At 38.3% G+C, this 72,089-nt stretch overlaps 2 protein-coding genes and 1 long non-coding RNA gene across 4 annotated transcripts in view; 2 read left to right on the top strand and 1 right to left on the bottom strand.

Annotated features, from left to right (window-relative positions):
* Positions 1-4,609: 4,609 nt before the first annotated feature.
* LOC145778899 (uncharacterized) lies at positions 4,610-9,794 on the bottom strand. The gene is made up of 4 exons (XR_014290492.1): positions 9,270-9,794; positions 6,349-6,533; positions 5,300-5,426; positions 4,610-4,789 (listed from the first exon to the last, which is right to left on the bottom strand). It is a non-coding gene; the product is annotated as an uncharacterized LOC145778899 (long non-coding RNA).
* A 19,485-nt stretch (positions 9,795-29,279) lies between these two features.
* Positions 29,280-58,121, top strand: LOC145769438 (programmed cell death protein 5-like). 2 transcript variants are annotated; one of them, XM_082581091.1, is made up of 7 exons: positions 29,280-29,344; positions 44,732-44,799; positions 48,326-48,372; positions 49,888-49,949; positions 50,527-50,618; positions 50,826-50,894; positions 51,299-58,121. In XM_082581091.1, the coding sequence occupies exons 2-7, from the start codon at positions 44,737-44,739 to the stop codon at positions 51,335-51,337; spliced, it is 372 nt and encodes a 123-aa protein (XP_082437217.1). In that variant the 5' UTR covers positions 29,280-29,344; positions 44,732-44,736; the 3' UTR covers positions 51,338-58,121. The 2 variants fall into 2 exon arrangements, with proteins under 2 accessions (XP_082437217.1, XP_082437209.1); XM_082581083.1 differs by lacking the exon at positions 29,280-29,344 and adding an exon at positions 40,823-40,926.
* A 5,440-nt stretch (positions 58,122-63,561) lies between these two features.
* LOC145769038 (sperm-associated antigen 6) overlaps positions 63,562-72,089 on the top strand; it is an 11,173-nt gene continuing 2,645 nt past the window's right edge. The window contains exons 1-6 of the mRNA XM_082580638.1: positions 63,562-63,692; positions 67,793-67,888; positions 68,193-68,359; positions 68,711-68,894; positions 69,361-69,566; positions 69,840-70,013. Coding sequence (XP_082436764.1) covers positions 63,575-63,692; positions 67,793-67,888; positions 68,193-68,359; positions 68,711-68,894; positions 69,361-69,566; positions 69,840-70,013 — 945 coding nt within the window. The 5' untranslated portion in view covers positions 63,562-63,574. The remainder of the gene's footprint in view (positions 63,693-67,792; positions 67,889-68,192; positions 68,360-68,710; positions 68,895-69,360; positions 69,567-69,839; positions 70,014-72,089) is intronic.

The following is a 72,089-nucleotide window of genomic DNA, read 5'->3' as shown; positions in this document are numbered from 1 at the left end:
ACATCTCAGGATCCTTGGGAAATCGAAAGATCATACACTTCTCTCCATCATTCTTATTGGATCGATAACCCGTATTGCACTGAGGAACACAACACGTATACACCATTCTGGTACCCAAAGAAGATAACTGTCCTATAACTCTAGACTAAATTTCCACGCTATTCAGTTGTTATTCTCAAAGGTTCTTTCAACTATTTCTACATTTTTTTTTCGCTCTTCGTTTTGAATTTGAAACACGCGGCAAATCACAGTAGCCCCACAGTTGTTTTTATCCGGTGCGGAAAAGGATAAGCTTTCATATCCGCTGAGTAAATATATCCGTGCGCAAAATATACCTATTCGTGATCGTGTATTTTAGGTAAATAAAGGTGATAAAGACTCGGTTTTTGACCTATTTTCGCCATTTCTTGGTCAAATTTCTCAGTTCACATTTTATTTTGAAAGTCCTCTTGCATAGAACACAGAATTTCATCAATTTTGTTTTTCCTTTTCTGTGCAAACAGTATTCCATGCACTTTTTGCACTACAAAGCAATTTGCGCAAATAATAAATTACCTTCCTAATCATTGTCTGCCAGCAAAGAATGACTCATATCGCGTCAAAGACCAACTCCCTACCATGACAGCAAAATCGACATTGAATCAATGTAAAAATGACGGATTTTGCTGCCTGGGTAGAGAATGGAATTTTAGCGTTGTCGCGTAGTGAATAACAAACACAAAATGAAACCGCACGCTAATAGTAAACTGTCAATCAAGCTATTGAATATCAGGAAATTTCTTGTATTTTATAACTGGCTGTGACAAAAGGTTTATTGTGAACTTCACAATTATCCGATACCAACATAATCAGGATTAAAAGTTGGGGCAAAAAAAAAAAGTAAAAGTCAAGAAATCTCAGGTTTCTAGCGTCAGTGCTTCTATGTGAAATTGCTGATTTAGCAGAGGGCGAGACCATAAGGTCTACGCCAGTAACAGATACGGTTAAGGTAACACTTTTGCCAAACATATAAGCTACCCTACATGAACCCATTTCGAGATGAACGCGACTCCAAGCATTAGCCTATGTTCTTCATTGTGTGGAAAACTGGTTAAATGAATTGGTTTGGAATCTTTATCCTCGGGTAGGCATAGCTTTGATAGGTTAATAGCGCCGGTTGCTCTTGAGTCGAGCGCTTAACCACTGAGCTAACTGGGCGGACTGAGTTATGGAAATAATCTGCAATCATTTTGCAAAAAGTTATTTGAAAAAAAATGTTTTCACCGCCATTTAGATGTTAAGCTACAAGGCACAGATAGCCTACTTGAGTAGACTAGAACCTTTTAGTGTCCGCCCCGTTAGCTCAGTGGTTACGCGTCCGGCTCAAGATCACGCGGCGCTGGTTCGAATCTCGGGGTAGGCCTATACGTTTCAGCAACGCATTTCAGGAATGCTCTTCATTCAGAGGCACATAGGCTAGTGAATGGAATAATTTCCCGGCAACAACACTTCAACAATCGGAAAACCTCACTTTGCCAATCTCGGTAACAGGCCCTGCGTAAAGAGCCTCTACAAGTAGCCTATGTGAAGCTGCCAGAAATAACCTATCAATGCTTTGTCTGTCCAAGGATAAAGAATTAAAATCAAAAAAACTGTGTCAGATCAAAACAAAAAGTAGCGAGAGCCCCCTCTGCTTCCAGCTGCAGCATGTTACTTTCACTGTGTGATAACGAGTAACAGCCAACAGGAGCGGTGCTCTTTTTGCATATTATGATACAAGCATAAAAGTGCTACTTTGAAAGCAGCACATCACATGTCCACTATCTAGGGCCGGGTTAATATTTTGGTAGACCTGGGGCTATATGGTAATCTGAGGCCTATATTTCATTACCTGATTGTAGCCTAGGCTACCAATCACAATTAAAATGAAACAACAAAAATTATACCCGAAGTAGTAGGGGGGTGTGTTAATTATCGATTCATACCGTACGCTGCTAAAAATTTTTGGAGCAGTATCAAAATTTAGAATATTTATAAAAATTCAACATACGATCTCCCTAACCCCCATGTACATGCCCCCTGAATATAAGGTACCCCTATTTTCAGAAAAATATGAGATTGTTGGCCTTTTCATCCACTATACTTGCGTTTTGGTGGTATTTATCTTACTCATATGTGGCTTTTCGGGGTCTGTGTGTTCAAATGTGACATTAGAAAATTCCTAAGAATTTTCAATATGGCGGTATTTCAATATGGCGGCCAAAATGGGGCTTGGAATGGGTAGCCTACTTTTGTAAATTTTGACCAAACATAGTTGTGTGATATGTCGAATTATAAGTTTTTGAGGGCGTAGAATAAGAATTTGATCCCAAAAGTAGACTTATTCTTTCCTGGCATGCGCAATGAATATACCTGAGTATTTATATATGTTCAATTGTTCATACTGATGAATTATGCTTGTTATCGACAGTATCGACAGATCGCGCCAGACGGCTGTCTTAGAAAAATCATACTTGGAAGAGAAAGCAGAGATAAGTGGCTCCTCCGAACAATCAGCTGAAGAAAACCGAGGCGAGTAGGCTATGAAGTAAGTGATTGCGAGGAAGTTTCAAGTGGACACAGAAAGAAACGAAAGCTCAATTTTGGTCTCAGTAGGCTATATCTGATGAACATGATGACATGCCAGCGCAGTATCGTCACATCCGTTTAGGTGAACGAAAAGTGCGTCCAGAGATTGACGAGGCAATGGACAAATTAAAAAGCGTCAACCACATGTCAGAAACACAGGCGGCAGCGGCCGTTGTGACCATCGGCAATAAGGTTTTTGGTCGAAAATGGAAATTTCACAATGAGTCTCCCGATGAAATAGACAGAGATACGTTGCCTGATAAGCGCAACGTGAAACAGGTAGGGCGAAGTTTAGAAGCTTTGGCGTTAGATGAAATCGTAAAACAGATGATGGACAGCGATGAAAAATCTGCAGATGACGGATTAAAAAAGCAAGGAGCTGGGTTTTTCTCAGTTCAGGGTGTAACGGTAAATGGCATGTTTCGACCACTACCAACATTGCCAATTGCATCCGAGACTCGCGAAAACCTAGCAGAACTGAAGATTGCCGTGTTAAATGTGTTATCAGCTGCTAGTGGAGTCAGCACCAAACTTCTGTTTGAAAAACTTGACTTCATTCTTACTGATCAGACTTCGCACAATAGAGGTAAAGAAACCTGTAGCTGAAAGACTTGAGACATCCCTGATCACCTCTTCTGTAATGTGCATCCAACATTGATGTTCAATAGAATAATCACGAGGTTATGGGCAGAGATAGAGAACGCTCTTGGAAAGGACAAAATCTATTTCATTGTTGAAGCAAGTATTTCATTGTTGAAGCAAGTAATACACATTCAAGTGTTGGTCACAGCGGTAAACCATAATTTCTTCGTGGGAAAATTGTAACATAAGATTCTCGGATCCGTTCGTCTGTATGTAATGACCGAAAAAGAAACACTCTTCTGAAACGTCTATTCAAAAAGTGTATTTCTGTAAAATTAGTGCGCGGCTATCGAAAATGGGGTGCAACGCAATACACCACTAAAAACTTGTCACTACAACAAACTACTTAGATAAAAGACGGAAACTTTGTCCAGCTAGCAAGCAATAAGCAAAACAGTTAAATTTGCGACCAACTTCCAAGTAACAATTTTACAAATGGTCAGAATAATTTGCAATATCTCAAACTCACGTAAGCAGTTGTGTGACGTAATAATGAAAGGAATTGTGAAGCAATTCAAACAGGTGTTCAAAGGTGATGATGCAATGTTTCATCAGGTCTTACGAACGATGGTGCAATATTTCGACATTTTCTAGCAATTTCCATGACGTAAGATGCCAGCTAGGTTAAGTAGACCCAGCAAACATTGTACTTCGGCCCAACGTAGTGTGACAGTTGGTAAAATAATGCTCCTCCGTTGGCACTACGTTGTGGCCGAAGTTGACCCAACGTATCTTGCACCATTCGTCGCAGTTGGGACAACTTCTTCAAAATGTTTGGGCCAACGTTATCCCAACTCTGCACCCAACGTAGTTCATCGTTGGTACCCTACGATGGCCCAACGTATTTTGCACCATTCATCGCAGTTGGGACAACTTCTTTAAAATGTTTGGACCAACGTTATCCCAACTCTGCACCCAACGTAGTTCATCGTTGGTACCCTACGATGGCCCAACGTATTTTGCACCATTCATCGCAGTTGGGACAACTTCTTTAAAATGTTTGGACCAACGTTATCCCAACTCTGCACCCAACGTAGTTCATCGTTGGTACCCTACGATGGCCCAACGTATTTTGCACCATTCGTCGCAGTTGAGCCGACTTATTTTAAAATCTTTGGGCCTACGTAATCCCAACTCTACTGCCAACGTAGTTCATCGTTGGTACCTACGCTGGCCAAACGCACTTTGCACTTTTCGTCGCAGTTGGCCATACATATTTTGCACTAATCGTTGTAGTTGAGCAACGTTGGTTAAACTTAACCTGCAATTTCAAGTTGACACTGTCCTGATGATCCAATATGCCAATACCATGACCATCTTCTTATACTGAGCAAATTTAAGTCAATGATGTAAACAAACGTAAAGTTGTTGAAAAATACATTTATTCGAATGGTAAAATGCACCACCCATGCACAATTCACAGCTACGACAAGACATGCATAAAAGTCTAAAAACACAGTGGACTGAGGTACTTCATGCCTCATCAGAAGACTGCGCCTGGATGTAACAACGTGATCTGTGGCGGCTCAAACGCAAGTACCTATAAAACAATATGCAACATTTGTAAAGAAAGCAGGGATGAAAGAAAATATACTGTACAGTGCAAATTAGGTCGTGTTTACAGCACCGTGAAAGAACAGACTCTAATTGCTACATATCCCATGGATATGTGTATGCAACACCCGGTTATGTTACAATAACAAGCATTTTTTTAATAGATCCTAACATTCCTCAGTATGTTTTAATTCTGTAATTCGTAGCCTATACGATGGGGTGGGGAATGGGTATACCGTTATGTTCTATCAACCTCTAACATTAATGCACATTCGTTAATCGTGTTAATGCGGTTTGCCTTCTCTAACCAGTGCAAATTATTATTGTTATCGTTTGATAGATCTTCGAAGTCAAGTCTTAAAATGTGTGTATATTTCTTGAAGTTCTGCTCCAGCAATAAACTAATCGCTGGTTAAGTAAATAAAAATGCTTTTATTGCCCTTATTGAGAGAATAGTAACGATTTGTCAAGTGACGGAGAGAACAAATTAACATACCCGCAGTACTTTTTGTAGCAAGACGTTTAAGCCGGCCCCCATCGCGGTCTTCCCACGTCTTAAACCAGTCGCCCAGTTTGTGGTCGATTTCTTGTAGTGCATGATTTCGTATTGCTCTGGACAACATCTATAAGTAAAGCAGTTTTGTAAACAAATAATGTTACATCGATTTTTATTTTTACACAATCATCTACAGCAGTGGCCAGCGGCTCTTAACCTGTGGGTAATTACTCAATCTGGGGAAGTTTGAGGTCTTCCAGAGGGCAATGAGCAGGACAATGCAAATTATTACCAATTTTTAATCAAACTTAAATCATTGTTGGGTTTGGCTTTGGCTATTCCATTCAATTGATTGCCAAAGACTAATAAAATTGGTACGAATGGAATTAATTTTATGCTGCTGTTTGGAAGTCTTCACGAGAAGATGCAGAACAACGTGTTCTTGTCGAAGGTTGCTTATTTGTGCGACTTTTTCTCTGACATAAACGCCTTGAACTGCTTGCAGGGCAAATGGACAAGGTTATGGGATTTAATAGACAAATAATAGATTTAAGATGCTCAACATGCTTAATTGCTTAAAGTGGGGTAACGGGTCAGAAAAGGTTAAGAATGTTGCTCTACAGAGTCTACAGTCTGTTTCACGTGCGTGGCACGATCATCAGGAGAGCTGTAATAAAAATAAAAGCGAGGACATCACCATAAGCATAGCCGCCGAACCCAGGAAGGTCGGCCTTCCTGACCTTTTCGCAGAGAAGGCCACCCTTCCCTGCGAAATCGGCCAGATCAACTTTCTAATCTCATCTTTTTTACTGCACACGAGTAAACAGCAGGTGTTTTTCAACTAGATCTAGACTGAGGCATTAATCAGGGATAGTAAACAGCAAATTGACAAAAAAGATTACGAAAAAGGTAAACTTCAGATGCTGCAAAACTTATGATATATCCAAGGTTGTTATTTCATTGAAAATTAATCATGAACAGTAAGTATTCTTTCTGGAGACGATATCATACCAACAAGAGGTGAATACAAAACTTAAACAAACACTTACCTACGACCATGTTCTTTAAGTTTTGCATGGAATCAAAAGAAAACTTTTTCTCTCCACTTAATGTATTTTCCCCTTCCCGGTCCGCGAGACGTAACTTGCGACTTCGTTTAACATCACCTGAGGCATCAATCGATTAACCGTGTCGTATAGGCTTTTTCCTCCTAGATACGACACAGTTGTTTGAACTGCAATAGAACAGATGGATGTTGAAATGCATAAGCCGAGATCGTTAAAACAGCATAGAAAGCAGTCCCATCAAACAGTCGCGGTGCGTACCAGGCTACCAGCGTACATAGGTGTCGAAATAGGGTGGGCCGGGTGGGCTTTATTTTAACAAAATATGTTTTGCCCACCCTGTTTTCATGACACCTATGAAGTGTTCGTTACAATTATTTCCGTTTTTGTTTTTAGCTTAATTATCCAACCAACTGCAGTGTAACCTCTGAAGACTTGCAATAAACAAGATCACAGATATGCGTAAATCAAACGCACAATACCACATTCCAATTGACAACTTTGAAGGTGGGTATGTAAATGAACCCAAACCTCCAAACAGTAACATTGATACCAACATCAGATTGTTCCAAATTCCAGTTATTAACATCAAGGCTAAATATTTTCACCAAGTTGTCAACTTAAACCTCAAAGATATCAAGCATCTGCTCATGTATTTGGATTAAAACGTAGAGATGGCCTCATCACTATCAGACAAAAACTAAAGTCCCGAAAGCTGACGAAATTCTTCAATACCAAACACGATTTTAATGTTTGTGCAGACTAATACTGTGTGATGCTGAAACCAGCTTTGAAATTTTTGTGTTTTCAATATGGAGTTGTGTGATACAAACCATACAACAGCATGTCTGTAAGAATGTGAAGGACTGATTCACACTAAGCGTTTTGACTCCATGACACTTGAAATACAAATTAAATATGCACACAATGAATTCAGTTTATTTAAGAATTTCTAAAACAAAACTATATTCTGCCTCATTGAAGCCGAACTGTGACAGTGTGAATCAGCCATAAAAATAGTGGGTTACACGAAGTCCACTTTGAAACTAGACTGTTTTATTGATTCTTTGATTGCTAAGATCAAGTGTATTTATACTAGAAGAGGACTTCATTTGTTTGAGTAAGTTTTTAAAAGTAGTTCTACTTGATGGGGTATGTTTCACAGTCATAAGATCAATCATTATACACTTTTGACATCGCACCCACTGCATCAGTGCTTGATTTTACTTTAAAAAATCAGTAATTTGCTTGTAACTTTTTTCTGTACATTTTTAAGAGAAAGTTCTTTGGAAATAAGATAGAAACATGTTACTTCTGCAGCATTTAAGCCAAAAACTAACTTTCTAGTATAAGCAGTTATCAAGATATGGCAAAATTAGCTATTTTCAGCTCGTTTGGTGAAATTGCACGACCACTAGAGGGTGCAAGAACCCAAAATTATGATAGAAGTATTTCATTTGATATTTGGGGCCATATATCAAGACCACTTTTTGAAATTCAATTTTTTTTATTTTTCACTCCACCCTAATGAACAATTCATACCCTCAGTTACCTTGAAAAGATCAAGAGAAAAAATTAAAAAAGCAGTCGCTGATTGTAGTCGCTGATCGTAGTTTCCGCAAACATTTTAAAAGGATTAGATATCGATTAGCTAGGCATCGGTATCCGCAAACAAACAAACTGAAAAGATCGAGAGAAAAAAATAGAACATTGCTGATCGCAGTTTCCGTTTTTCCGCAAACATTTTAAAATTTCCGGTAATGCAAACATTTTAAAATTTCCGGTAATGCAAACATTTTAAAGTTTCCGGTAATGATTCTAAGAGTTTGCCGAAGTCGCTGAACGCAGTTTCTGCAAACATTTTAAAAGGGTTAAGGTTTAGGGTGTTTCCGCAAACAAACAAACTGAAAAGATCGAGTGAAAAAAAATAGAACAAAGCCGAAGTTGCTGATCGCAGTTTCCATTTTTCCACAGTTTCCGCAAACATTTTAAAATTTCTGGTAATGATCCTAAGAGCTTGCTGAAGTCGCCGATTGCATTCGCAGTTTCCGCAAACATTAAAAAAGGGGTACCTCTAAATACCCATTGTCAGGCATTAGACAAATCCTAGACAATGCCTTGAAATTACCGACAATGCCTGAAAGTAGCTACTCTACAATGCCTGACAACCCCTGAAAATGCTATAATGCCTAACAAACCCGTCAACCACTGATAATGATCGACAATGCCTGGAAATTCCCAACAATGCCTGAAAGTAGTTAGCCTACTCCACAATACCTGACAACCCCTGAAAATGCTCCACAAACCCCCAAAAAGCCTACTATGCCTGACAATGGGTATTTAGAGGTAGGCCTACCGTTTTAAAAGGGTTAGGCTTGATTAGAGTTTCCGCAAACATTTTAAAAGGGTTCGGGATTAGGGTTGATCAAAGTTTCCGCAAACATTTAAAAATTTCTTTAAATGACCCTAAGAGTTTTTGTTTGTTTGCGGAAAAATTTTAAAATATTTGCAGAAACTGTGATCAGCGACTTCGGCTTTTTTTAATTTTTTTTTCGATCTTTTCAAGGTACGAACTGACGGTACGAATTGTTCATGGTGGTACTAATTAGGTTGCATCCGATGCTGCGCAATCTACTTCATAAAACAATCTGCAAAAAAGTTGTGGTATATACATAATGCGGTGATAGTAGCAACATTCAAATCCTGATAAAAAACTTCTCGTTGACATAATATAATAGTCATTTTTATGCCACTTGAAAGTGAAGATACCACTTTTTGAAAAAATCGAGTAGGCTACTTCTAAAAATGTTACTTCAAAACCAATAAACAGGTCACGTAATTGCCGTAAAAAGTATTAAATAGTTTACCCTGAAGAATAGATTAGAGTCAACTGAAATAAACCTTACCTGAGTTTCATGATGATCATTCATTTGGGCAGTGCTCTCATAAATGAAAACCTGAAAGTCCCCAAAGCTACGTCTAAAAATTCCTAGATTACATCAAAGTTCCCTAAATCATTATTACATTCAAACAGTTTCACGTTCTGAAACAAAAAGCAAGAGTTAAGCGGTTTAAACAACAACACTAGCAAAAACCATTCTACATAACTTTGTTGTATTAGTGGGCAAAGTCTCACAGCAAAAAGCAGTACGGTATGTTAAATTACAGTGATGTTTAACATTACAGGGATACAGTGAAGATTTCCCAATGCTTATCACATGCTAAAAATGACATAAACTGTGCACGACTATCGACTTATTCATGAGAGCTAATTCGACTAGTAATTAGTTGATTAGTTCATGTGCTTCAGCATCTGTAGCTGAACTCTTCATGAGCCCTTGCCAACTGCAACAATTTAGCTCGATCCCTTAATCCCAGTTTGTCAGCTGACTTCATACCTTGGGTGTGTAGCAAACCAACTAAACTTTCTGACTTTAAACTGTTCCTGTAGCCTAGTCAGTTTTAATGTTCTTCAAGCTATCCGTACTAAAAAGTCATTCAACTGGGGCATTTAAACATGGTAGGGACATTAGGCAAGTGACTACTTTGCTATGAACTCAAATACGGAAGAAAACTTGACAAATAAACTTCCATTGATTCTGCAAGCGAACAAAACAGAGTTGCCAGATTTTGAAAAAAAAAGTAGCCAAAAAAGTAGCAAATTTGCTCCAAAAGTAGCCCAATTTATAGCAGGGGGCGCGAAACTATGTTTTCCAACTTCTGGGGGGCTTCGCCCCCAGACCCCCCATGAGGCGTTCTAACACTGACACAGCCACAATCTTTTGGATGTGTAGCGGACGCTGCTTTCAGCATATCCACCCATACACAGCCATCAGTGGGATGGCAACATTCCTGGGCAAAGTCGGCAAGGAATGATAGGACACGAGGTCGATTACGCTGCTATTGTTTACTAACTCAGCTCAGAAGATCAATGCTTGCTCACAACATAATTGTTTATAGTTTTTAATCTTCGATCCAGCAACACAGAAAGTAAAGGAAAACACCGGAATATTAAAGCTCCACCACCAACAACTGGATACGAAATGTCGTCGCTGCTACATTAACAATAAACTGATCCAAACGTCATCCTGGCAGTGCCAAAAATAGAAAACGGTAGCAACAACGAAACTGATATATTGCTTTAGAATTACCAAGACTGATTTCTTGATACCGGTTTTAAGTTCTGACTTTTGATATTGCATTCAACTGATTTCCATATTGAAAGAACCGACTTTTCATATTGAACAAAACTCAACAAACTATTGATTTTCACATAGCAAAAACTTAACACACTCTGATTTTTACATGTTGTAGAACTCTACAAAAGACTAAGTTTCACATAGCAAACGACTGATTGATTTTAAATTCATGAGCTTAACTTCTTTAAAGGGGCAGACAACCCCATTTTCAAATGCAAATTGAGAGTTGAAATACATAAAGGGGATATTCAAAAACACGTTGCACTTGTTTTTATGAAAAAATACTCATTTGTTCTCACGCAATCTTAAAACAAAGTTTTGGTTTTGTAATTCAAACACACACCGCGCGAACTGTTGTCGAAATAAAAATTTTTCTCGGGTGACGTCATGCGAGTACTACTGAAGAAATATTTTGCTTGCTTTAGGTGTGGCATGCGTTTGCAGCAGTGGATAAGATTATTCCAAGTTACAATTGAAGTTCAGATTTAGTTTATTGTAGCCTTGGTGCTAGCTTACATCATTTTACAGACTACATTAAACGTTTTATTGGACGTTTAACCTAAACATTTTGGGCTAGACCTTGCAGTGTTTGCATAGTTTTGATGGTATTTAACAGCAGGAGATTTAGACAGTCAAGGTTTGCAGAGATTTGCATTTATTTTTTACTTCATGATTAGTCAGTGCTGTTTCCTGTGCTGTGTGCACGATAGGCCTACCTACCAGTCTCAGTATTTACTCATGTATTTCAATTTGTGATTGTGTATTGTCTAGACAAGTAGGCCTATATCTCAATATGCATTCTTCCCCAGTGCTGTGTGAGTAAACTAAGCTAAACCTAAACCTGTTACAATTTGGTACTCATCATGCCAAATCGGTGTGTTGTGCCGTTTATAACTGTTCATCTGGCAGTTCTTCTAGGCTACTGATAAAATTTATTTGTTCCATTTTCCAAAAAATTGTACCATAAAAAAGAAATGGAACAAGTCTGTAAACACCACAAGAGTGTGGCCAGGATCAACAGAGTCCAGCACAATATGGCGACTCCATTTCAAGGAAACAGATTTTCAAAATCTTTTTCAATTTGACATGGGTCATGCCACACGTCTCAATTTAAACCTTAATGCATGCCCTTCAATTTTTCCCAACAAAAACATTTCAACAAATTTGCAACCGTTGGATTCAAAGTCCAGTGGAGAGACAACTCCACAACAAAATTCCACTTTATCCATGCGACCGGCTGCTAGGAAGCGGCAAGTTCTTGAGGTAATTTTAAGCAAACAATTATATTACTACATGTTTGTTATAAAATACCGTACATAAGTAGCGAAGTAGCATCCTTGAGAAATTGTTTTCTATAAGTTTACAATATGTATGCTGCCTGTTGGTATAGTGATTCCCAGCTACATGTGCTTTTAGAACATCCCATGTATAATTCACCAAGTGCATTAACAAAAAATGTTCCTTCATATATACATTGTTGTTTTCTTTTTCAGTTACTGGCTAGGGATGCACCCAAATTCGTACCCTGAACAATTTCTACCCTCAATTTGTACCCTGAAAAGATCGAGAGAAAATTTTTTAAAAAAGCCGAAGTTATGCCAAACAGAAATGGTTACTTGTGATGCTGTAACACAATATAACGTGTTAGATTTCCGTGCTTGTTCATCAAAAGGATGCCAAGCTGCCTTGAAGCCAATGAGTGCGGCGAAAGGTAAGAAACTTTGACTCTATAATATGACATATTATGAAATAACAGTAGTGTACATTTTAATAGCTTTGGAAAGAGAAGTGATGCCAAATAATACTGTAAAAGTTGCTTTGCTTGATTTGGAATATGTTTATTGCAGCAACTCAGGCTAATGCCCTGATATTAACACAATCTGTAGGTGTGACCTGCAACTTGCAAGAAAGAAAATGAATTCCACCAGATTACCTTACTTCCACTTCCAAAAAAGCAAGAATGGCTTTGCAAGACATATCTTTTGAAGATAATGAAATGCACTATTCAAATTTCTCAATAAATACATTTTCGGAGGTGTCTACCAATGAACGTAGTGAAAAGCCGGGGTAAGTTTGTAAAATTCCAAAACAAAACTTCGTTCCTAAACTTTTCATCAAATTTTTCTATAATTTAACTGATGATCCACTGGGATGCACGGTGTGACAAAACATTTTAAATAAAGTAAACAATATCACACCAAATCAGAAGAATCGGTTTATTTAAATACAGAGCTTTCGCCACACAAGTGTGGCTTCATCAGTATAAACTTATTCAAATAGAAGTTTGTAAACAATGATATATCTGTTATAGATATTTTATGAATGCTTCCTGATGTATGGAAACACACACATACTGTAAACGGAAGTGCTCAATCTTTTCTTTAAAATAGTGTCATTGATAAGAATTTTTAATATGTCATTGAGCAGAACACTGTACTTCAACAATTGGAAGGTGATGGTATTGACCTCATGTTAGCAGGAGATGGAAGGGTAGATTCTCCTGGACATTGTGGGAAGCACGGCACATACACGATCATGGACACAAGATTGAATAAAATTGTGGATTTGCAACTTCTTCAGGTATGGAATTCAGCCAGTACATTTTTTACTTTAGCTAGCAAATCCAGCTTCTTTTACATGACTCATTGAAAAGCCAGTGTGTCTTATAACAAATTTACGTTTATTTTACGTATGTTTGTACGTTATAGTTTCTCTGCTCGACGCGCTTTCCATTGATTGTTTTCTCTGCAAGCCCATTTTCATAAGAGCTTTTCTTGCTGTGTTCAGTAAAAGGGACTTTTGTTACTTTAAGTTCCGATCGTGTGAGACTGATTTAATTGGTTCGTTTTATATTGTTGGCTTGTGTTTTGCAGATGTATATACTTCGTCTCTTACTTCATTTAAACCTAATAAATGGTGAACATACAGTGTGAACATATCCAGATAACAAATCAGTCGCTTTTTACATTGATTCAACGTCTGCAGACGTTGAATCAATGTAAAAAAGCGACTGACTTGCCATTATGTGTACTTTTCTCAAAACTGCTGGTAAACAGGCCAACTTCGCCCAGAAAGCAACAACGTAATGATGATTTATTGATGCTAAGCTATTTCACTGAAAACAATTTCACTGAAACAAATTTACTGAAACAATACAAGTTGTATTTGGCTGTACAGTGTACAATGTACATGCTTCCCATTGCCAAGTCAAGAAAAATTTGCGGCCATGGCCGCCTCCCATCGAATCGGCACATACAACACTCGCGGCCATTTAAAAAGTTGTTTTAAATTTGAAGGAGTTACCGTAACAAGAGTAAATGTAGCCAAAAGTTGTTTTTGCAGACGTTATAGGCACATTGCCTATAGACAGTTTATTCGCTGGATCTGGGGTTACCTTGGACGTTCAATCCGTGTGCCTCTGCCTCGTTTCGGCAATTAGGTCGAAATTTTCAAATCAAGATAGCGGCGAATATGTTGGATTTAAATATCCTGATTTGAAATAAAAAGTCAGAATTCAAAGTCTGCTTTGAAAAAAGCTTTTCCGTGTGCACAGAGAGAGTGAATTTTGTACATGTACAGACAGTACAGTAAGCTATACTAAAGGTCAGTAAGCTATACTAAAGAATCTTCTTGACCTAGTTCTTTACAAACTAATATGGTACTTGTCGAAAGGTAGTTACTTTCAGTGTTCATTTTATCAACTGCTAAGCCGCTTACAATCGACATAAATACATGTAGTTCATTGTATTTGTTGGAAACGACACTACGAACACTTGCTTACAATGCATCTTGCGCGAACATAAGATCGGCTAGTACTCTCATGACGTCACACGTGATTATCGCACGGTTCAGTGAGCACGCGTCGCTCTGAAACTAAGGGCTAACTAAAACGGCCCTACAAAGGAAACGCAATGAAATTAAGGGAAAATTTCAACGACAACTACTTATTATACACGTCTAGAGCACTTACAAACAAAAAAATCGAAAAGTATGGTTTGGGGTTTACTGCCCCTTTAAGAAGGTACTAGTGTGAGATTGCGAGTTTTACATATGATCACACAACGCAACACGACTGCAATTCTACATAACGATGAACCAAGGTAGGAATTCGGCATAGTGACGTTGATTACAGAAGTTGAATTCCCGATTGCTGAATTGAATTCCCGAGACGTGCAGTTATGCGCTCAAGGCGGAGTCTTCTGGAAAATTCTAGTGACGTGTACGTGTGACGTCAGAGACGACAGAGCTCTCTGGCGCTACTGATGTCTCTGTTAGGCATACTTCATGACAGAAACTGCTTAGCCTCAGTTTTGTCATTATGATGTGTTGGTTTTTTTTTTCACTGAAGGACAAGGTGTACAATCATCATTACACAAATTCAACAAACATACATTTTCATCAAGCCATTCATTCTTATTCCAATTATTACTACATTGATTAGTAAACTATGTAAAAACTGCATGCCAGTCAGTGGAAGAACCTGAAAAAAAATGTTAATTAATAACATACAAGCCGTCAAATGCTCTTGAATGTAGTACAGCTAAGAAACACACATGAAAAATCAGCTTAACAAACCCAGTGAAATTGCACAAATTATTCTACTAAATAGCAACAGAGTTACCGGTACAGTAAGGCACGTTCACATCAGGCTCTATCGGGTACAGATTAGATTCTCAGTACTTTTTCAGCACACTACTTTTAAAGCACTTCTGCGTTCTGACTTCTACAGTAAGAGTAAACTATAATGACATAGAACGGAGATAACGTAACGATAAAATAGACTAGAAACTCACTCAACCATGTCCCTTGCTACGTCTTGGAAACATGAGAATGCGCTGTAAAATTTGTAAACTACAAATAAACTGTCAGTAGACTGCAAGCGAAACTTACTTTAGTAAGAAATTTCCAATGTAAAAAAGTCGCAATCTTGTTATATTGTCGCCAATCTAAATTTAAAAGTAGCCCAAAAAGTCGCAAGTCGCCAAGCTCAATTTTTTGTCGCAAATCACATATGGAAAGTAGCCCAATTTGCGATAAGTAGCCCAATCTGGCAACACAGAACAAGACAAAACTGCAAATGCAAATGGCGGCGTCCAACTCCATTTGGGTTTTCGCGCGTTTTTTACGATTCACGTCACAGACAATTGTAGTTTCTGACTGCGCATGCGCATCGTCATCTTGTTTTAGCAAATTTTGAAAAAGCACGTTCAGATGTCCGCCATTTTTTACAATGTACCAATTACTCGCGTTTGTCAATGCTTTAGATATGGTGTGCTGTGCATATGGATGTAGAAAACGAAGAAAATACAATTCAGATGATAAAAGGAGTAAATATTATTCCAAGATATTTACCAATCTCTCGGATCATGTGTTTGAATGCACCGTTACCAATAATCATATTTTTACACTAGTCAAAACTGTGTACAAATGTTATTTAAAAATTAGGTTTTACCGCATTGGTAAGAAAACTTGCAAGCAAATACAAGCTAAATTGGTTCGTAAAACGCTTAACAAAAATTCTGTCTTAACAAACGTCTGTAGACGTTGAATCAGTGTAAAAATGACAGATTTTGTTGTATGGCTTGGCTGTAACAGCGCAGCTTTCACGCAAATTTGAGACAGTAACAATGGCGAATGCCTTTTTTTAATTTCTTCAATCGAGATGCGCTGTCTAGTTGTTATAAGATGTTTATGGTTTTTTTAAAGTGCTTGCCTGAAACACATGGTACGGGAAACTGTGTCCAATTATTCAGCTCAGTGTTGTCATAATTTTTTTCGAAAATAAGATGAAAACTTCGAAAACAAAAATGAACGGAGCACGTAAAAATTGCGAGATGAAACTACAGCCCTGATCAATTTTAAGAAGGCAGAGTATAGTTATATAGAGCCATAGTAGAACACTAAAAAAACTAGCTGCTGCTAACAAACTTGAAAAACTGCAGCTAAATTTGCAAATTAGTGTTTTTTTTTCAGAATTAGTGATCCTCATAGTGATGCATGATTTAGAAAAACATTTCAAATTTTTTTTTACTTATAGCAATAACGTAAAAAAATTGAGGGGTTACCGTAGTTCGCCCGCAAATAATGACGTTGGCCCAACGTTCTGTACAACTGCACACCAACATTGGAAAAACCGACTTTCTAATTCTAAGTTTTTTTGCATTTTCATTGTCCCATTACAATTGTAAAAGGAATACGATGAAGCAAACTTAAACAATTCTTCGAAGGTATCTTCAATTAAAATATTTCAAAAGTTGGCAAAGTTGGCAAAACTACACTACCCTCAGCCAACCCGAACAACCGTCAGCCAACGTTGGGCCAAGGAAAAATGTTTACTGGGGACCATAACGTTTTATATGACGTTTGATTTGGTGAACAATTGGCTGGAACAAGTGTGACCGAGCAAGCACTCGATTGCATAACAACTAACAAGGCTCGTAAACCACGACTTCAATCATATGCCTTGGAACAGAGCAGTGGATTTTGATATCTTCATAGCGCCGAAAAAGAATCTTTCCGTAGGCTATGTTTAAAAAATGAAAGATTTAATCGGTTGACACTCACTTGCGCTGTAGCCTATAGTTGTTCACCATCTTCAAGACGTGAATAGATTTCTACAAAAATTTGAGCAAGTAACAAACCAGCTCGCTTGTATTGTAAGATGTTTTCTAGAACTAGATTTTATGAGAGTAATGTACGTTGTAGGAGCACTGATTGGATTGCATCTGGTAGAACCTTTTCTATTCCTCACTACGGCAAAAACTACTAAGTATTCAAAGCTAACAAAAGCTTTCCAAACACCGAATAAAAACCTTCGTGAAACCGATGATCAGGCTTTGTTCAATCTCGAACAGCTTGCATTCAACTTCATTTCCCCGGAACGCTTCAACCAGACAACATACAGTCAAGATATCCGTACGTCACTTAGTAAAGTAATTGAAGACACACGTCCTGAAGTGATTAAGGTTCTTAATATGTTATTACCAAAACTAGCGGATGGTTTCCAACGCCAGAAAGGGGACATATTTGGATTTGGACTTTCAGATTAAGCATCGGAGATTACTCTGTCAAGAATGGATTCGGAAAAACTAGAAAGTGCCCCTATACACAATCTGGATTCAGAACGGGCGGTAGGATTCATAAATTATGAACTCAAACAACGAGGCGCCAAGAACTTAAAGTGTGCGTCGACTGTTCAAGTAAAGGCCAAATCACAGGACTTGATAGAATCCAAATCTTCTGGTTCATTCCGAAAATATGGCAACATTGCAAAGTTTACGATTCCCGTCATAATGAAGGTAGGCACTTTAACATGCAGATATCCAATCCACCACGAACCAATCAGATGTTACGTTGTCTGTCCAATTGTGACCATTCCAGCATTCAGCCAGAGACTTGATTATTACTTTGAACTTTGTTCGGTAATTACAGAAGAAAAAAGAGCTATAGCAGTGGTGAGAATCAAACCCACGTCAATGAATTGACTAGCCTACCACCGCCCTAACCCTCTGCGCCAAGCCAACCGATGGCAAAGCGATGACTCAATTTAGCTAGAATTTGCGTTTTTCCTTTGTTTTTTCTAAACGCAACCTTGATGACGTCATGAACAGCGTAGCTTCTGATTGGTTCGTGCTGGATTGGATATCTGCATGTTAAAGTGCCTACCCATAATGAAAGCCTGGGATGAGCAACAGAAGCATATGCAACAACAGGGCCTCGCCGACAAAGAAATAGCTAATGTAGCACTTGATAAAAGACGAAATAATGATTTAAACGAACTGAAAAAACAAGGCGGTCCTTTTACGAAGGACTCTGATGTAGATGAGATTCTAAATAGTAATATAACAGAGATTGAGAAACAGAAGCAGTTATACCTCGAGATCAGATACGCCCGTGACAGGCGTGACACTGCACTCTCAGTTCCAAAACAAAGTGACATTTTTTGTTTATTGAAAAACCATAAAAAGTTGCCATCTTCTGTTTATGGAGCCAATCTGAAAGCTAACCTGAGTAATTTGAGTTGCAAAGCGGATGTTACGATGAATGATTTAAATTCTGTTCTTGACGGCATGAATCTAACAAAGAGCTGAATACTGTGTTTTATACTAAATTACATATACGTCATAAGTTTGAAAATATGTTGCTGTCAGCTTATTTTTCGTTTGAAATAATCATGAACTCGTATTCTACGCCCCCTAAAACCTATAATTTGACATATTACATGACTATGTTTGGTTAAACCGGGGACTTAGAGAGCATTACGGGACGGTTGACTGCGCTCCTTTTACTGAAAATTCCCGCCATATGTAGGCCGAGGATTTCAAAGTAATATCGCTGGTGACTGGTTAGCGCTAACAGATCAATTAGTTGCAAAGATCGCAGTATGCTATAGTTTTAAGAGATTTTCAAGGCACTGCATCAGCTGTTAATTGAATTTAAATGTGCGTTGGGCACTTAGTTCAATAATTGAATTCATATATACAGTTATGTGTTCATTTGACAGAAGCTAAAAGTAGGTAGGCTATAGTAATAAGTAAATCAATCAGTATTGACAATGAAAAGTTAAAGTTGCAATAGAGAAACAGCAAAATGACCATACAAACAAAAGCTAAAAGTAGGTAGGCTACGGTAATTAGTAAAATTAATCAGTATTGACAATGAAAAGTTAAAGTTGCAATAGACAAACAGCAAAATGACCATACGGTCTACAAGCCGGCTGCCACCCCATAATAGGCTACTAATAGTAAAAATTTATGGCTGTAGGTCGTAGGACTTAGAAACAGAAACACATAGCCTACTAAACTAATATCACACAAAGAAAACTGTATTATATCGGTAGGCTATATGCATTCAAGATTCAATCCTGAATGATTCAGGCTAAATCTAACTTTTACATTTAATCCTATTTGGACATTAAGTAAGATTTAAATTTTTAATGTTAGCCTACACTAGGGATCTTTAGGCAGTGGCTATTCTTGCAATCTTGTACTGTATAATATAATACTATTTTTACTTGATTCAGGTGATCTTGTTTGAGATGTACCGTAGCCTACTGGTAGATTTATTCTTTTAAGTAACCTCCACTTAACTTTGAATTACTATTGATTGATTGATTGATTGATTGAATCTTTATCCTCGGACTGGGAAAGCTTTTTGCAGAGCTTAATCCTGGCAGTTTCGCATACTTGTAGAGGCTTCGGATCACTGACGCAGGCCCGGTCACCGAGATTGACAGAGTGAAGTTTCCGATTGTTGAAGTCTTGTTGCCGGGGAACTATTCCATCCATTAGATGCCGCTGAATGGAGAGCAGTCTTTAACGTGCGTTGCTCAAGCGCAGACCCAATAGCCCTAACTCCTAAACTTGCCCCTAACTCTAAACCCTAAAAGAAAAAAACTGCAATCGAGCATGGTTCCCAACCAGTACCAAATCACGACCAATGGATTAGGGATTGCACGTGGTTAACAACAACCAACAGGAGCTGCTGGATACTGATTGTTCATTTAGCACGCTTGCATGTGTTGACTGTTGAGTTATTTCCTTGAAAGCTGTTGAGTTATTTCTCGTTCAAAGCAAAAGACGAGAGAAGAAAAAAGTGCCTATATAAGTTCTAAATTCGACAATTTTATTCAACTGAGTCCGTGACGCATGCGATCTTTCTCGGACTGGTGTTCATGAGTGAATGAGTTTGATCCACTATCCCAAAGAGCCTTTTTTTTAAACTAAATTTTCATCCAAAGTGAACTCAATCATTAGGCTGCTCCATTTTTGTTCAATTTTTAATTCGAGTAGCTTTTTTATGTCTTAAATATAAGTAATACAGACATAACTAAGTAACAACACTACATTTAACATTATAAAAACAAAAAACAACAAGCGAACGTTTTCGGCTAGTCATATAGCCCTTTTCAAGCCTATAAGAAAAATACAGTATTGAAAGAAATGCTAAAGAATCATATAGTATCACAGCAAAATTATGGTCAAATCTAAACATTTGAGAAACTGCCTCGCTCAAACAAAATGATAACTGAAAATTACACAACATAACGGGTCAATTTATAATGTTAAATGTAGTATTGTTGCTTAGTTATGTCTGTTTATGGTTTAAAAGAGTTACCTCTCTACCCAAATTGTATTATAAGTAATAAAATTAGAGTATTTTTAATTTGCTGAAATTTGAGAATTTCTCTGGGTAATTTTCTGTTCGTCATAAGAGGATGTGATCGTGTTTGCCGAACGACGCATTACATTTCTGCTCTCAAGAAGTTAGTTTGGTGGCTGTAAAAAGTTATATACAATACTGGTACTTCTTTAAAAAAAATGTCAGCAGTGCGTGCGATGTTTCTTGAGCTGGTATCCCCAAGGGTATGGGTTCGATACTGCCCAGAAGCGTTTTATTTTAAACTAAAATTGCTTGCTATGCCTAAAAGTTAGCTGAACATTGATGAAACCATTCTTTTTTAAAAAGTATTGTAACTTTTTACAGCCACCAAACTAACTTATTATATTTGAAAAAACATAAAAAATCTACTCGAATTAAAAATTGACCAAAAAAATGGAGCAGCCTAACGATTGAGTCACTTCGGCAGAAAATTTAGTTAAAAAAAAGAACACTTCCGGGTAGTATCGAACTCATTCCCTCGAGAACACCGCCCTGAGAAAGATCGCACGCGCCACGGACTTAGTTGAATAAAAATTTAGAATTTATATAGGCACTTTTTTCTTCTCCTCTCGTCTTTCGCTGTGAAAGAAAAAGAGCAAAAAGCATACGTCATGACCGGTCAAGTACGGTAGTGTTTCAGATTAAAAGACCGGAGCCGGTCAAATAGCCACTGCCATGTTATTTTGTTCATTCTCATGCTTAGAAAGAACTCATCATAAACCAAAAAACGTTGGTATCACCAGTAGATGCATCTTAGTTTCACATTTCTGTTATGGCATTGATATAGCGAGTGCTGCAAGCTAGGTAGAACACCGATTGATTAATTGACATGTATAATAATTGATGTATTTCAGCTACTCAATAGTTAGATGAAATGTATGCTCCTATGAGAAGTTCTTGTAAAGATCAAGGTGGGTTGTTATACCTGAAGAAAGCAATCGATATATTTATCAAGTGAAAAAGTCCAGCAATAACGGCCTTACCACTGAAACGTTTACCGCTTGTATTCAGAACATGGGTGCAGTTCCGAAACTTGTGTAGCAGAGGAATATGCCCAGTTGTTTGAGTTAGCTGGTCGTGGAGGTTTGTCTGCTCCTACAGAGCTATGTTTTGTTGTCACTTCTTTGGCTGTTCTAAGCTATACAGCAGCTCTCGTAGCCGATGAAACCGTGAAACACAACTCTTCACTTTGAGAAACCAGCGTTTGACTGCTTCAGTCATAAATACAGTACAATGCAGATTAATATTTTTTGTATGTATCACTGCACTACATTATTGTCTATCTGTTTGTGTAGTGATTCTACCCCATTCAAGGAACTTCAAACATACTCCAAAACCAGGCAACAATGAGCGACTTGGTAGTCGTGATACCTCCCTTTCAAGGGTTAATATGCTTGCCCGTGGCAGCAGGGGACTTGGAGCCCCGGGAAACACATAAGCCTAACAATGTCGGCGTTGTGGCAGTAATAATCATCTTTGTTTAATTTTCCAAAAAAATGAATATGGTCTTATAATATTGGCGATTCCATGTAGCCTTATGATTTTAAATGTATACTAAAATTACGTTTTATCTGTGTTTGCGTATTTTTCCTCACCATATATGGTGATTTCCCTAATCACGAAGTTTTTTTCATAAACACGAAATACTTTTCTTCACCCACTCTTTAATTCTGAATAGTTATATTTTTTGGTGGTAATCACTTCTAGATACTCGCGTCTACTTTACAAAAAATTATTTTCAGCTGAAAACTCCAACAACTTTAAACATACCAACGAAAATCGTGATTGAGAGCAAGGATTTCGTGGTTCAGAGAAAATCTCAAATGCGTAATTGCGCAGTTGGGAAAATTCGTGGACAAATCAACAAATCAACAACAAATCTTTCAATAGCACGTTTATTTTGGAATAAATTTACTTAGGTTTGACATGGTTAGCTCCTGCATACCTACAGATTATTTTCAGATAGTTTCATCTGTAAAAAACCACCAAACCTTGGCGTAATGGATCCCGAAAACGATGTTGGTCTACTCTATAGGACATTTATTGTTTCCGAGTGTTTTTCGTTGTTGGTTTTCGCAGATGCAGCAACGGCGTATTAACAACGATCTGTGTTGGTTTTGAGTGCTGTTTACTTGAATGCTGTTTTGAATGCTGTTTACTCCTAACAGTATTTTTAGTGTAGCCTCAAGCAAAACTCAGCTAAAATTACCTGTATCGTATTGTTTGGTTACTTTTAAAATTTTGCATGAGTAAGTTTTAGTAAAAGCAGTAGGCGTTAAATTCAGTGTTTTATCAAACTCTGCCTGACAGGCGGTGACCACAAGGCGATATTAGAAACGTTACGATTGAGATCGGGTCGGCCTACATATGGCAGCCGTCTTAACGAGTCGATCGTCCCGTAACGCTCTCTAAGTCCCCGGGTTAAACTTTACAAAAGTACCCATTCTAGCGCCATTTTGTCCGCCATATTGCATTACCATTATATTGGATTTTTGGAGGTAATTTCTAATGCCATATTTGAACTCACAGACCCCAAAAACCCCTATAGGAGCACCATAAATACCGCCAAAATACACGTCGTTTGGTGAAAAGGCTTAAAAACTCATATTTTGGAGAATTTATGGATACCCCCTTTTCAGGGGGCATGTAGCCTACATGGGGGTTAGGGTGGTCCAATATGATAATTGTTTTCATATTGCGGATTTGGCTACTACTCCACATATTTCAAGCACTGTAGCCTACCACGTTGCCATCGTGAAATTCGTCAAATAACACACCCAGTGCCGGTCTTTGGGGTGTGCGAACTGTGCGATCGCACAGGGCCCGCAATTTAGGGGGCCCGCAATTTACTCAGAAAATGCAGTAATTTTTGTCATTTTCAATGAAAAAATTCAACGAAGGAATTAGCAAACAAGAAAACATAGAAAAACAACCTATTTCGTTACCTGAACATTTCGTACCCTGAAAAGATCGATAAAAAAACAACTTTTAGCCGAAGTTGCTAATCGGAATTGCCGCAAACATTTCAAAATTTCTCTCGATCTTTTCAGGGGACGAAATAGGTCGAAATTCGATTTTGTTGACAGCGGACAAACGTGTCCAGTCTGAGCAGCTATCTCGGCGGACAAATTGAGTCTTACGGCGGGCACACGAGATTTAACTTTGATCGTCATGCTTAATTTTTTTATGTTGATAATTCTTCACTCTGAAAGGCCTTCATCAGACCAGACCATTGAAGAGTCAAAGCGCCCTGTAACTGCCCAATGCACAACATAACTAATTAATTTACACCGAACGAGGTCGTGTGGCTTCTAGCGTCACAATGCTCTGGGCAGGAGTCGGAAAACTTCTGCACTAAAGTTACTATTTTCTGCTGTGCAAAGTTTCACTAGCTTTTTATCCTTAGGTTTATTTTTGCGTGTCATGTGAGCGAAAGTGATGGAGACCAAGTAGGCCTACTGTAGGTTCATCGTATTTATTCTCACTTATAAAATTTTTCCTGGGCCTTTTCTTTCTTACTATAATACCAAAACTTAGCCTACTCATATGATTTAATTTTGTAACCAACCTTGCCTTATCAATATTACTCGGAGATCAAAGCCAGACATTGTGATGTAACACTTGAACCAAATTGCGCTGATTAGTGTAGAAGTAGGTAGCCTACTCCCATCCATTCTTAGCGAAGAATTCACCGTTATTATGCTGATTCAATGTCATCAAACGTTGAAGCAACCTAAAAATCCAAAGCTATTCTGCTTAAATTGAAGTTGCTGAAGGTTGCATACAGACACAACATAGCTTTATTTCCGAAAAATGCCAAAAAAAACATGATCTAATCCTTTTGCTATGCCACCGGACAGCACCATTTAACAGTAATTTCATACCTAAATTTTTGTTAAACATGCTCTCAGAATGCCTCAAATTCAAAGTAATTTTTCAAAATTTTCTGGGGGAGGCCACCCAGACCCTCCGCCGCTAGGTGTCGCCTTCGGCAAACACACCGCCAGGCTTCGCCCACCGACCGTCAAACCACCGCCCTTTCTCCTTTCTAAATACCTAGCTACGCTACTAAATTGGATCATTGTCATTGGGGCCCGCAAAGCATTTTCTGCACAGGGCCCGAAATATCCTAAGACCGGCACTGAACACACCCCCCTAGAAGTAGGCTACAGTATTTAGGTCTACCATACTTATTAACAGTGTTGGGCACGATAACTCATTTTTCAGTTAAGCGATAACGATAATCGATAAACAAAAAATGCCTAAAGCGATAACAACAGACGATAAATCAAAAAAAGTTAAGCGATAACGATAAACGATAAAATTATCGCCGATAATGTTCGATAACGATAATTTTTTTTTCTTCATTAGCGCTGCCCCATCCCATGCAGCACGAACTGTTTTCATCAACATGACAAAAAATCGAACATTATATACTGTAAAGGACAAAACTTTTTGTAAGTTATGCATGAATAGAATCGCAACAGCGGCAGTGGGCATCGAATCTTCAACCTCTTGATCCAGAATCAAACCACTGAGGTAACCACCGTGCTTATATAGTTATACCTTCAGATACCAGCTGGATGCTTTTATCAATAATTAAATCAAATCAAAATACCATAAAAAAATTCCAAACTTTGTATTTTACTTTCTGCTAAAAGGGCTGTTTATTGCAAAGTCAGCAATAATTGAAAAAATTCGCAAAAATGCATAATGCTTGAAAATTTATCAGTAGGCCTAATCTTAAGCGTTATTGGTAGCAAAAATGTGCATACTGTGAAATCCATCAAGCTTGTCAAATTAGTCGTGTTTGTTTTAGAACAATAACATAATTATCGTAATTTACTGATAATTTCAGATTATTTTTTTTGTTTTCTTTGTGAACACTGAACACTATCATTAAATCAATGGCAGAACGCTGAGTTGTTGAGATAAGAATTACAATATAGGCACTAGTATTAGTGGGAATAAAAATATTTGATTGAGTTACGCTATGTCGCATAGGTAGGCTAATTGAAAAAGGTTATATGACTACTGTATTTAGATTCAATCTGTTTTCAATTTTAGTTTTATTAACTAGGTGGCTAGTAAAAATATTACTTTTGATGGTCTTTCCACTTAGCCTTTGTGTTGATCCGAAATAAAATTTATCGGCGATAATCAAATATTGCCTTTGGCGATAACGATAACTGAAAAAAGAATTGAGTATAACGATAGGCGATAAAAATTTATCGCTGATAATTATCGCCGGTAAATTATCGCCAGTAAATTATTTCAAGCTCCCATGACTTTAAATAATAAGTAAAAGACTAAATTTAAGATCTTAACCTGCACTATGCGAAAGCTGATAAAAGCACTACCTTACATAATGCAATATCATTTGCACCTATATAATATCATAATTTAATCTACAACTAAACAGTTTGTCAAAATTATGACATCATAAATTAATGTCACCATCAATCGGTTGAATTGGGTCACTTCTTAAAATGGTTGGAGACCACTAAGCTAGGCAATCGATACCGTGGGTTTGAGCTTTTGTGGCAACACTGAAACGTTTTGGACAATTTGGCAGCACTACCACTACGGTACGTTCCAATCCCAACGACTAAAATTTTCTGACAGAATCAGTTACCGGTATATTTGTTTTTATTTCTGATTATCACAACGAAAAACTATATAGGCCAAACATAGGTCCATCAAAAAGGAGAAACGACAAAACACGGATGTTACAAATTGAGAAATTTGCTTTTAGGCTACTGCAGTTGGATGAGTTTCATTTCACTCATGCTTTGTAATTCAAAACAACTACTATTTCAATGCTGACTGTTTATTGTTTGCCTCTGCTGCAAGATCGCCAAAACTGGTGATCTTGCCTATCTCTGCAACCGGGTAACTAAAAATATAGTGTGCCAATCATCATTAACCAATTTTGATTAGGCTATACAGGCCATGAATTAATCCTCATGTCGAGGGTGTGGCCTGTCTGTCTGTCGAGAATGGGTGCAACCTAGTTCGTACCCTGAACAGTTCGTACCCTCAGTTTGTAACCTGAAAAGATCAAGAAAAAAATTAAAAAAACCAAAGTCGCTGATTGCAGTTTAATAGCACAAAGCCGAAATCGCTGATCGGAGTTTCCGCAAACAACTCGAGGGTTAGGGTTAGCGGAAACTGAGGAAAAGTATTTGCAGAAACTGCGATTAGCGAGGGTTAAGGTTAGAGAGCATAGATTACTCAATGGTTAGAGTTCAAAGGTAAGTGGAAACTGCGGTTAGCGGAAACTACGGAAAACTGTTTGCGGAAACTGCTATCAGCGAGGGTTAGGGTTGGAATTGTGGTGGAAATGTTGATTGCCTTGAAAGAAGATAGAATAAGCTTGTTGTGGAATCTCATTAATACCATTTATGAAAGTGGTGAATTACCTAAGGATATGCTGAAGTCTCTTTTTATTGCCCTTCCGAAAAAACCAAACACACTTGAATGTGGAAATCACAGAACGATAAGTCTAATGTCACATACATTAAAACTGCTCTTGAAAATTGTCCGCCAAAGAATACGAAGAAAGATTTTACCGGAAATATCTGCTTGCCAATACGGATTCATGCCTGACAGAGGAACGAGAAATGCAATTTTTGTATTTCGCATGCTGTGTGAACGTTCAATTCAACATCAACAAGATGTGTTTCTGTGTTTCATAGATTATCAGAAAGCTTTCGATAAAGTACGCCATTTCCAGCTTCTTTCATCACTAAAACGAATTGGGATGGATGATAAAGATTTCCGTATGATACACAATCTATACTACAAGCAGCAAGCCGCTGTCATGCTTCCCGATACAATCACTGAATGGATGGAAATATCAAGAGGTGTTCGACAGGGCTGTGTCATGAGCCCAGATCTCTTCAATTTGTACAGTGAACTCATCCTTAGAGAACTGGAAGATATTGATGAAGGAATTAATATAAACGGAAAACTTATGAATAACGTTCGATATGCAGACGACACAGTCTTGCTTGCAACGTCACAATGTGGTTTGCAAATTTTACTAGATGCAGTTCAAACATCCAGTGAAAAATATGGACTAAAAATAAACATTAACAAAACCAAAACTCTGGCAGTCTCGAAACGTCTTCCTGAACCAACAATATGCGTGTACTGCAATGGTAACAAAATAGAACAGGTTTAAAAATTCAATTATTTGGGCTCAATACTGAATCCAAGCACCCGATGTGAAGAAGAAATTAGACGACGCATTGCATTATCAAAGTCGAGTTTCAACACCATGACAAAAATCTTTAAAGATAGAAAGCTCTCCAAAACTTTAAAAATTCGTTTGTTAAAATGCTTTGTTTGGTCAATTTTGATGTACGGATGTGAAACCTGGACGCTAACAACAAAAACCCGAAAAAAGCTTGAAGCTGCAGAAATGTGGTTTTACCGAAGAATTCTTAAAATTCCATGGACAGCTTTTCGAACCAACAGAGCAGTTCTCCAACAGATGGGCCAGGAGCAGCATATAATGAGATCTATAGAAATGCGGCAACTGAAGTTCTTGGGTCACAGCATGAAGAAAGGCGAACTTGAAGATTTATCTTTAAGTGGAAAAATAATAGGAAAACGGTCAAGTGAAGCTCAAAGATTCACATTTTTGCACAATTTTCAACCACAAATCAAAAACCCTACTAAAATTTGGCAAGACGCACGAGATCGATCAAACTGGAACATCATTGTACATTGAGGGCTGTATCAGCCATGATACCTACAGAAAGAGAGAGGGTTAGAGCATAGATTACTCTATGGATAGAGTTAGGGTAAAGGTTAGCGGAAACTGCGGAAAAATGTTTGCGGAAACTGCGATCAGCGAGGGTTAGAGCATAGATTACTCTAAGGGTAGGGTAAGGATTAGCGGAAACTTCGGAAAAATGTTTGCAAAAACTGCGATCAGCGAGGGTTATGGTTAGAGCATAGATTAGTCTATGGTTAGAGTTAGCGGAAAGTGCAGAAAAATGTTTACGGAAACTGCAATCAGCGACTTCGGCTTTGTGCTATCTTTCTCTCAATCTTTTCAGGGGGAAAATTTTAAAATGTTTGCGGAAACTGCGATCAGCGACTTCTGCTTTTTTTAATTTTTCACTCGATCTTTTCAGGGTATGAACTGAGGGTATGAACTGTTCAGGGTACGAACTAGGTTGCATCCGTCGAGAACAAAGTCTTCCCCTCCACACCTCGCCAATGTGCAATCTTAAAATTTGACTCGAGGTCCATGTGCTATGCTTGATAGCAGTCAGAGTTACAAGTGTATGTTGATAGTCTCAGTTCAAATTTATAAATAGTATAATATTTATGCCTGTATTTTGTGTAATTTTGGACTGCTTTCATTCTAGTTCCTTCAGAGGCAGAGGCTATAAAAGTCTTATGTGATAATTATAGGCTACCACTATAGCTTCTGCCCATTTTTTAGGCTAGTTGTTGATATTTACAGTAATTTACATTGTTTCACTCGATTTGGTTAAATTATTGATTAGTTTCATAACTCAAATTATTCTTTCCAGGGTGGCAGCTAACTAGTAGGCCGTATGATCGTTTTGTTGTCTCCCTATCAATAAGAAAACCTAAACATTGTATGTAACATTGTTTTATGTTACTTTTGTGTTTTGCTTTTGGATGTGGCTATTTTTACACACCTGTTGCCATGGTTACAATCAGGTGTTGCCAGAGTTAGGATTAAAGTTAGGAACTTAGGTTAAGGTAAGGGTTAGAGTTAGAAATAAGATTAGGGTTTTGATCTATGCCCAGGACTAAACAAAATTTCCAAAATACAAGTTTTTGTTTTTAGCAGCTTTAAATTTTTCTCAAATTAGGGCAGAATTCCTTTTCTGGCAACATTATTGAGGCTATTATTACACTGTTTAATTTAAGGCTACTGAAGGCTTTTGAAGGCTACTGGTATGTGTGGTAAAGCAGTTTTGCATCATATAACCTAATTAACAGCAAATGCGGGAGCTGGTATACAATTTTTCCTGTTAAGTGGTAAATTTTTCCTCTTGACTGTTATGCTGTCTTGTCTATAATGTAACATTTGCCCTAATACTGAACATGCAGATAGTTTTTATACCTATGTTTAGTCCGGTACACGACAACTGGGCGAGACAAAGTGGGCGATACCCACTTGGGCGAGACCAGGTGGGCGGCGAGTCAAGTGGGCGAGGAGCCAAGTGGGCGACGGACCAAGTGGGCGACGAGCCAAGTGGGCGACAGCCAAAGTGGGTGACGGAAGCGAAAATTTAGCCGTTCGGAAAAAAAATATGACTTTTAATTTTTACTTTAAAATACAATGATTGATTTGTGGAAGGGAGGCAATGAGAGTTCTCACGCTGAGTTTCACGAAGCATTGGAAGCAACATTTTCATTATTTTTTGTAGTCTAGTAATAGCGCTTGCTGTTTGATGTTAATTTGCATTGTGACATCATCTTGACACATTATTTTGCAATTTGCGGCGTCAGGGTTTATCGTGAAGCTTAAGAGAAACCTCTCAGAAAAGAGACAAACGAATGGCCAAAGAGTGGTTTAAGTCAGTTATGAACGCTCCCTAACCGTTATCAAAGCTTGTCAGTATAAAATATGACTTTTAATTTTTACTTTAAAATACAATGGTTGATTTGTGGAAGGGAGGCAATGAGAGTTCTCACGCTGAGTTTCACGAAGCATTGGAAGCAACATTTTCATTATTTTTTGTAGTCTAGTAATAGCGCTTGCTGTTTGAAGTTAATTTGCATTGTGACATCATCTTGACACATTATTTTGCAATTTGCGGCGTCAGGGTTTATCGTGAAGTTTAAGAGAAACCTTTCAGAAAAGAGACAAACGAATGGCCAAAGAGTGGTTTAAGTCAGTTATAATGAACGTTCCCTAACCGTTATCAAAGCTTGTCAGTATAAAATATGACTTTTAATTTTTACTTTAAAATACAATGGTTATATTTTTTGGACATTTTGACCGAACTCACTATATTTGTTTCGGAAAAGAAAAACAATGCACAATTAGTGTTCCTGACGCTATAAATCGTATGTGCGCGGAAAATCCAATGTCTCATAGAGACTTGATATTAACTTACATTTACAATGTTGTATGTGAAAGTACCAATAAAACTTTAATGGACAGGATCCACCACAGACTATGTGGGACTTCTCAAGAGGCATAAGTCATAATTTTAACTTGGGCACTTAAAAGTCAACTGATATTTTTAATCTGAATGCTCTAGTCTAGACGCTGCGTAGCCGCATCAGCAGTTTACAAAACACATTGTGACTGACAGTCATTACTAGGGCCATTTTGTTTATGACCTAAAAATTGAAAAATATGACTTTATTTTTAGAGCATCAAAGTTATGCTAATCTCTGTAGTTAATGATTCGTATGTAAGTTTTTACATGTATTTTAAACAATAACACACTCGAACAACTACCAAAAACTTCTGTTTCGCTTGAAAATCACTACAAACATTCCAATGTCTAATGCATGTACCTGCCAAACCAGCTACTTAGTAGTTAAGATCTCAGCACTGGCTGACCTAGTGACCTACCGCAAATGTTTATAATATTCAGAGACTGGATTGTGTGTTGCAAAATAATGTGTCAAGATGATGTCACAATGCAAATTAACATAATAATGTTAGTTTTTATATAGCGCTGTATCCATTGCAGAATGCGTTGCTCAGAATACAAAAAATAATAAAAATGTTGCTTCCAATGCTTCGTGAAACTCAGCGTGAGAACTCTCATTGCCTCCCTTCCACAAATCAATCATTGTATTTTAAAGTAAAAATTAAAAGTCATAATTTTTTTCCGAACGGCTAAACTTTCGCTTCCGTCGCCCACTTTGGCCGTCGCCCACTTGGCTCGTCGCCCACTTGGTCCGTCGCCCACTTGGCTCGTCGCCCACTTGACTCGTCGCCCACCTAGTCTCGCCCAAGTGGGTATCGCCCACTTTGTCTCGCACAGTTGTCGTGTACCGTGTTTAGTCGGTGGCCGGTCGATTGGTCGACAGACATTTGGTCGACAGTCATTTGGTCGACAGGACGTTTGGTCGACAGACATTTGGTCGACAGGACATTTGGTCGACAAGACATTTGGTCGACAAGACATTTGGTCGACAAGACATTTGTTCGACAAGACATTTGGTCGACAGGACATTTGGGTTAGAGTTAGGGTAGGGTTAGGCATACGCGCCGACTTCCGGGGGACGGTACCCCCTGTAAATTTATGGTTGATGGGCAACAAAAATGGTTATTATAAGTGGTGTTTCAAAGATAAAATACCCGCAAAACAGCAGCTGATCGGCGATCGCATGGCTTTCTCATATGGTATGGAAATTTCAAAGTAGATGGTAGAATAACTTACGCTGCTGGAATAGTCACGTAACTATTCGCTGTGAGATCAATTATGATTCAACAGAATGCATTGTTTTGTTCGCAATGTGTGAGAATTAAATCGATGAAAGAATAGATGTTTAATGGTCTTGGTCGCAGATATTGCCTGCATTAACGACGTCTCTTACCGCTAATATCACCGAGCCAACCTGGCATCATTGTTTTATGCGGCCGCTAAGGTTTGACATCGACTTCAACGATCACGGAATGTTACGTAATAAGAACGACTATATCCTACACGCAAAAATAGAAAAGATTGACCTCTTAAAACAGCTGTTTCTGCTATTTTGTCTCGTGAGCTTTGTATATTGCTCAACAAGTGCATAGTTTAGAATGGACAAGAAGTCATTAAATTTGAAAATTACTTTTGAATCACTGCAAATAACGTATTCAAAACTTTCACTTCGGCCGACGCCATTTCACACTCCGTAATCTACTTCGACAATGATTTGCCGCAGCAAAAAATGTGTTCATTTTGAAAACTGCCGAGCTGGAAACAACAGCTTGTTCTGTAAGTTGAACCTCTTTTTTGAGGTAAAAATCACTTGCGAACATCTCGACCTATACTCGAGTATATACGGTATTCGATGAAATTTCGATAAAAAACAGAAAAGAAAACATTTCGCCGTTGTTAGCACTTTGAAGGTAAGTAATTAGCAAAACGAGTGAAACGAGGTTAATAAAACTGGTAGCGGGTTTTCACTCTGCTTGAGATGATGATTTTTTTGCATTTTGTTTCGATAACTTCACTGTCTTGATTGTTGTCATTCACTCGCACAAAAGAAAATGAATCGGCTTGTTTTCCAACTGTTCCAATTATGAGCTAACAATATCAAAATTTTTACGACTAGGCGTAGGGTACTGCATGCGTAAAACTAATCGTTTCAAGCAGCGGTTCTAATAAATTCGGCTTGAGACCAAGGTGTCAATATAAACAAGACGGTAAGCCTAATCAAAGACTATTTTAATTGAGTAAAATAGCGTTATTGTTATGACGTCATCACTTTTCTCGCCCCCCAAGGTTTTTTGAAAAGTCAGCGCCTATGGGGTTAGGTTAGGTTTAGTTAACCCTAACCTAACCCTAAAATGAATCGTTCTGTCGACCAAATGTCTTGTCGACCAAATGTCTGTCGACCAAACGTCTTGTCGACCAAATGTCTGTCGACCAAATGTCTGTCGACCAAATGTCTGTCGACCAAATGTCCTGTCGACCAAATGTCTTTTCGACCGTTTAGGGTACCGTTTAGTCAGCCTGTATGTATTGCTGCTGGGTTTTTTGGTTTGTGTATGGTGAAGTAAAGTTTTGGATATGTTGCAGTTACTGGTAGTCACTTTAAAACAATGTGTGACTCACTGACTCATTACTTGCAATGTAGTGTTTTAAGGCCTTTTCAACCTTTTCCTCAATGTGCCTCAACCGTCTCGGACAGACTTCAGACTTTTCCGCTCAACCACACATCAATGGAGAATGGCCACTTTCTTCTCCTGTGATTGTGAATGTGCTGCCGGGGAACAGACTGCAGACCACATTATCAATGTCTGTACCATCTTCAAGCCACCTAATAGAGTGGAAGGTCTGCTCATCTTGGATGATAAAACCAAAGACTGGCTGTTTTCTAGTAGCCTTTCAGTGTAGTCCAGGAACATCATGAATCTAGGGTGGTAAAAGGTTAGACCCTCGGTTCCAGAGGCTTACATGATGAAGAAGAACCTTATTAGCTAAACGGTGATAAAATGTTATATTTGAATTGACAATGCTTGTAAGAGTATAAAATAAATGACACGGCGAGAAGATCACAATAAACATAGCCAGGTTAGACTTAAAAGAACCGGCCAGCCGCACCTCGCAGGAGCGGTGTGATTTTGGTTTGGCGATGCACCCGGGAAGCAGGTCCATCAGCTTAGGTTGCGAGGGTCAGAGTGGGGAGTCGAGGTACCTGTGGAAGGATAATGTGGGTTCTACATTCATTGCGACCCGCACACAAAATTTAGAATGGTGAAGCAGGCCAGGGAGACAGGCTTAGCTTTCCTCAATGTAAAAAGCTTGGCCCATGACGAGTCCGCCATGCACAGTCCACCAGTTATCAATAACATATAAATGTGACATGAAAAGTATTGGATCAAATTCCATACAGAAATTCCATACAACAGCTCTCTTTCAGACAGACGTGTGCTTGAAAAGTTCCTACGATCCTAACACCGGCCGTCCTTCATCATCGCCCCAAAACTCGTGGCACCTGTCCCAAGTTCACCGGTGAAGCGTTGGAACTTCAAAAATTCCGATTAGAATCAATACAGCCTCTTGAATGACAAGTCTCCTGCAAAGTTACCACCACCTGAAATGTGCAACTTAGACAAGGCATTCCAGGACTTTTGCAATGCCTTGATGTCTGTGGCAAAGGCCACAATACCACAAGGCCAGGGCTGGAAAAAATGTTTAGCTTCCCGGGAATCTGTTTTTAGCGAAAAAATTTCTCGTGGCTTACAATCACGATAATGACGTCATAATTACACCGTTTACAGTTTTCTGGCGAAACGCCTCACACAAAAAATATATTATAGATGGCCATCTGTAGCTTCATAGTTCCAATTTAAACAGTTTTGGTATCGTATTTTATTCATAAGCAGGCATGGCACACTGTTTGTGCCTGATGTGCCCACTTTGATCGGAATAAATTGGAACAACAATAGGCTTAATAAATTAGACGCCGCATGCTTACAAATTAGATCCACTGACTTACCCACCACCGTCCACCGTGTGAATGTCATGAAACAATACGACATCATGAGCCGCTTGTTACATACTTGACAAGTTGACAATAACATAACTTCATGCTCGAACGGGTTGATAGTATGTGCAATGTGCATGAATAGCATTACCAATTACGAAAAGTGATATAGGCGGAATGTGTTATATGCCTATATCGAGTCTGCTACTATTAGGCGAGTTCCCTATTCGGCGATTTTTTTAAAAATCTAATGGTGCCTTCTGTTTAGAGAATTTTGTATTTTATTCCACAAAGATTTTTTGATGTCAACAAAACTTTTGAATGTAATGTAAAGGCAATTACATCATTTTAACGTGGCCAGACGTTGAAATCGTATTCAAAAGAGAAGTATTGCTGACCAGGTATAGGTTGTACCTGAGAAACATTTGCAAAAGCCATTCGATTTGTTCAAAGAAGCCAATTAGCCTAACAGTTCGTATTTACATTGATTCAATGTCTGAATATTGAATAATATATTCAATCATTGGCTTTACAGAAGGCGTCGTTGGATTTTTAAAAAATCGCCGAATAGGAAACTCGCCTAATAGTAGCAGACCCGATATAGGCATATAACACAAAAACGGCCAGATCGCTGAATGCACAAGTTTCGCTGAGTGAGAACACACAACATTGCGAAAATTACTTCTGTAACCTATAAAACAACCAGTATGCTACACGAAGATTAACGAAACGCATTAATTGACTTGACAACAAAATCAAAATTATGACGCTAAAATAGCTGTTTTTGCAAATTAAAGAAACCGCAAGCAAGTTCTACCCATGCAAAATTACTACAAATGCATTACCGGGACAGAAAAGATGGTGACGATTTCTTGTTGCTTGGTTTATCTACCACAGCAGACACTTTGTACATTTTCGAGCGAACGTCATTAGTACTAAAGTGCAATAGTTTTCCTTTGAAATGCAGATTAAGAGCCTGTTTCACGATGCTATTGCTCAGTTGCACTATGTTTCGCGATGCTATGCTATTGCTTAATGCTTATGTGTGGCCCATTCCAGTGAATGAACAGCTCATCGCTAATGTCTTTATTTTTTTATGGATGTTTTTGTGTACCTCTGCAAATATTTCGAATTTTTTCAATGACACTTCCCAAATCCCATGCTTTTTACGACGCTTTCGGGCGGACTACTGCAATATATTTGTGCAATTTTGCTAAGAACATGTTCAGCTCTGAGGTATGATACAAGTTGGAGGTCGTAAATACGCAGTGATACAAACCAGTGTCGGAACTGTAATGTGTCAGCAAATTACGATGATGGTTGACGGTGAAGGAAAGACGTTAGTAACGTGATTTTTACAGTAAAATTTTCCGCAAACCGACAAATTTCCCTGGAATGTCATTCCCGGATTCCCTGTTTTTTCCAGGCTTGCGCATGGCCATCGAACCAGTTATACACCATGGCTCTCTATCGCTCTTACCTAAATGCCATGCCTGGTGCTGCTTCTAACACCACCACCACCAGATTACTTGAGCGACTGGATGCAAAGAAGCTTGAGAGATTGAATGGAGTCATTCAAGCCATCGACTCTTCACATTCAAACCGCAAAGCATGGAGCATTATCAACAATCACACTGGGCGCTCTGCAAACTCCCCTCTCCAGTATCCTGTTTCTGCAAATGCATTCAAGTAAGTGTAGAACAGGGTCTACAAAACAAAAGACCGCAAGGCATATCCCACCTTGTAGCAAAGGATGTTTCTGGCAAGTAGAAACCCCGCCAGATGAAACAATATCCGAAGATTTCACCTCAGAGGAGTTCACCGCCGCTCTCTGCCTAGTGAAACCACACAAATCTCCACTCTCCAGGGCCGGATAAGACCTGCCCTGAGCTTGTGTTCCATGCTGGCCCTACCCTCAAGTCCTGGCTGTGTAGATTTCTTCCTGCTTGCACCACCTCACAATCCCAAAAATCTAGAGAAGAGCTTTAGTAGTTACGATCCCTTTGAACCCTCCCAAGCCACCAGAGGACCCATGAAGCTATTGTTCGATATCTCTCCTCTGTGTTCCTTTCAAAACTCTTGAAAGGCTGATCCATGCCCTCGTCACTCCAATCATCGACCCACTCCTTCCAAAAGAGCAAGCTGGGTTTTGGGACGGAAAATCCGTAATAGATTAAATCACGCTCTTGACTGAAGACATGGATACTTGCTTTGTAGCAAAAACGAAGGCTGGCGCTGTCTTTTTAATTTAAATCTTACAGCTGCCTACGGCACTGTGTGGCACCGCGGCCTTACTTCCAAGCTGCTACGCCTGCTTCCAAACCGACATATGATCATGGAACTTGTCAGAAATCGAAGCTGCACCCTCACCACCGTTAAGTCATAGCAAAGCAGACTGAAACGCCTAAAAATGGTGTCCCACAAGGATCAGGCCTGACTCCAATTTTCTTAACATCTGCACCCATAGGCGTCGATTTTTTCTTAGAAGAGAGGAATTCTGGGTGGGCGAGAGTTTTCAAACAGATTTCATTGAATGTGTATGTTCGCAAATTCGCAATGGTTAGTCTTTCTCACAAAGACTGCGTTTAACGTCACGGCAGCAATTAAGTTTTATTAGGTTTGATGTTTCTTTCTTGCGCTTTGCGATCTTATAAGCGCTGCTAAACTAAACAAACTTCTTTCATGTTTTTCTTTGCGACCTAAAAAGCGCGTGACTCGTGATCTGTTATCTTTAAAGTGGCGCTTTCGGATTTGCCGCAAAGTGTTCGGACAGGTGACTGCTGACTGCGGATATTGCTGCTGTATAACTTCCGTTGGTCTGCGGCAGATAACCTATTGTTTTCCGAGGCCCACAAACAGCAGCTACAGTAACAAGTAGGCTACCATCAGGGTTAAGACGCATCCACTGGAATTCGGGAAAAAGCTTCCTTTGCAACACAGGACCTTCCCGAGCCGGAAGCTGATCCGGCAGCATGCTAACGTCAAATAGAGCAGGTAGGGATTCATGGCTCATGCTGTCTTCTACAACTACCGGTGCATTGCCTGAAACATTGACTTCACCACTGTCCATCCTTGAAGCACTGCTTTCTTCATCAATGTCATCTCTACGTTCATTCGTGCTGGACGTGGCTTCTTCAGCATTATCATCTCGACGAATTTTGAAAGCTGGTTTTAAGAATGCGCGAATAGATGTTTGACTTTGCTTTATGTTTAACTTTTCAATAATGAAATGACAACATCGTGCGGTGCCCCAATTTATAGCCTACCCAGCAACAAGTTCATGAGGAAAGATTTGTAAAAAGCGATTGTTTCAGTACTTTTGTATCGGTTATTTTATTGCCGTGTTCATTATGATGTCATATTCATACTCCCTTACGCTGACCCGGAACTGAAGTTTGATTGTGACGTAACGAAAGTGAGACCATTCGGAGAAAAGATCAAACGTGGCTTTCTCTCAACAGGAATTGCCAGCGTGTGGCAGTTGCCCTACCAACAACAATGCAGTGAATACCGCCTTTTTTAAACGCAGCGTTGTTGCGGAATTGCTTTGTTCTGCCGGATACCTAGCGGGAGACATAGCGTAAAACAAGAAGTTGCGCTGCAGTTGGTTGGATAATTCAGCGTTTAACAAAGACGGAAATAATTGTAACGAACACTTCATAAGTGTCATGAAAACAGGGTGGGCGAAACATATTTTGCCCACCTTCGTTTCACGGCAGGGTGGGCGCCGCCCACCCTGCCCATCCTATTTTGACGCCTATGTCTGCACCCATGACCTGCCAAGCACGGTCTTCGCAAATTACAGATGGCCTGGCAATTTTCCATTCCACAAAGTGGTGGGAAAACCGAGAAGATACCCTAAGCCAAGATATAAAAACCCTCTCATGCTAGATAGGTAGTCACTACCTGGTCTAACCCCCTGAAGAAGTCAGTCATGTCTGATTGACAAAACGTCGGAATAAAAGCAGATTGTCACTGTATACATCTTGTGATAGTTTAGCTTAATTTGCACCAATAGAATGCCTCATATTATTTAATTAAATGCCTGGTTAACAGCCTCATTCAATTTTCACCTCTCAGCTTATCTCCAGAAATGGCAACTGAAATTTAATGAATCCAAACCGTAGCAGCGCTTCCCGTCTACATAACCGGAAAGCTGATCGTGAACAATAAAAAATCACTGTCCTTCTGCCCCAAACCAAAATACCTCGGGTGACATTAAACAGATCGGTCACGTACTGCCACCATGTGGGGTCACTGCGCAAGATACTCTCATCACGCGCTGCACTGCTCAAGCGCTGGCAGGCTCCAGCTTGGAAACGGGGCTGACACTTTGCATTTATGGCAGCCATCACCTTTATCTACTCCTCAGCAGAGTGCTGTGTACCTGTTTGGTGCCGCAGTACTCGTGGCAAAAAACAGCATTCTGCACACAGTGATGGGGTGCCTGTGTCCCACACCATTGGACAATCTTCTCATGCTGGCTGGCTGGCATTCAACTTGCTGGGGTCTGCTACTATTCGGCTAGTCCGATTGGGCTGATCCGATTCGGCTAGTCCGATTCGGCTATTACCCTTTTCGGCTACAGCCCGATTCGGCTAGTCCGATTTGGCTGATCCGATTCGGCTAGTTCCCTATTGGGCTACAGTCTTTAGCAGTTAGTTCCCTATTTGGTAATTTTTTTGAAAATCCAACGATAATCCTTCTGTAATCCAACATCGTTTCTTTTGCATTCCGACAAAGAAAAACAAATTGAAATGAAATTTAGCGAAAAATGTTTGAACTATTAAATTTAACTGTTTGCTCACATAAAATGGACAACGACGTCTTCTGTTTATTTAGAGAATGTTGTAATATCGCTTCTTTTATAGTTGAAATCATCGAAGCTTTAGATGAGTGGGGTTTAGACCTAACCATTGAGATCTTAAAACTAAAAAACGAATTAAATTTATTTTTGAACTATCAATGTTTGCTCAGATAAAATTGGCGTGTATCATACATCGCCGTCTGCATGCAAACTTAGAATATATTAGAATCCTCAACTATTACAAAATTCTAAATCCAACGACGCCTTCTGTTTATTTGCACTAGAGAATTTTGTATTTTATTCCACAATAGTTGATCTCGAAGCTTTAGATGAGTGGAGTCAAGACCTAACCACTGAGATCATAAATCATATTTATGACACCGGTTACATCCCCAGTGATATGGTACGATCCATATTCATAACTTTACCAAAAAAAAACGGAGCAACAGAATGGTCACTCCACAGAACAATTAGTGTTGTGAATTACGTAACAAACAGCTCACTCCGAATCATGTTGATGAGATTGAGACGAAAACTACAATCGGAAATTTCAACAGCACAGTTTTTATTTGTTTCTGACAAAGGGACCACAAAAGGAATTTTTACATTAAAAATGATAACAGAGAAATGTATGTCCGGTTCTTCTGTTTATTTAGAGGATTTTGTATTTTAATTCGACAATATGGTTTCTTTTGCATTCTTGCATTTTATCCAGTGTTTACCTTTGAGTGCTTTCCCAGACGGCAAAATCCGTCATTTTTACATTCATTCAACGTCTGCAGACGTTGAATCAATGTAAAAATGACGAGTTTTGATGTCTGGGTTCGTTTAAAATATGTGTTTTACATGAAAATAACAGTTTTCATGATTACCAATAGGGGTTAATGAGATGAAGTCTCAGCCAAAACGTGTCAACGAAAAAAAGACAGTTGCCAAATAGCGTTTGCCATAAAAGATGAAGTTAAAACCTAAGTGGCAGTTTAGAGTAAACCTGGGTTTCGGCGTTACATGACCTGAAATTCCTTTGGTTAGTTCCTTCGTTAGAGTCTCAGTTGATGTTACTTGATCATGGCAGAGGAATCGATTAGTACGCAGCGCAAAGGTGAGGTTTTTCTACATGATGGCTACATGTTTCAACTAGCTCAATATAGTCCAGACGGGCTTAAGAAATACTGGCGTTGTTCCCGACGTGATGAGAAATGCAAGGCTCGCATCCACACTTGTGTGGCAACAAATCAGGTAATAATGTGTGTTATGATGACTATATTTTGATCATTTGAGAAAATGTGCCAAGAAATGTCAAGTACTTGAATTGTAATAATCGCAACCATTGTTCACCTGCATTGACGTTGGACCTGGGAATGCACCACGGACTGGCCTACCCTAATAATTACAACTGCTTTGATAGTGACGTTGTGCTATTACTCATTACTACGGCCATTTTTTTTACCTAAAAAATTGAAAAATATGACTTTATTTTTTGAAATATATGATAATATATGACTTTGTTTTAAAGCATCAAATTTATGCTAATCTCTAATTAATAACTCGTATGTAAGTTTTTACATGTATTTTGAACAATAACACACTCGAACAACTAACAAAACACTTCTGTTTCGCTTGACAATCATTACAAAAATGCAAATGTCTAATGCATCCACTGGCGCCGACTTACGGGGTGGCCAGCCACACCACCCCATAATCTCTATGGCATGATGGCAGCCACCCCGTTTAGGTTACATTACTTACTGCAAATAAATGTAATTTGAACGGACGTTTAAATCTTTTTTTGATCATTGGTTTTCGCTTCAAGTCAACGTAAAGCAAGAGGTGAACCAATACAGGATTGCGAAGAAAATGATTGTTTTTGTCACAAGCATGATACTCGCGTAACATCAAGCAAGCTACGTGAAGATTACGCAACACGTGGCTACGAGTTTTTTCCTTGTTGTTGTTGCGATCGTTTTATTTGTTACTTGTCATAAGTCATTGTTACATTTGTTAGGTTTACAATGGGATTTATTAATCAATAAAATACGATCTTTCCATTGCCTCCCTCAAAAATGTTTTTTGAAAAATTTTAAACTGCTCATAATATCGCTATAAATTATGCCAGCTATAAAATACTTGGAAATAAAATTATCTCGATGATTTATAGCTCCACCTCCTAAATGAATATCTATTTTCAAATTTTATTAAAAAAAATGCAATTTTTGAAACTTTTTGAGTTTTTATTTAAAAAGTGCACCTAGTAAAGTAGCAGTGTTAACGTTCTGCAAATTTACACGTTTACATGATTCTATTCGAGGAAAGCTACACCCCCTGCCAATTTCCAATAATGAAAGCAACCTTTTTCAATTAGTCAAGATTTTGCATTTTGAATTATTTTCCGATTTCAATTGGAGTGTACTGTCATCTACGTCTTGCTTTAATTTCTACTTTGTTATCTACTTCATGCAGTAATAATGTAATATTGCGTGTCAATGCGTGACAAATTGTGAGGCGGGAATTTATTGGTCTTACATAGGAGTTGCTTGTTACATCATAGAAAAAATTACGAAAAGTTGTCCTGTAAAAGTTTGAGGAGGGAATTTATTGGTCTGACATAAGTTAGGAGTTGCTTGTTACATCATAGAAAAAATTACAAAAAGTCGTCCAGTAAAAGTTTTCCCCGACATTCCAGTTTTATTCAGCTTAAAGATGCCACCGAAAAAGCGTTCAACTGTCGCAACTGTTTGATCTATTTGCAAGCAATGAAACAAGATCATTAATGCTTCCAAACGTGGTCTGCATTGTGAAAATATACTTATCGTTGCCTTCCACCACCTGCGAGGCGGAGCGATCGTTTAGTAGTGCACTCAGGCGCATAAAAACCTACTTGTGATCTACCATGACGCAACAGCGATAGAACCACATCCTAATTTTAAATGTTTATCAAGCTGAAGCTTAACGGTTACAACTTGACCAGTTGATTAACAGTTGGATTGACAGAGCTGCCGTTCGCAAAAATACTTTTGCCAAATGTTAAATGTCGGAGCGACAACGTAACAATAAAATTCACGACATACTTCCTGTGGTTTGTTGTAAAGTTGTTTTGTAAATAATCAAGCTACAAATCAGGTGTGAAAAGACAATTGAATCTACGAAACACGCTTAGTAAAAACAAAAACATGCAGTTTGAAAGTTTTTAGGTTGCCATATTGTGCTATCCGCCACCCCGTGCAAAATTAAAAGTCGGCGCATATGCCGGTGTCATAAATATGATTTATGATCTCAGTGGTTAGGTCTAAACCCCACTCATCTAAAGCTTCGAGATCAAAATACAAAATTCTCTACTGTAAATAAACAGAAGGCGTCGTTGGATTTAGAATTTTGTAATAGTTGAGGATTCTAATATATTCTAAGTTTGCATGCAGACGGCGACGCATGATACATGTCAATTTCATCTGAGCAAACATTAATAGTTCAAAAATAAATTTAATTCGCTTTTTAGTTTTAAGATCTCAATGGTTAGGTCAAAACCCCACTCATCTAAAGCTTCGATAATTTCAACTATAAAAGAAATTTAATAATTCAAACATTTTTCGCTAAATTTGTCGGAATGCAAAAGAAACGATGTTGGATTTTGTTGGATTACAGAAGGATTATCGTTGGATTTTCAAAAAATTGCCGAATAGGGAACTAACCGCTAAAGACTGTAGCCCAATAGGGAACTAGCCGAATCGGATCAGCCAAATCGGACTAGCCGAATCGGGCTGTAGCCGAAAAGGGTAATAGCCGAATCGGACTAGCCGAATCGGATCAGCCCAATCGGACTAGCCGAAACGGGCCATTCCGAACTTGCTGAGCTTCGTCGCGAAGAAGCCACTCTGTCTCCTCATCGACGGGCATTCGAGCCCAACTATCTTCTCCATTCCAAGTTCTCTGCTTCTCCAAGAGAACACCCTCGTCGACTGAAATCAACACTTATTCGTGCCAGCTGATCAACAAAGCTGATGGATAAAACATTTCTGCGGCTAATTGAGTGGACCATAAATGAAACTCAATGGAAGTCAAGCACTACCAGACTCCATTTGTTCATCCCTGATGCCGACAGCCGACTCGCTGGCCTGACACTGCAAAACAGACGTGGGCCGTGGGTGCGCCTCAACTAATGATAAATGACTTTTTCCTAATTTGTGAATGTGGTGCTGAGGTGCAGACCACATCATCAACGACTGTACCATCTTCAAGCCACCTACAGGAGTGGAAAGTTTTTGTGTCACTGTCATGAAAAATAAAACAAAAGACTGGCTGCTCTGTAGTAGCCTTCCAGCTTTGTCCGGGAACATTGTGAAGCTGGGGTGGTAAAAAGATACACCCTCAGCCCTAGAGGCTCACATAACGAAGAAAATATCTGTACGGAAAATATCCTGACTGGAAAATATTCATACAGAAAATATTCTTCAAATGCTTTAGGCCCACTATCAAGGTGAATATTTTCAGAGGGATGGGATATTTTCTAAATTGGTATTTTCCAATCAGTATGTTTTCCGTGTGCATTTTTTCGGCATGGATTTTAATCAACATTCGGCGCAACAATAATGAGATATAAAACCAAATCTTATTGGTATTTAAGATTTAAATCAGTTCGGTAAATATTTTAAATTGCTTGCCCCTACCCTAGTTGAATCCTTGTCTTAGAAGTTTTGTTGGTGCTCTGGTTATATTTTTGCACGTAGAATCAAAGTCGCATGCTGCCAGATAATTGATCTGAGTGGAAAATATGTTCAAGATGTGTCAATCAATGTAAAATTTTACATTCCATTGACTATAAACAAAATTTGGTGATTCTTCTGTAGAACAAACTTTTTCAACTAATAGGCATTAACATTTAGACAAGCCTAATGCTTTTTGCCTAGAGGTTTGATCTTTTTCAAGAATACTAATAGATTATAGAATTTAGCCAACTGTATCTAAAAGAAGTTGTTCTGAAGGGCACTGACATAACTAAAGTGATCTATAATAAACTATTTTTTCCTGTTAATTTACTTCCGAAAAATAGGTAACATGGCAGATGATGGTTTAGAAGCTCTAAGAGCAAAGAGAATGCAAGAATTACAAGGACAACATGTGAGTATGTGCTTATTGTGCATCATGACTAAATGATTGTTTTAAGTATTGCAATCCACATTTATTTTAACTGGATTAGAGTCTGTGATTGCACTTCAAGATCTCGAAGCTTCAAGCAGCTGACTTATTCAGTTGGGTTTTGTGGCCATTGTAGTTACAGACAAGTCTTCTCGCTCAAATAAGATTTCTTTATACATAATTGAAAGTTTATGAAGTTTTTGCATTGACTTGGTGATTATTACTGTCTTTTTTCCAAAGCACATCAATAATCAGATTTTTGAACATTAAAAAAAAAGTATATTATATCAAATGTAGACGTAGTTAGTACTCTCTAAGACGTGTACATCCTGTTTTACCCTAAAAGGGGTCCATCAGAAGGTCCTGAAAATATGCAAAAGCAATAAATCCGTAATACGTATAAAAATAAATAAATAAATCCGTATATAATAAATCCAATAATACGGTACCTGAAAAGATATTCTTTTCAACCTGACCTAACGTCATCTTCAAGTACCTATCTTTACTTGGTATTGCATTATATTTCAAAGAATAACCGAAGTTAATCTTTTCTAGATATAATATATAATAACCTGATCGCAGTATCAGTATTCAAAATAATATCGTTTCAAGTATATATTACCGATTTACTGCTTTTGCATATTTTTCAGTACCTTCTGATAATCCCCCTTTTAGGGTGAAACAGGCTGTAGAGGTTTTAGAGAGTAGTAGCCTAGTAGTAACTATATTTGATGTATATTGCTCTGCTTGGCTTTTCTCTTGGCATTGAGCACTTTTTGTAGTATTAATAGTTCTTTATTGTTTAAAAAAAGTATATGTAATTGTTAGATGCAAACTCTCATCATGCAATACCAATTTAATGACACGAGATGCTTTTCTAGTGTAATGTGAAGCTAAGCTAAACTATCTCGAGGTGTTTCAGGTGATAATCCTCATTTATTGTGATGTTTTGTCCATACGCGCCGACTTCCGGGGGGCCCCATAAACTTATGGTTGAGGGGCAACAAAAATGGTTATTACAAGTGGTGTTTCAAAGATAAAACACTTCGCGAAAGACATTTAGATCATTTATTTTAAACGGACTTTAAGAATGCTGAAAGCGAAAAACAGCCTACGTTGCTCTTGCCCGCAAAACAACAGCTGATCGCATGGCTTTCTCATACCGTATGGAAATTACAAAGTAGATGGTAGAGTAACTTACGCTGCTGGAATAGTCACGTAACTAGTATTCACTGCAATATTAAGTAAACCAGCTAAACTAGACGCGCTATTTTCAACGAGGTCTTTTTGCTGTGAGATCAATTATGATTCAACAGAACGTATTGTTTAGTTCGCAATGTGTGAGAATTAAATCGAAGACCAATAAAAGAAAAGGTGTTTAAATGGTCTTGGTCGCAGATATTGCCTGCATTAACGACGTCTCTCACCGCTATTGTCACCCAGCTAACCTGACATCACTGTTTTATGCGGCCGCTTAGGTTTGACATCGACTTCAACGATCATGGAATGTTACGTAATAAGAACGATTATACGCTACACGCAAAAATAAAAAAATCGATCTCTTATAACAGCTCTTTCCGCTGTTTTGTCTGGTGAGCTTAGCATATTGCTCAACAAGTGCATAAAGTTTAGAATTGACAAGAAATCATTAAATTTGAAATCACTGCAAATAAACGTATTCAAAACTTTTACTTAGGACGACGCCATTTCAAACTCCGTAATCTACGTCGGCAATGATTTTGCGGCAGAAAAATGCGTTCATTTTGAAAACTGCCGAGCTGGAGACAACAGCTTGTCCCATGTATCAGTTGAACCTGTCTTTTTGAGGTGAAATTCACTTGCGAACATCTCGAGTATATAAAAGACTGTAAAGACTTTCGATAAAAAACAGAAGAGAAAACACTTCGCCGTTGTTAACGCTTTGAAGGTAAGTAATTAGCAAAACGAGATTAATAAAATTGATAGCGGGTTTCCACTCTGCTTCAGATCATGATTTTTTGCGTTTTATTTCCATAACTTCACTGTCTTGATCGTTGTTATTCATTCGCATGAAAAGGAAATGAATCGGCTTGTTTTCCAACTGTTTCAATTATAAACTAATAATAAATTCGGTTGGCGACCTAGGTGTCAATAAACAAGACAGTAAGCTTAATCAAAGACTATTTTAATTGAGTAAAATAGCGTTATGTTTATGACGTCATCACCTTTCTTGCCCCCCCAAGGTTTTTTGAAAAGTCGGCGCCCATGGTTTAGTCAATCAGACATTGCTTGGCTTCTTTATGGTGCTAAATCAGAAGTCAGTCGTGTTTGATCCTGAAGAAGACATTTGTGTCTGCTTGATGAAACGTCGGCATTAATGTGAATTATTACCTGAAACACCCTGTGATATTTAGCTTAGTTTACATCATCGGCAGCAGTGGCCGAGTGGTTAACGCGTTGGGCTCGCAGTCGAGAGCCTGCATGTTCGACTTCAGCCACCCGCACTTGCTGTTGTTTCTCTGGGCAAGAAACTTTACGATAATTGCCTGTACCCAGTGATCGATTTCGAGTAATGGGTAGAACTAAATTTACGTCATAACTCATAAGTAGAGTAGACAACCGGAGACATTGCCGTCGGCTGCAGCGTGGGTCAGGTGTACGTCGGAAGGCGTACGTACACCGATGCATAGCGCTCAAGTCCGCTTTCTCGCAATGCAGGGTAAAGATATGAAAAACAAACAAACAAGGAGAGCATTTCAATTTATATATAAATATAAATGCTTGATGAGCAGCCTCACTCAATTTCTAGATAATAACAAAGTGAACAGCATGTTTTCTTGATTTGAAACGGAAGAAGAAAAGAAAAGTTAAATTTAGAAATGAAAGTATTCGAGAGATGATACAAGTAGAAAGCATCCGTGAGTTTCCTATAAGCCACCGTTTGCGACGGTACGGGCATGTGGAACGTATGTCTGATGACAAGGCTCCAGTAATGACAATAATTATTTCTATCCAAGGCAAGAAAATCGGAAGGCCAAAAAAAAAGATGGCTAGAGTTGGTGAGATATCATTGTAAGGATTAGGAATCTGGATTCTATTAACCCTAACAACCTGGAAGCATGGCGAAATAGATGCAAAAACTGGAGGACGTCAGGTCTCGTACACTAAAGAAGGAACAAATGAATGGAATACTACCATATAGATTTTCAGGATAATTGATCACTGCCCAAAGTGTCCATTATCTCTTCTGCCATTGTCTAATTTGGTGGATTTCTTTATAGACTTTATCTTATTGTTTGGAATCTATTTCACCTCTTGACAAGGAGAACGTTTGTGATTTTGTGAAGCTTTTTATAGGTAGTGGTTGGTTGATCGTCAACGGTTGAACTTGACTTTAGGCTTTTGCTGTATATTTACGAATACGTGTAAACTCTTAAACCGTCTGATAACGAAAGAAAAATGATAAGACATTTTAGACAAATTGATTTCCGATATTATTTTTTTATTAAAAAATGTTCTTGTGTTGCAGGCAATGAACCCTGACAAGCAAAAACAACAGCAACAACAACAGGAAAGGTCATTCATAAATATAAACTATAAATCAGCCTTTAATTGATGAATAATAATTGTTCGTGATGGCAATTCTTGAGCCAGAACGTAAAAGCGCTTTTAGTGTCCCCAAAAATAACAACTTTAGCTCAACGAAACCTAAATGATTGCCCAGCTAGGTCTAGCATACCCCTAATCCTTGTCAATTTTGCAACAGAATGCTGCAAACCTGTTTAACGTCACATTGGCCATTGTCCCAATATCAATATCAACACTGCCATAGATGGCACCCTACGTGCTGTTACGGGATGCTTGTGTTTTACACCAAAATAATTTTTGTCAATGAGTTTATTCTGCATAGTACTTTGTCTTTGTAGTAATTTCGTATGGCATTTTCGCACGTGAAGCTCGTTGTCAAGTTTTTAAATAAAAATTTAAGTAGCAGTTGGGCATCAATAGATTAGATTCTATTGTAGCCGATCCATTTCTTTTCTATTGCATGTCGAAAAACCTGGGAGAAGTAGCTTTGGATCGTCGATGATGTCTTCACCGCGTGGCCGATTCTTTGTTCAATATATTCTTTTCATTCGTGATTTCGATCATAGTTCTTGATTGTTTGGTTGTAAAAAGGATGAGATGATCTTAGTCTATCGATGAGAGTTTTTTTTTTTTTGGATTATGTTTTATCATGGTGTGTTACTCCATGCATTGCCAGCTTCTTGAAGTCTATGATTTAGTTTGGTTGTGGTTTCTCTTAGATGTGATGGAGACATTGCGCTCATTGTCGGTGTCCATTGTACTGGGGTCGGTTAAGCGCTACGATGATTGTGCGCATTGAATCTTGTAATTAGATGTCAACTTTTTCAATGTGTGCACATCGTTCCCACACAGGAGCATGGTATTTTCGCTCAGGGATATCTAAAAAAGGGGATACGAAGGCTTTTATTACCTCTGACAATTGAAGGGTTTCTGTTTATTTATCGTAAAATGACAATTGGCACCGATAGGAGTTTCATAAATCTTGTTATGATAACCTGCATTGCGCTATTAGCATCAGGCCTGGATATTCACTGCATGCTCAATTGCTCATGGCTACTTGTTAATTCAATTACCCGTATAGCCTACTTGTTTTATATCTAGTCTGCTGCAAAGGCTTTGTTAAGAAAAACAGCTTACTGGTAACTTTTCAACTGTCTTTCCAAACAAGTGTTCTTTAAGTATATTCTACCTAACATTTGCTAACTGTTTTCTGTAGCTGACTGTACCAGCTGTACTACAAAACTTTCTGCAATTTTAAAACAACCGCGTGTTTAACGCCCTACAAACTACCGCCCCTGGTAGTGTCTTCAAAATAAGGCTATTACTGAGAGCCTTCGTATCCCCCTTCTTTAGATATCCCTGATTTCGCCACTGAATAGCAGTGCTAGAGTAGAAACGCGCAAGACGTTTGGAGACGCACCCCACCTGGTGCCAGCTAGTTTTCTGATTAATAAAATTGATTTTGGTAAACTATTACTTTCATACAACTGCAACATGTTTCAGACAAGAAGAGATGATGAATTCTATGTTGTCACAAATTCTTGATCAAAATGCTCGGGCAAGATGTAAGCTGCATATGCTAGAGTTGATTGAATTTTTTCAGCTGCTTTTTATCGTATGTATTATCATATTAGTACATGTTAGTATCATTGGTAAAATTTACTTTGGACTGAGACCCAACTTTCATTTCAAGTACCATAGAAAGCTTGATTTCATAATGTGTCACACAACAAGGTCTGAAAATTAGTTTTGCGAGCCGATTTGGTATTTATTTTATTATACTTTTGTATTAGGAGAGCAATAGAACATCACACGTAACATTAGCCTCATGCAAAGCTGTCTGATTTAATCTTGTAGTTGTTTTTTTTTTTCTTAATAAGTAAAAAGTGCTTAGGTGTTGAGCATTGTTTAGTTTATTTGATTCTGTTTGTGAAATACGATCGTCAATCATCCATGGATAAATCATCACAAACACTAATTAGAGAAATTCTTTCCATCAAGGACGACAGCGAAAGCCCATAGGGTCGCCAATTGATGTCAGCTGCCATCTAAGCATAAAAATAAGTACCAGTGAAGATTAGGTATATTTAAATATTGCTCACTACGTAACCGTACTTCACCATTAAATCTCCTTTTTTGCAGTAAACAGCATTGCTTTGGTGAAGCCGGATAAAGCAAAACAAGTTGAACGCATCCTCATATCCATGGCTCAAAGGGGCCAGATAGCAGAAAAGGTAATTTTTGTGTGAAGATGGTGTTAGACTGAAAGAAATCCAACACTTCATGAAACTGTTGGCTGTTCGTTAAGCTTATGGTCGTTCTGACCACGGAGTGTAGAAATGAAACTGAGTTTAAGCCATCCAGAAAAGTAGGAAATAAAATCAAAAATGCTATGGGCACTTGTTGTATGGCCCTCACAAACCTGTTTTGTTTTGCGGTAGATGACAGATGCCCAGTTGGTTGGATTCCTTGAAGAAGTTAGCGGAAAATCTCAGAAAACAAAGGTCAAGGTAAGTTTTGCTATGAGTGGTCAGTGAAACAATAACCTTCTACCAATTTCATTTATTTTAACTGTATGTCACGCCTGCCTGTCTTATTAAAAGAAGTAACTTTTTAACATTACATCATTTTCCATTCTGCTATTGCTTTATAACAATGTTGTCCAACCTTTGTTTGACTGAATGGAACCAAACGAAGATTTTTTGACGGTGTAGTTTAGTCTTATAATGCAATCTTGCCATCAGATATGAATACGTAAATCGCAATTACACACCAAAGCTAAGTCTTATATAGTGAAACACCTAGCTGGCAAAAGAAAAGTCATCTTGTTTATGATGCAATAAAAAGAGGTATTCTGCGCTTTTAGACTGAAAAATTAAGTTAATCCAAACTAATAGATTGTATTTTTACGCAGTTTGAACGCCGGCGAGTGATGGATTCTGATTCCGACTAATTCGTATTCGAGCCTCTTGATCTCAGTCAGTGCTTTTGCTTTTCAATTTGTGGCTGGTCTGTTCCTAAACTTTCCAGAGCATGCGCCGTTGTGCCATCTTAACTGAGAATGAACGAGTTTCTGCTTTGAATCGCTCTACGCGCACATTTTCCTATGATTCAGTTGACAGCACAGCGATTGTATTGACTATTTGGGAATAAGATCTTTTTTCTTGTAAGCTAACGTTTTGAAACATGCGGTCTTACGCTGCTCTCATTTTCATTGCGATTCTGTCATGCACTTTATTCATAGATGCGATTTTGTTTTTGCAATTGGCTTTGTTGGCTCACGCTGTATTATTAAGAATTATTTCATCAAACATGATAATGGCGACTAAGTATTTCTGATATACGGACCCTTCTTTGAATTTTTAATAGAACTCTCTACCCTAATTACAAACAAACATTAGCCTACCTATTGTTTCATACGGGTTTGTTTATTTTTGCAAAAATGATATTAAAGAGAACTGTGGGAAACGCAATAATATTTTGGCGGCCTATCGCAAGAGGCACGTGACTCTCCAATTGCGTTTTCAATATCTTGCTTCAATCCAACGTTCCATCATCCACCAAATTTGTGGCTTCATTTGAAAGCAAACAAAACGAGCCGCTAACAAGGTAAAAAAAACGTTTTTGAAAGGGCAAAGGTGGCTCAGTTTGGACTTTGATTCTATTCCAATGCGTTCTTATAAATTTCACTGGTCTTTCGTAGAGCCCTTGAATCTTTCCAGGAGCCACATAAAGTCCGTGAGTCTCAATTTATGAACCCCTGGGTTAGCAAAACGATAGTTTTGTTTTAAATGCCCCTAGTCTTCATTTTGAGGGTTGTATATGACGAGGATATCTAAAGAGGGGGATACGAAGGCTTACAGCGATTGCCTTTTTCTCACGACATTAGAAGGGCGGTAGTTGGTACCGCGTTAAACATGCGGTTCTTTTTTAAATTGCAGAAAGTTTTGTAGTGCAGCTGGTACAGTCAGCTACCGGTACTGAAGACAGCAAATGTTATGTAGAAAAGTACTTCTATAACTTTTTAAGTTCTCGACCCACTTTTATTGCAATTGTTTCGTGCGACCCACAATGAGATATGACTAAACGAATGAAAAACAAATTAATGAGAAAAGAAACTATGTATCCACAATCCACATGCAATTTACGATTAATGCAAAACTTGAGCTTGGATATTATTAGACATATAGTTCTAATTGTTGCATATTTCTTACTTTTGTTGCATAATTGTTACGTAATGATACTGCAATAACTTCCCAATCTAATCGAAAATTGCACATTTACAAAAGCTTCGCGCCCCATCTGAAATAGCTTCGAGACCCACTGGTTGGAAAGCGCTAATGTGGAGCATATTTAAAAAATACTTCTTTGAAAAGACAGTTAAAAGGTTGCCAGTAAGCTATTTTTTTTAACAAAGCCCTTGCAGTAGGCTAGATGTAGGCTATATGGCAAGTATACGAGTCGTTGAATTAACAAGTAATCATGAGCATTCAGTGAATATCTGCGCCTGATGGTAAAAACGCAATGCAGGGTATCATAAAAAGGTTTATTAAATTAGTAGGCTATTGGTGCCAATTGTCATTTTGCAATAAACAAATTAGCCTATTTCCGATAAACAGAAGCCCTTCAGTACTGTCGGATGTAATAAAAGCCTTCGTATCCCCTTTTTCAGATATCCCTGATATAATGAGCACGTATTGTTTGCTGTAAAAACAGGGATATCTAGAGAAGGGGTTATGAAGGCTCGCAGCGATTGCCTTATTCTCATGACACTACCAGGGCGGTAGTTTGTAGTGCTTTAAACATGTGGTTCTTTTTTAAATCTTAGAAAGTTTTGTAGTGCAGCTGGTACAATGAGCTACAGAGGACAGTTAGCAAATGTTACGTAGACGCAGGGCTTCTCAAACTTTTTTGTTCTGCGACCCCATTTTGAAAAATATATTTCTATGCGACCCCATTTATGTATTTATTTATTTATTTACATCAGACTCAACATGGTCCATTTTACAATTAAACATAAAATGTAGAAACAAAGCAGATACTCAACTCCGAAGAGCTGAGTTGCATTGTACCACATACAAAGATTGATAGTAACAGTCTGTTGGCATTATTTCATAAATTCATTGATTGGAAAACAAGTTACATCGTGTTACAAACTGGTGTAATTTTTTACGAATGAGAGCTTGAAAAGTTGTGGTATTGTTATCAACGAATGCAGAGGTGATGCTGCGTCGTCTCTGCAGATTAAACAACATTCTGCAACAATTATTGTATCCAACACGTAAGCGATTACTACTGGATAAAAGATAGTTGCACCATAGTTGACAGGCATAAAAAGGCATACAATAGGAACGAAACAACACATTTTTAACAGCAATCAAACATTTGGAAAACCTTGCTTTTAACATGTTTCCAGCACAATACAACGACCGTAATTGCCGTTTCGTGTCTTCATCATCGGATAGCAAGTCGTTAATTATTACTCCTAAATATTTCACTAGGTCTCAAAGCAGATACGTTTTTCATTTAAATATATGATCGGATTAAAGTCAAGTTTCAACATCTTGGATTTAAATAAAACACCAACAGTTTTGTTGCAATTAAAGTTTTGTTGCATTATGGGGACATCCACGTTAATGACATTAAAACGGATCATTTTGATCATTATATTTTCTTTTTCTTTCTGACTTATCAATTGTTTTCTTTGTGCTTGCAATTGTTACCGCATGAATCTACGGAACCTAACCACTGATCCATAGTCAGATAATCTTGTAACTGGTTCCTTCAGAAACTAGTTGATAAGCTACTCTGAAATCATAATGCGAGCGGTAAGGTTACTTTTGGTCAGCACGTTACAGCAATGATAGCGTAACAATGCATCAATTGTTACGATTGATTATATTTTATCGTTCGACAGTTCGCACCGACGGTTGCGGTCAATTGACATCATGGCAAGACTACAACCCACCGGCACTAGAATTTCATTACGACCCCAAAATTTCATTACGCGACCCCATTTGGGGTCGCGACCCATAGTTTGAGAAGCCCTGACGTAGAGCATATTTAAAGAATACTTGTTTGGAAAGACAGTTGAAAAGTTATCAGTAAGCTGTTTTTTATAACAAAGCCTTTGCAGTAGGCTACATGTAAAGCAAGTATATGGGTTTGGGTACAGTAGTTGAATTAACAAGCAACCATGAGCATTCTGTGAATATCCAGGCCTGATGCTATTAGCGCAATGCAAGTTATCATAACAAGATTTATTAAACTACTATCGGTGCCAATTGTCATTTTACGATAAACAAAAGCCCTTCTATTGTCAGACGTAATAAACGCCTTCGTATCGCCTTCTTTAGATATCCCTGGGTAAAAAGTACAAAACGTAAAGCTACCTGCTAAAATAAATGCGTCAGTTGAAAATGTTCTCAGATGTTCTTTAATGGATCAAATTCTATAAGTAACTTGATAAAAAAATAAAGCAATCTTTTTGTGTTAAATCCATCAATTTGCAAAATCGCACTAAATAAATGTAGCCTACAGCGAATTCTTATCAATGTAATGGCGTTGGTAAATTTGGCCTTACAAATTTTTACCACCTGAAATTGAGCTTCAAGCTCATAAAACTTACACTTTGGTATTTCTGTAAAGCACATCATAATAAACTTGTAATTTCATTTGAGTATTTTACGAATACTTTACAGTCGGTATAGCCTACGCCATTTCATTGATTGGTTCGGCAGCAATGGCGAGTGGTTAGCGCGTTGGGCTCACAGTCGAAAGCCTGCATGTTCGACTCCAGCCACTCGCACTTGCTGTTGTTTCTCTGGGCAAGAAACTTTACGATAATTGCCTCTACCCAGTGATCGATTTCGAGTAATGGGTAGTACCAAATTTAAGTCATAAGTACAGTAGACAACCGGAAACAGACATTGCTGTCGGCTGCAGCGTGGGTCAGGTGTACGTCGGAAGGCGTACACCGATGCATAGCGCTCAAGTCCGCTTTCTCGCAATGCAGGATAAAGATAAACAAACAAACAAACAAAAGTCGCCTCATATTCATTGAGTAGCCTACTAGCCTCGTCTACGATTTTGCAAAATTGAGCTAAATTTAACATGCAAGCGATTGGTTTACCTTCGAACAAGAGAGTGAGGGAAAAAAACCTTTTATGTATAAGGTAGGGGAGAGCTTGTATGGTTGTAACAGTGGTATGGTTGTAACACTGTGATTTTCTCCCAACGCGGTGAACCTTTTCGTCATGTGATAACGCCATTAGGTATAATCTGTACATGTGCATGCAGTTTGGTGAAGACCTTCGCTTCTGCAAGAAAGTTTTATCAACAAAAATCTGTTTTTCAGGTAACAAACAAACTTTTTTAAATTTTACTAGATTTTGTTTTGCTTCAAAAGTGTTTTGAATATGTTAAGTTCAAGCTGTTTAAGGTGTTGCTTGTAGTTTTAGCTATCAGTAGGTGTGTTTGTGGACTTCAAATTACAAGTCGTTCAGTAGCTAAGCTCGAGGAAACATGGCTCACACACTTGAGTATGGTTGTAACACGGTGTTACAACCATACCGCAAATATTTTTGAATTGTTTGTTACCATATAGCCTAAACATGAAAAATGCTCACCCACATATAAGAACATCAATACTTGTATTTTGTTTTACATAGTATGCCACGATGGTCAAAAAGGAAAATTGAACGTGGAGTACCTCCTGATGTGCTAATAAAAGCTTAATTAACTTCATGTCAGCCAAACTAGTTTACATGCTTTGCAACACTGCTGCTTCGCCTTTAAAAATACCAATTCAAGTGTGACTAATGTTGTCAAATTCGTTCTTTTTCTTTGTGTTTGTTAGTATTTGGCTAACTGTGTGTTTGTTTTGTACTTAAATTTTAACACATTCAGCATGCTGTTACAACCATACCGCCCATTTGTTACAACCATACCCACTGTTGGGTATATTTGTAACAAATGGGTGCCTCTGATGTAGCACCTTCCCGTGGGTGACACATAGGCGACATAGAGAAGACAAGGACTAGGGGAAGGTCTAGTTAGTTGAGCCAGAAATCGATTTTTCTGCAATAGAAATTTAACGACAAACTTTACCAAAAATCCGAATCCATCATGATAAATTTCAGTCTTATGCGGTTCTTGTGAACATGTTTGTGTTTGGGACTGACCCCGATTTATATCATTTATCGGCATTTTAAAATTGAAATTTAGCCGGCTCAAATGATACCCTAAATTTCACGGTTGAGCCACCCGTTGTTCACGGTTGATCCACCATTATTTCACTTTCAAAAGATATCCCAAAACAGAGCTCAATCTGCATCAAACACAATAAACTCTTCTCTTGAACATCTTTCAAATAAACAATCAAAAAAAGTTTAAACTGTGTATTGTGTCTAGTGTCTTAAAATGAAAGAACAGTGAACACTGAACGAACAGAAATTTATATTTCTGAAAACACTGAGAATCATTGAATAGGAAACTTTGCACGAAGGTGCTTTTACCTTTCTGAAACGATTTCGTGAGGTTTGTGAAGAAAACGAACATTAGCTACCAGTGGCGTTGCTATCGAGAAAAATATAAGGGGGAGAGTGCTAAAATAATTACCCTCAAACTGGCGCATTACAGAAAAAATACTCTTATGGAAGTTTAAGGGGGGCAGTGGACCGCCCCCGGCTAGGACACCAGTTCTACGCATCAATTACAGTACGGTACAACCAGGGCCGGATTTAGCTGATGGGGGGCCCGGGGCAGTTTTAGATCGGGGGGCCCCCGTGCAAAAAATTTTTTCAAGCCTACGGCGCGAAAAACCATCTCTACGTCTACAGTAGCATCAGTCCAGTACTGCACAGCATTTTGCAGAAACTTTAAAGGCCAAAAGGAAAAAATAACACAAAATCACATTTTTTTTCACATAGAGGGGCTCTTCAAAAGTCGGGGGGCCCGGGGCAACTGCCCTTTCTGCCCCCCCCTAAATCCGGGCCTGGGTACAACAAAATTAGGGCAGTACGTAAGGACCATCGGCTCATAAACTACATTCCTTATGATAAAGGCATGGCTCAACCGTGAACATTGCAAGTGGCTCAACTGTTAACATCGCCGCCATTTTCAAAATTCATGAAAAATTGCCAAGAACCAACTGGCTAATCAAGCAACGAGAACTACTAAAACAAAGAGTAAGTTACCCTCACCTATCCCAGTATTTCCATTAAGACAACGATGAAACATCGTAGGAAAAAATAACACATTTCTTATTTTTCTCAAAACTACTTTTACCTACCATTTTACATTTAACTGCTTCACAATTTTTCTGCTTGTACAAAATCCCTAAAACTACATGTGCTGATGGACTTCAAGTTTTTCCATATTTTCGTTATGAAACGGTTGACTAATCATGCACGACGTTGCGATAAAACCGGATGGATCAACCGTTACCCGGCTCAACTATCCAAACCTTCCACTACATGTCGTAGCGTAAGAAAATACGAATCAAGTGTCAAACTTCCAAAAGTCTGTAATGAAAATCCCTTGAGGTATTCCATTTTTTGCAAAAAGTGTTACTACCATACCAGCTCTCTTCTAGATTCTAATTTCTAAAGTAATTTGGACAGCACTTTCATAGCAGCAAGTGATGTTGCAATTCGTACTTCCGAAATATTTTCTGTGTTTTGTAGCAGCTGTGACGTTATTTGAAGAATATAAAGCTTCTGCATGTTGAGTATTGCAACAAATTTGGCTTGCTATTTTTAACGATCGTGTGGATTTAACCGCTGTAAGGTAGTCGAAGTAGCTATAGCCTAACTTCTTTAAAACGATTGAAGCCGCAGTTAATACGATCCAGATACGATTTGACGCTGCGTATGTGTGTTGCGAACAGGTAGGCTACCGGTAGCCTATTTCTTGTTTTCAACTCAAATTAGTGGTTTATAAACCCACAAATTCTGTTTTTGATGGTAAACTCACACCGACCTGCTTCAGTGACGAAATGAGTGTTATTGTAGCGATCCATTATTTCGTCATATAAGTTTCCCTTTCTTTTACTAAAAAGAACTACTTTAAATAACAGACCACAGACTACATCATCAATGACTGTAGGGCAGTGTAGGCTACCATCTTCACTCTTCAGGCCACCTAACGAAGTGGAAATGTGCGCGCCTTGGATGACGGAGTGGAAGGTCTGCGTGTCATGGATGATGAAACCAAAGACTGGCTGCTCTTTAGTAGCCTTCCAGTGTAGTTCGGAAACATCGTGAATCTAGGAGAGGGGGGTGTGAAAGGATAGACCCTCGGCCCCAGAGGCTCACACGACGACGATTATTCTCTTTTTTGCTATGCTTATTTGTGTTTTGCATCGGACTCCGCATGGTCCACGTAAGGCCTACAATCAGTTATGATAAATAGAAACAAAGTAGATACTTCACACCGAAGAGCGTAGTGTAGGCTACCAAGTAATAAGATTTATAGTGACAGCTCGTTCGCATTAGTTCAAAAGTTTATTGATATAGTTATTCACGAATCCGTGCCTGTAATACAGTGCTCTCAATTAAGTTTAATTTAAGAATTTTCCAAGTTCAGACAGAAAAGGTGCATCGGTAACACAAATATCTGTAATTTTGTTAAAAAACCGTCAGAACTAACGCTGATGCAACTTATAGGTAGGCTACAATAGGTTTTTTAACAATTACTCTGAATTATTTAAAAATAGTTTTCCTGTCAAATCATTAAAGCGCACGGAAACCCAATGTTGGTATGATGCTGAACTCCGTGAATTTTACAGAAAAAAAAACAACTTGCATAGCCTATAAGTTATAAAAAATACCTTAGAAAATCATCTGAAATAAATAAATCCCGTTACAAACGCTCTGAGAAACTTCTATATTAGATCACTGCAACTCAAAAAGCATAAACATTTCAAATTTGCTTTGTTAAAATACAAAAACGATCTTTAAAAGCACCTGGGATGTATTAAATCAGCTATTAGGGAAAAGCAAGTGCAACAAATAAGCTTATGGTAGGCCTACCATTTTGTTGCTGCAGATAAAATATTAATTTAAAACAAAGATAAAGCTGACTACTTTAATAAATATTTTTCTTCAATTGCATCAAAACTAGTTGATAAACCATATCATACGCCGATGCGTCACCGTAACTTGTAAAAAAGCTGGCGGCGTCAGCACATAGGCTACACCGGCGTAAACATGCTGCACTACATTCTGTTGATAAAAGTTCGAATGCAATGGAAAGAAAAGAAACTACACCAGGTAGGCTATATTTTTGGACCTGCCCAAAGCATTTGATACTATCGCTCATCACATTCTGCTAAACAAACTTTACTATTTTGGTATCAGGGGTAGGCGTATAGCCCATGTAGGGGCGTTGACAGGGGGTCTAGGTGGTACTTTTGAACCCGGGCCCGGAATATTTAAGGGGCCCCGATTTAAAAGATTCCCCGTGACTTCAAACATTATCAAGATCTTAATAAGCTTATAGTAATCAGATCTAAAGGAATTGCCATCAGAGGTTAAAACAGCCACTTCAGCCGTCAGATGGTACAGTACCGGACCCCCTTCTGGGTACCGGGCCCACTTCAGCTCTCTGGTGGTAAAATAACCACTTCAGCCACTAAACAGTAAAATAAAAATTTAGTTTAGTACCGTATAGTGACTTCCCTAACCACGAATATTTAGTGAAATATATCCCGAAACACGAATTTCAAAATAAACAAGCTAACGTTTGTTTAAACTCAAAAACTGAAATGGCACAGGTAAGAAGATTGCTATCCCTATTTCTGGACTAAAAATTAGACCAAAACTGCTTTTCAGATTGCAGCAATCATCAAATGTTTGACCTAGGCCCGAAAACCTTTCCCAAATCAAATTGAAAACTTTCTGACCGTCTGCACTAATTTTGCTGTAAATTCTCTTCTGGTGAGCCTAGAATGACCAGTGAAATATCAATGGAATCGGGAAGCAATACTCTAGCGCCATGTGACAAATAAAAGTACAAAAAAGCAACCACTAGATTTATTTTTATTTATTTATTTATTTGCATCAGACTCAAGATGGTTCATATTACACAATCATATATAAAAAGTAAAAACAAAGCAGATACGGTACTCAACTCCGAAGAGCTGAGTCGTAATGTATTAAATACAAAGATTGATAATAACAGTCTGTTCGCATTAGTTCATAAATCCATTGATTGGAAGACAAGTTACATCGTGTTACAAACTGATATAATCTTTTGCGAATGAGAGCTTGAAAGGTTGTGGTATTGCTATCAACGAATGCAGAGGTGATGCTGCTGCATCGTGATGCTGCGTCGTTGATGGCGGTATCAATGTGGCGGGTGGTCACAGCGGTAAACCATAATCTCTTTGTGGGAAAATTGTAACGTAAGATTCCCGGATCCGTTCGTCTGTATGTAATGACCGAAAAAGAAACACTCTTCTGAAACGTCTATTCAAAAAATGTATTTCTGTAAAATTAGCCCGCGGCTATCGAAAATGGGGTGCAACGCGATACACCACTAAAAACCTGTCACTACAATCCAAACTACTTAGATAAAGACGGAACTTTCGTCCAGCTGGCAAACAGTAAGCAAACAGTTAAACATGCGACCAACCTCTTCAAGCAACAATTTTAAAATGACTAGAATAATTTGCGATATCTCAAACTCACGTAAACAGTAACTGTGACGCAATAATGAAAGACATTGTCACGCAATTCAAACAGGTGTTCAAAGGTGGTGATGCAATGTTTCATCAGGTCTTACCAACGATGGTGCAATATTTGGACATGTTCTAGCAATTTCCATGACGTAAGATGCCAGCTAGGTTAAGTAGACCATAACGGTTTTATATGACGTTTGATTTGGTGAAAATTGTCCGTAACAGTGGGTGCGAGAACTACGACACCAGACTGGTGTGCAGTAGCCTACTCAGAGATGGAATGGACAAGGGCTAGGGTAGCTGTACGAAGAGTTTTGGCATCAGCTCCCCACAGGGATATCTAAAGAAGGCGATACGAAGGCTTTTATTACGTCTGACAATAGAAGGGCTTTTGTTTATCGTAAATAATCTGTGTTTATCGTAAAATGACAATTGGCACCGATAGTAGTTTAATAAATCTTGTTATGATAACTTGCATTGCGCTATTAGCATCAGGCCTGGATATTCGCAGCATGCTCATGGTCAGGCCCGGATTTAGGGGGGGGCAGAGGGGGCAGTTGCCCAGGGCCCCCGACTTTTGAAGGGCCCCCCTATGTGAAAAAATGTGATTTTGTGTTATTTTATTCTTTTTGACCTTTAAAGTTTCTGCAAAATGCTGTGCAGTACTGGACTGATGCTACTGTAGACGTAGAGACGGTTTTTACGCGCCGTAGGCTTGAAAAATTTTTTTGCACGGGGGCCCCCCGATCTAAAAGTGCCCCGGGCCTCCCATCAGCTAAATCCGGCCCTGCTCATGGTTGCTTGTTAATTCAACTACCCATATACTTGCTTTAGGCTACATCTAGCCTACTGCAAAGGCTTTGTTATAAAAAAACAGCTTACTGGTAACTTTTCAACTGTCTTTGTAAACAAGTATTTTTTTAAATATACTCTACGTAACATTTGCTAACTGTCTTCTGTAGCTCATTGTACCAGCTGCATTACAAAACTTTCTACGATTTTGAAAAGAAACACATGTTTAAAGCACTACAAACTACCGCCCTGGTAGTGTCATGAGAATAAGGCAATCGCTGCGAGCCTTCATATCCCTTTCTCTAGATATCCCTGGCTCCCCAGCCGGAACCCGCCAATCGCTTCAAGAGCGCCGCGCGTGTAGATAGTTTTTTTGCACAGTGACTCCAAGTACACCCCGAGAGCCGAACCAGCGCCGCGTGATCTTGAGCCGGACGCGTAACCACTGAGCTAACGGGACAGACAAATCTTGTTGCGATTTTGTTCTTGTGATGTTGTAGGAATTAATAAAGATATTGTATTATTGTAGGATATTGTACATTACTGATGCCTTATTGTAAGTTTGGAGCTACGAGTATTAAACTTTCACGAAAAAACTAAAAATTTATTATATGAATGAACTTGGTCCGTGACTGTTTTTATTGTCACAACATTGACGATTATTTCGGATTGAACATTGTTAGTAGGCCTACTACAGCCTACGTACAGGCTTACTACTCACGAACTTATGCTACGTAGGCCTACTACTTATTAACGACTGCAATCTTATTAACTGTACTCAAGTCGGCCTACAAACTGACTGATTTTGTTAAAGTATGAATTTATTAAGATAGGCCTACTTTTAGTGTTTTTGCTTTGTCCTTTATGCTAGCAGTTAACAGTTGTTGTTTTCGCATAGGTGTTTTTTTTTTCTTCTCATACTAGGCCTAACTTACTTTTGTAGGGCATGATATTTTTTGATGTTACAATGAAACCACAGGAATCCACTTTTTTGTTTACATTTTTGCGAAACTTATGCTTATCTTGTTTGCAACGTAATGCCGATGCTTTACATTTGTCACATTAAAAACACGAGAAGCAACTGACTCGATGACTAATATAGTCTTTCGCTGCTTCCTGTCTGTTGTTGAATATATTTGTACCGGTTTATATTTGTACCGTATACTATTTCGCAGCAGACAAAATAAAAGGTTTCACTCTCTCTCTCTCTGTTGTTAGGTTCAGTCGTGTTCTCATTGCTTCAACAATTGGCTCTCCAATTGTTTCAGGAACGAGGAGACGACTAAATTTTAACTAATTTATCTACTTGCTTAAAGTACTGTATTAGGTTTAGTGGCGTGCCTAACTATAAAATTTATCGATGCATATGCAGTAGAATTAAACAATGTAAACTATTCATACTACAAAAAGTGCTCAATGCCAAGCAAAAAGCAAAGCAGAGCGAATTACAGTAGAATTAGATCTTTTCATACACGTCTTACCCCATAAAAGTTTTGCCACCTTTTATTTTTGTTGGTTTTGTTGCTGTATTTCTTTGTCACAGAATCATTTCTTTTGCATTCTGATAAAAAAATTGAATTGAATCAGCTCCTCTCAATCGGTCATATCAAAAGTACGTTCCTTTTTATAAAAAAATAAAATACTAACAAAATTTAAAAGTGTATTGCTTTAAACGGTTGCGTAGTAACAACTTTATTGAATTTTATATGTTGTTTCATGTTCCATTTGTGGCTGTTAGATTGGCCTTTATTTGTGTTATTTTTAATTCTGTCATTTAATTCTATCACGACTACATTTGTGACAGTCAAAATGAGCCAAAGACAAGTATTGCAAGGTAAGAAATTGTATTATTTCTCATGTCTAACTAAGATAATCTTAGTAGCCTATAACATGATGAGCTTCAGTTAGGCTTGGTCATAGTGTTTGTAAATGTCAAGCAAAGCTCAAATAATGTGTTTTTTTTTTTTAAAGTAAATTAGTCAATTTCCGAATTGAAATTTTTTATATTTATTAAGAAAGTTTACTGAGAAATTGAAGATATGAAAGACAGCACATATGTGATGTTCATATCCGGCCCGCATGTAGCTTTTGTGTGGTTTGCGACAGCATTTATAACTGTTCCATGTATCTGGCCCATGACCGCATAAAAAGTCCATGCTTTTCCTGGTTGGTCAGATGCAGTTTACGCTTATTGGTACCATATATGTACCAAGGTGTTTTTTGGGCTTGGAAAAGACTTCCTAATTGACTTTTCATATAATAATACCACTGTAACTTTTCAAGCTCTCATTCGTAAAAAAATTATCAGTTTGTAACACTTTGTCAACTATCTTCCAACCAATGGATTTATGAACTATTGGCATTGCGACGGACTGTTATTATCAATCTTTGTGTATAGTACGTTATATAACACAGCTCTTTGGAGTGGAGTGCTTTGTTTTTACTTTTAATGTGATTGTAATAATGGACCATTTTGAGTCTGATGCAAATACAAATAAATAAATAAATAACCACTGATACTGATAGGCAGGGCTGGCACATCTTTTAGGCAAACTAAGCAGTCGCCTAGGGGGTAACCTTCAAAGGGTGCCAGATGTTTCGTCCCGACGTTTCGGCCCTACAAGACATTGGCTACTTTGGTGGAAAGTGCGAGATTGAGAGTGGAAAAACACTGCCAAAAGATCTCAGGGACGAACATCTGGCAAGCGTGCGAGATTGAGAATGGCAAAACACAGCGACCGAAAGGAAGACTGTAGCTAACCCGAGCGACCGCACGCACGCCCCAACCGCGCGGCGGTGGTGGACCAATCGCAGACCAGAAGGTGGACTCAACAAATTGCAGTCAAAATACTGTTCTAGCGATCACGACACCACAGTCTTCATCTTGGTCGTCTGGTGTCGACACCTTGGCCGCGACTGCCCGAATGACCTCTCCGCAGCTTTGTCGAGCGGTCGCCGAAAAGAAAGACGATTGATTGATTGAATCTTTATCCTCGGACTGGGAAAGCTTCTTGCAAAGCTTAATCCTGGCAGTTTCGCATACTTGTGAGGCTTTAAATCACTGACGCAGGCCGAGATTGACAGAGCGAAGTTTCCGATAGGTTAAATTTTTTTGCTGGGGAACTATTCCATTCATTAGATGTCACTGAATGGAGAAAAGTCCTTAATGTGCGTTGCTCAATCGCACACCCCGAGATTCGAACCAGCGCCGCTTGATCTTGAAGCTTTCTTCGTTCCAGAAGTGACGCGCTAACCAATTGAGCTATCTCCGGACCGGGCGCAAACAAATCGTCACTTGACAGAAGGATTCCGACTTAGTGGCGTTCAGTCGTAAGCCACAGACAGTAGCTTTGCGTCGCTGGCCGATCGGCCAAGCGCACGTACCAATTGTCCGAATCTGCGCCCTGCAGTTCCTCTTGAACTGAGCAGGCGACCCTCGGTCGGGAAACGAGCGTTCATCAGTAGGGTAAAACTAACCTGTCTCACAATGATCTAAACCCAGCTTACGTTCCCTATTGGTGGGTGAACAATCCAACGCTTAAGGGTCGAAACGTCGCGACGAAAGATCTCAGGGACGAAACATCTAGCAAGCTAGGGCCGAAAGATCTTAGGGATGAAACATCTGGCAAGCCCTTCAAGGGAGCACAGAAGTTCTTTTTCTTGCAGTTTTGTAACTTTTTTGAAATCTTTTTTCTTTGAATAAAAATGTTTTTTTGTTTTGAATATTATTGCCCAAACTGTAATCCAATAGCCTACTTTAAAAGAGAAAAAATATAAGAAAGTCACACTAATGCTTTGAAACGATTCAGATCTACATTAAAGTTGGATAAAGGTTGATCTATATTAAATATATTGCTACATTAAAAAACTTCGTCAAGAAACTAAAAATTATTTTTTCATTTGAACTAGAATCAGTAAGGAAAAGAAAATATAAAGGCAAATTATATCTACAAACAACAGTATTTAAAACTCAACCCACAAATTAGAGTAAAAATGTACTTTGCTGCTTTAGACATGACTTATGCTTTCAAAAAACTTTTAGCCAATATGTATGCCAAATGCTTCAATGTACTGCGAATTCTACTGATGCTTCCATGATTTGTGGCAAGCGTCAATGGTAGTTGCTATGATATTCACTGAGCCTGATTACGCTTCAGCGCTCAACATGGAATGATTGGCAACAGAACTTGCAATTTAAAAAGTAGGCTAGACTTGTGATCTTGCCGTGGGAATAAATTGTACGCCAATTAGTGTAAATTTCACTAAATTAAAAAAATTACTTAATCTCAGATTTACTTTTGATTTGTTACTCACTACCGTAACGTAATTTAATTAATCGCAACTTGAGTTACAGGAGCAGGAAAAGTACATAACTGTTATTGTTCACTAGGGCCTGTTATAGTAACATATTGATGGAATGCAGAAATTGAAGTTTGCCTAGAGCGCAAAAAAAAACCTTGCGCCGGCCCTGCTGATAGGCCAAGAAATGTAGTGGTTAGTTCTATAAATGTGTTATGTACATTATTAAAATTCATGTTGTAAAATTATTGTGTGTGTGGACTGTGGGTGCATTAATACTGTGCCATAGAGTTGTGCTGAGCCGGCTGAAGATCAGAAAAGATAAACTTTGTGTAGTTGCAAAATCTTTGCAGCAACGGTCTTTAATCTTACAAAGATGAGAAAATAAAAGAAATATTCAATCTAGTTATGCAGTGTCAAAGGTGGTAGCAGAAAACATGTGTAAAAGGAGAATATTTATAAAGGAACACATGATGGCAGTTGCAGAGATTGTTTGTACAGAAAGAAAGCTGTCATTTTTAACCATCAGCTTTTCCAAGGACAGTTATAAGACAAATGAAAGATGCCTACACGTGAGGGAACTTAAAGGAGCTACAACGATAATATGAGAATAGGTTTCATATAGAACAATGAGTTAAATTACTTGACGTCAAGTTTATCTACTCTTTTGTTATTGCATGGGTATCATTGCGGCATGCCTTCGCACTATCTCTACATCATCTGGCCCGTGCGTGCAAAAAACTTGCTCACCCCTGCTGTGAAGTATTAATACAAGCATCTTTTTTATCATAAAGTGTAATTGTATAATGGAATACACTGATCTCCATGATGTTTAAATTGAAAAGAGATTTGTAAATTGATAAAACATGCTTAATATTGTATAGGAATAATAATTTGATACTTTTGTTCTATTTGAATTTTCATTCTATTTGTAATTTGAACATAGACTCTATTTGAATAAATTCCTTCTGGTGATCCTATTGAGGTGTAACAGACCGTAAAGGTTTTTAGTGAACTAGTAACTGATTTTCATCTACTTGTATTCTATTTCTTTGATGTATGTCATACGTGCTATATATTCAGGTATTTTATATCACGAAGAACATGTAAATAAGATTCATGTCTAAAAATATGGATTTGACTGTATTGTTGTATATAATATAATTTGAAAACTATGATTTGAAAGCAACAAGATTTATGAGTAATATAATACAGTTTAGATGTCAGAGTTTTTTTTAATTTAGCTGGAGTTTGAGAATTTCTGTGGTAAATTTTCGTGAAAAAGGATTCATAAGTTGTATCCAACAAGATTAAGTGTCTTATGCTGTAGTCACCCCGGGTGATGAGTTTTCAACAATAACACAACGTATTTAATGTGGAGTCGTTGACGTTTAAATCTCACTCATTTTAAGTTAAAGAAACAGTAAAATTGTTGTTTTGTAAATTATTGTGTATATTTGATGATTATCTTGCCACGTGATTGTGTTCAAATGTAGACTCGGTATTAAATCAAAATTACGTCATTAATGAGGAAACTCTTGACAACTACATTAAGAAATTAATTACAACTTTACAATAATATTTGCAATAAGTCTATCAAATACGTAAATTTTAATACATATCATTTATTTCTAGTGTTTGAGCAGTACCAGAAATCTCGCACCCAATTTGTTCAAACAATTGCTGAATTGTCAACGAGACCGCAAAACATCGAAACACTTCAAAATGCAGGTTAGCTTTGTCAGTAAATGGCGGTTAACCGATTATACGATTATTGAATTGGTGAAGAAAGAAACTATTTTTTCACGGGCCTATTGTTGAGCAAATCGCATTCGCAAGGATGACAATAGTAAATGAAGTTGTCATTATAGATATGTGCGTTTTTGTGCAAAGGTATAAAAAATTTAAATTCCACGCTGTTCCAAGTACGGTATTTGCTAATGTAAACTTATGATCACGTCTATAAAAAGTTAAAAGATGCACTTTGTGCATAGTGTGTTGACATATGCAGCTTTTGCTATCAAATGATTTGTAGGTGTGATGTCATTACTTCGGCCTCTGCTTCTCGATGTTGTCCCCACTGTGCAACAAACCGCAGCTCTCGCGCTGGGTCGGCTTGCAAACTACAACGACGATCTGGCTGAAGCTGTCGTAAAGGGAGATATCCTTCCCCAGCTGGTCTACTCCCTTGCAGAGCAAAACGTTTGTATTTCATGCTTTATAGCCTACATCTTTCGTTATGGTTTCAGATTACACGCAGTTGCACGTAGCCTACGTGGAATGACAAACTACGTTAATTAAATGGCTTTTATGTATCCCTAGTTTTGTGGCATAAACTTTGGTTTGTATTAATTACATATTTGTTTCAATCTTTTTCAAAGGAAGGCCACTGTTTCTTCTTGGTAAAAATCAATATCAAGTAGTCGTTCTTCGGTTTTCTATGTGAAATAACGAAACAAATTAATATCTCGTGACCACTAAACCAAACTTCAATCAGTTTGTTTTCCATTAGTTGAGCTGCAAGGCAGTAACCCTAAGTCGTTATATTCTCAGAGATTTTATAAGAAAGCCGCGGCTTTCGTGCTGCGAGCGGTAGCCAAGCATTCACCGCAGCTCGCCCAGGCAGTGGTGGACTGTGGCGCACTCGATGCTCTTGTAATCTGCCTTGAAGAATTTGACCCTGGAGTCAAGGAGTCTGCAGCGTGGGCCCTTGGATACATAGCAAGACATAACGCAGGTCAGTCTACCCGCTGGAATTTAAGTACGTCACCTTTGGTGCAGCTAGATGCTCTGTAGCCTTTAATTGTTTATTATTGTCTAAATACAAGTCTGCAATTGCTTAGTGTACAAATATAACATAACTTTTAAACTTGACTGTTTTTGCGCATCTTTGTTGTGGATAGGCTTTGTGAATAAAAAACACTGCCAATTCTTTTCGGTAACGGACAACTTTGTTGTGACTTGTGTAAAACGCTTGTTTTTGCATCAATGCAGAATTTTTTAACTGCAAGATCATAATCTTAGATTTTTTTGAAATTTATGTGAAAGTAATTGCAGTGTACCAGATGTAGTTTTCAAATGTTGGTTTGCTTCAACAGCATGGCGTATTTTGTTCTCGAAAAGTTTAAGTGTGATAATTTCAGTTGATAACTCCAAATATAATATTTCAAAAGTAATAAACAGGATGTTAATTAACGAATCAGAGTTGTCGCAAGCTGTCGTCGACGCTGGAGCGGTCCCATTGCTCGTCCTGTGCATCCAGGAACCGGAGCTTTCTCTCAAGCGCATCTCAGCATCAGCACTGAGCGACATATGCAAGCACAGTCCTGAGCTGGCACAAACAGTTGTTGACGCAGGTGCGATCGCTCACTTGGCACAGATGATACTGAATCCTGATGCCAAGCTCAAGGTAATACCTAGTACAGAACAATCTTGACTTAAACGGGCTTTGTTTTGTAATTTTATGATTTCTTTGCTGTAGTTTTTGGGTTATGTTTTTTTCTTCAAGTATGAGATCATACATATCAACACTGTTCGTTAATGGATAGATGTTTTTGAACAAATTTGCAGAAAGAACATGTTTTGAGTCATGAACAGGAGTTTACTCGTTGTTTCTATATCTTCGTTGCACACGTCTTGTATAGTTTTTCACAATAAGGTAATTTTTGTTTTCATCCGACAGAGACAAGTATTTTCAGCATTGAGTCAAATATCGAAGCATTCGGTTGATCTTGCTGAAATGGTGGTTGAAGCCGAAATATTCCCATCCGTGCTCACCTGCTTGCGAGATTGCGACGAGTATGTGAGGAAGAACGTGGCTACTCTCATTCGAGAGATTGCCAAACATACTCCGGAGGTAGGCGTTGGGTGTTGAATTTGTGATCGCATTTTTGTATGAAACAGCTGATATATAAATGATTACAAGGGCTGTTCAATTGTCATATGCCACATTGTCTTACTTTACTCCACTCCCTGGCCGTATCACGTCAAACACGACTTTTTCATCAACTTACATGGCGCAGTATGGAGATTGTGAGAATCCCTTCTTGATGGGCGTCATATAATAACAACATTCCAAGTTGAGCATTTACAATTGAAGCATGGCCTAAAGCAGCGTTGTTTAGCTTTTTTTGGCAACTCAAAATCGCTTAAAACAACGATCTGCAAAAATGAGTGCAACCCAAATACATTTAAGTTAGTGCATATTGAAAGAACACAACTTAGCAATATATTTATTAACCTTTATTTGCTTTCAGCAAGTTTTAAACTGTCCTTGCATATCTGTCCTACTGTATGTCCCTGCATTTTTGGAAAACAACTTGGCCAGAGTCCACTCTGCAGTTTCTGAAGAACCGCTAGCCTGGCTTATTCAGCCGCGATAAAGTTAAAAAAGCGCTCTAAAGTAAAACTAACGAAGTAATTGTAGACATACATTGTGACATCGTCTGAGATAGTATCATATAACAATGAGTTTGGTTTGACTAAAAACGTCTGAAAGTTATTGACACAATTGAGCAAGTCTTGCTATTTTATTTGTGACAATCAAATAGTCAAACTCAGTGGCGTACGCAGGAATTTTTCATGCGGAAGAGTTGTGAAAACATTTCATGAGACCATTCTAATCGTAACCAACATTTAGTTTACGTCTGAAACGAAAGTGGGCCTATGACAGGTCACTAAACGTACACTTGCCATTGTGTTGATGAAGAGGGCTACAAGGTGGGCTACAAGCTCGACGAACATTAGCGTACGTTTTTTTTGTTAAAAATTTGTTGGTTAATGCAAATATGCAATGTAGGCTAATTTGGCTAAATCGTGAATGCAATCTACTGTCGATTCAGAATTCGGCCGGTGTTTCCTGTGGAGTACGAAGACGTTTTTCATTTGAGTTACGATAAGATTGCATTTTGTGGTAAAATAGAATTTAATTTAATGAGTGAAAGCAGACTTCAGTTTATCTTAAAATAAACACTTTTTTACTCAATCTCACGCACTTTTGTCTTGACGCTTTCTACTTTGTAGCCTATGATTCTTATGCATTGGTATTTCATATTTCGTAACGAAATCAAATTGCTGAGATCTCGAAATCAATACAGATGAAAGAATTTTTCCTCAAAATGAAACAAAACATTATTTTAAAACGTTTCAACGTAACAGTTGCTCATGCTAGGCCTAAGAGATGTCCAATCACACGGTGGAAACTGTTGCCTACTAAAAAGTAGGCTAGCCATTATCTACTAACAGACCGGTTTTTCAAGCTAGTGGTGAGCCTGGGTCCACAACATCCTAGAGTTTAGCTTCGAGCAAACGAGTTTAGCTTCGAGTAAACTCATAAACAACAAAAGCAAGCGAAAAGTTTAGGAATTGCTAGCTACTAGTCAGTCAGCTACTCAAATAGCTGACTATTGCTACTGAGTAGTAGACTATTGTAGTAGTAGTAGACTACTGAGTAGCTGACTATTGCTAGTCAGCTACTCAATTTTTCACTTTTTATTTCGTTTCAGATAGTTTCTTGGCTATAATTGCTGTATCACAACACAAATGCGTGTTTAAAAAACTTGGTTTACAAAAAAATAAAAAACATAGAGGACGACGCAATTAAACAAAGCCATGAAACAATACAAAAATTTCAAATATTAAGCTCAATGTTTAATCCCAACCCCACCCACCCTTGCGTGCGCCACTGGTCAAACTAAACTGACTGTACGTTTGGCTAAAAGCAACATACTACTGTAGCAAACGATTCTGCAAAATCTTGGCGACCCACATTTGGGTCGCGACCCATGGCTTGAAAAATCCTTGTCTAAGGGCTAGGGCAGTGTTTCTCTAACTTTCATCTACCCACTGACCCTATAAATAAACTGAAACACGTGTAATAAACAGAGAATTGATATAACCGTAAGCTTATTTGTCAGCATCTGGTAGATCAAAT

The sequence above is a fragment of the Aplidium turbinatum genome, chromosome 1 (assembly GCF_918807975.1).
Source record: "Aplidium turbinatum chromosome 1, kaAplTurb1.1, whole genome shotgun sequence".
NCBI lineage: Eukaryota > Metazoa > Chordata > Ascidiacea > Aplousobranchia > Polyclinidae > Aplidium > Aplidium turbinatum.
This window is presented reverse-complemented; position numbering and strand designations above follow the sequence as displayed.

Excerpts from the sequence above, each read along its gene's own strand:
- LOC145769438 (XM_082581083.1), top strand. The coding sequence starts at position 40,887 with ATGCAAGGCTCGCATCCACACTTGTGTGGCAACAAATCAG. Across the intron at positions 40,927-44,731 it reads CTTGTGTGGCAACAAATCAG|GTAACATGGCAGATGATGGT; the intron begins GTAATAATGTGT and ends TCCGAAAAATAG. Across the intron at positions 50,619-50,825 it reads GGGGCCAGATAGCAGAAAAG|ATGACAGATGCCCAGTTGGT; the intron begins GTAATTTTTGTG and ends GTTTTGCGGTAG.